Consider the following 54,831-nt stretch of genomic DNA (forward strand, 5'->3'; position numbering starts at 1 on the left):
CATTTAGTTGCTCCAATGGCCATTGGAGGGAATGCCCGCCTGCCAACGTCAAGGCAGACCCCCCTAAGCGGGTCCTAACACTGACCCTTCAGCCTGCTTCCTTGAGCTTCTGGCAAAGATATCTCTAATGAGACAGAAAGGGGTATTTTTTTATATACACCCCTATACTTATTAACCCTTAATAGGGAACACATGGGATGGGCAGCAGCATTGTAACCAGGCTGTGTGATACAGAAATTCCCCAGAAATTGTAGCTTTTCTAGTTATAAAGATGAATTCTCTCTCTCTTCTGCTGAATTTACTTATACAGCGGGACCTCGGTTTACGAATTTAATGCGTTTTCCGGGACTTTCTTATTGCGAAAAATTTGTAAACTGAAGTGCGGTTTCCTATAGGAATGCATTGAAAACCAATTAATCCGTTCTGGAGGTCAGAAAAAAGTAAAAATTAGCTGGCATGGAACCCAACCCACAATGCAGAACACACAATAAAAGGCATGCAAACGACGAAGCTCAGCTCCCTCCCTATATGCACCAAAAGTCCCAAAACACCTGCAAACAATTTCCAGAATGGCTCAAAAACTCGATGCAAAAGCCGCTCCAACACTAGCACACTTGATTCCACGTGCTACCCACAGGCTTCAGCATGCAGGGGGCGGTGCTATAAACCTCCCAGGTGCAATGCATCCTGGAGAAAGTTGCTTTGTATTGCGAAAAAAGTTTGTAAACCGAGGCATTATTGTTAATGGATTTTCATTTGTATACCAAAAATTAGGTTAACCGAGGTCCCACTGTATAGTATTTTCATTATAAGGCAGCAGGTGTTTACATTGTGCATGGTGTATTGAAGGACACATAAGTAACTAGTCATTTGATTAGAAACTGTGAATGCAAAGAAAGGTTAACTATTCATTCTGCTGATTTAGGAGTTTCAAGCATCCTTTATGTAGACATTGTCCCACACATTGGAGCCAATATCATGTTATTCCTCTTTTATATTGAAAGTGACTCTTACCTCAAACTTGTCTTTCTCCAATAGTTTCCTCTTCATTTTTAATATATTTCTATTTAAAAACACAAGATAAAAGGAAGTGAAGGTAGCCTTAAGCTCAACACTTTGTCAAGATTTGTCAGTCGTATGAGAAATATAGAAGGCAAACATAGGCGTCCGCACGGGGTGTGCCTGGCAACACCCTAATCACACCCCCGTGCTGCACTACCTCTAGGCAGACTAACATGTCGGGTCCTCGGTCTATGACCGAGGACCCGACACAGGAGGGGGCCCGGCGGCTTGCCCACAATGCCGCCGGGTGCGAGGCCCCTCCTGTCCGTCTGCCCTGATCCTCAGTCTGCAGCTCCGCCGGGAGTGAGCTGCAGACTGAGGTGTCTCGCGATCTCCAGCCTGTAAGAGCGTTGCCGCGGCAACGCTCTGACTGGAGATCGCGAGACTCACCATGTGGTCTGCGGCTCACTCCCGGCAGAGCTGCAGACTGAAGAGAGAGGGCGCCCACTGGACCACCAGGGCAGGTATTTAAACCCCCCCTCTGCCCCCCCCACCCTGCCTCTGCCCCCATACTTCCTAACCCCTGTCACTACCCCCCTAACCCCTGTCACTACCTCTCTACCCCTGTCACTACCCCCCTACCCCCTGTCACTATTCCCATAACCCCTGTCACTACTCCCATAACCCCTGTCACTACCCCTCTAACCCCCTAACCCCTGTCACTACCCCCCGTCACTACCCCTCTACCCCCCTAACCCCTGTCACTAACCGTCTACCCCCGCTACCTCCTGTCACTGCCCCTTCACCCCCCTACCTCCTGTCCCTCTACCCCCCCAACCCCTGTCGCTGCCCCTCCACCCTCCTAACCCCTGTCGCCCACACAGTGCACCCCTCACAATCATACACATTGTACCCCACACACACTGAATCCCTCACAATTACACAAACTGTACCCCTTACAATTACATACACTGTACCCCTTACACGCTGCACCACTCACAATCACACACACACACTGCACCGCTCACAATCACACACACACTGCACCTACATATATATGTGTGTGTGTGTGTGTGTGTGTGTATGTATGTATGTGTATATAAAAATACATATACACGCGGCGTGTGTTTGTGCTTTAGGGTGCACACCCTAATGCAACAGGCTGCGCACGCCTATGAAGGCAAACATAGTCTCAACTTTGTCTTCTGTTTGGAAAACAAATAGACCAGAAATTTAAATATTCCAAGAGAGGGAGTGGGTAGTAAACAATAGGAGAAATGCAAGTTTGAGGTGACAGAGCCACTTTAATATCCATCTATACTGGGAGAATCAGCGTTTGTTAGGTTTATTACTGGGCAAGAGACTTGTGTCTACTCTATGGTAAAAATGTTTTTATGTAAAATTATTCAGTTCTAGATTAAAAAAAAAATAATAATTTAGATTAAGGACAATCAATAGGAAATTAGATCATCCAAATTTTTTTTTTTAAATCCAATGCCTTGGTCACAATCCCCAAGCTAAAATGGTTTCTCTGTGACTGAAATGAGAGTAGTTAGTCGCTACAAAATTTGCATAGGCTAAAATAACCAAGCTGTGACTATAGTCTAGATGGAGCTTTCCATTCACCCCCGCCCTCTTTTCCGATCAACTATTTTTGCCATTGTGTATTTAATGCACTACATTTCAGATTTTTGCAAATAGTTTTGTACTAAAAGCAATTCCGAAGTGGCTAGTGGGCTTCCTGATATCAATGTTTGTCCCACTGTCCAAAGTTTGTCACTGTCCCACTTTCGGAGAAACCAAGGAACTGTCCAACAAACTTGATGTGTTTGCGCTATGCTCAGGGCATTTGGGCTTTGCAGAGAGCACTGAAAGTGCCCCTGGTCTGCTTAGGCTGACTAGTCAATTCTACAAAGAGTGCAGATATGGATCCACTGCAAGGAGAACTCCTACAAACCCTTCCACCTGCTAGTGCGCATAAAATGGTTTTCACTCACCAGACTTGCCCTAGCACCCATGATTTACACACCCCAGGACTGAGATTGCACTCACAGTAGCTGCCCCAGTATCCAGGACTTGCCCCAGCACAGAGATTGCATTCACAGGACTTGCCCCAGCATGAAGATTGCACTAATATAACTTCCCTAGCACCCACAACTTACCCCCCCATATCTCTCCCCATGCCAAACCCACCCCCCTTTCCATATCTCTCCCCATGCCAAACCCACCCCCTTTCCATATCTCTCCCCATGCCAAACCCACCCCCTTTCCATATCTCTCCCCATGCCAAACCCACCCCCTTTCCATATCTCTCCCCATGCCAAACCCACCCCCTTTCCATATCTCTCCCCATGCCAAACCCACCCCCTTTCCATATCTCTCCCCATGCCAAACCCACCCCCCTTCCATATCTCTCCCCATGCCAAACCCACCCCCCTTTCCATATCTCTCCCCATGCCATAACGCTCACCTCATATGTGCCTCTCTCCTTCCCAAGCAGCAGTCAGCTAGTTTATTTACAGAGACAGCACTAGACACCAGAGACTCTGGCCAGTTAAGTTTACTACCGCTCACATTATCCTCCCCTCCACCCACCCCCACCATGGGTGCAGCTATTGCCCTTATGTTCATGTTTCACCTAGGACCTCACACAGTGGAGAGCCACCACTGGTAGAGAAACACTACACACATAAGAACATTTTTAGTAGATTCCTTTTAATAAGGGGATTCCTAAAATTAGACACATCACCCCAAATAAAGAAGAAGTTTACAGAACAGACAGGTTACTATAATGTCAATTGAGCCTCTGCACATGATTTACTCTACACACCAAGAGCAGTGCCTGGCCCATAAGAGGCAAAATATAACGTTACACATGTCTGCAATTTTTTCCCCCCCAAAATAATGTAAATCATAACTTAGTAAAAGCAGATGTATTAAAATGAAATTGTTATGCTTAAAATGGAATCTTCCACAAAGACGCTCCAGCCATGCAGTGCTTCGTCTACCACACTACATTTCCAGCTCTTCGGTTTTATTGAAGACTTCAAAGATCTCTTGCACCACCTCTTGTTCTTCAGGAGTATGATATTTCAAGAATTCAACCTAAGCGCAAATAGTGTATGGTTAGGCATGAAGTACATTGGAGTTAAAACAGGGGGGCAGGGAGGGAGGAGGTGATGTCATACTTCCTGCCTTTACTTCATTTGTTGCAGCCCAGCCTTGTAACCAGTTTTTTTTTGTCCAAGTAAAAAAATTGGGCACATTGAGGTAAGAAAAAAATAAAAAGTATTAAGAGTGCCCACGTTCGTTTTCTTACAAACATTCAGAGAAAAATGCTACAAAGCCTTCAGCATTATATTGGAGATTGACAGAATCTCGACTAGAGTCAAGACATGGTCACATTGGAAGATACTGTAATATATGCATTTCCAAAGAGACCAGCAGTTACCCATTGCAATAAATTGACATTTGGCCTGGCAGGACCCATGTAGCTTGAAGAAATTAACGAGAAAAGAGAATATGCAGTCTCACTTGAATTTCTAGTAGTTGGGTCAACACATGAAAACAGTCACTGCACAACTTTGACAGATCTAGATTATCTCAAGGATATTCCATTCATACTTCTGACACCGCAGGTCTGCCTTCCAATCTCAAGTGTGGTCTACAAGGGAGTCCACCACATTATCTCACTGTGGAATAAGAAATATAAACTGGAAACACTTACTGGATAAGCCTGAAGAGCAAATTTGAAGTTGTTCAGTCCCCAGAGTTGCCACAGTTGGCATCCATAATCGACTCTGTAGTTTATGAATATCCTTGTATTTTCCCAGCTAGGAATGATTCCTTCCCCTCCATGAGGTACTGTGAAGTCATTGCCATAGGTCCAACGTATTAGACAATCCTTGAAGTCAAGCTAATAAATATACAGTTAATTGGCGTTGGTGAGGCGGTATATGGGAAACATACACTGTTGCATTGGACAGATTTATTGTGCTCACCAGAGAGCTACAAGTATCTGCAGGGTTTCTTTTTGCATCATTATTACCACTAGACAGTTTATGACTTTCCACAGTAAAAATGATAATTGAACTTCAACTGCTTACAGGATAAGATGAGCAGTGCTATAGAATTACTGTTAAAGTTGGTGAGAACCCACTGCAGAAATTGGATAGTTTACAGCAAACCCCACAAATGTTATTAGACTTTTGCATTCAGTGTCACTCAAAATGCAGTTTGTCCAAATTTTGGCTAGTCGCAACCAAATTTGTGAACTCACGATGCATTTGATAGATAGTGGAAGTGCCAATTAGTTTGTTTCAGGATTCAGATTTCTGTATGTACCAAAAATAAAAAGAAAATTGAAGGGGAGGGGTGCAATTTGATGGCTAGGGGGGACAGCCACTAAATGTTGATTTTATTTAGAGATCTAGTGACAACTTACCAATAGAGTGACATGCATTATTCTTACTGCCTAGAAGGCAACTACAATTAAATGCTAGGTCTGGCTTTAGCATATGGACTTGGTGTGTCAGCCATCAGTAGAGTGGATCTAGGCAGAATTGAGTAGTATACTCCAGAAAGTTAAGTAGCATCTGTTTGGCAACACTGCCCGTTTCGGAATATGCAACTTTTCCCCACTTAGAGGTCTTGTAATTAAAGAAGGCCAACATGTGATGTCTATCTTACAGAAACTAACATTTGCCAAATGCGCAGGACATACAGATTAAAAAACAAGGACAGCTACAGAGACAGTCCAACTTTTAAACAATGCACGTTCTCTGCAGACTAAGATAACCTTTTTTACCATAAGGATTTCCATTGCTTGTTCAGTCATCGTAGCCATTGAAGGTTTGTTTTACATACCTTCAGAAGGAAGTTAACACAGGTCCTTGTACGACGATGACACTCATTCAAAAGCCTTTCCATCTCTCTCTGTAGATAGACCCCACTGACCAGCAGAATATAATGCTTCACCACTGTAAAACAGACCGTTTGTGTAAGATGTGCCAATGGATTATTAATTTACATGCAGAGAGGAGAGAAAATAATACCGTAAAAACCAATAAGCCAAATACATAATTTAAAATGGAAACATGGGTTGGCTTTAAACCTTCATATTTATTGAATAACAAAACAGGTAAAAAAGCACTATTACCAAGCAGTACACCACCATGTGTTTCAATTTATTATTTGCCATCTATACTGCACAGATTGACTGGGGGGTTCTTAGATGTTTCATTGTCACCAAGTAGGAGTCATTTTTGGTTCCGATAGCTTATGTTCGACTAAATTAAGATCTGAATTCTAAATTAGCACTTACTAGCTTACATTTAGACTTTAGTAAATACCATTAAATATGTTGACAGCACAGGTAATGGCCTTACAGTTGGTGGGTTTAAAGTATTTTCTTGTTCCGTATTCATCTTCATTGGTCTCACAGGCAAATATGATGAGAATAAGCAGCTTGGTATACAGCTTCTGTTTTACATCCTCATATTCCTCCCGTGAGGTTATATTGATGGTCCTACAGGAGGAGAAAAAAAAAATAATTGTTCATATACAGTGGCAGGATCCAGTTGGTTTGTGTGAACCAGTTTCTAAAAATGTAACAAGTTCGCCTAACCAGTGATTAACTCAGGCCAGCAAAGAATGGCAGACTGATCCGTCGGGTCCTAGGTCCGTGACTTCGGGCTCAACACCAGGAGGGAGCCTGGCGTCTTGTCCTGTATCCTGCCAGGTGCAAGGACGCTCCACTCTGCCCTGGAGGAGAGAGCCCAATACAGTCTCCTGTCTGCAGACTGAAGTAGTGGTCAGTAAGCATCGCCGCAGGTTACCACTGCAACGCTCTGACACCAAGTGTCAAAGTTCCCAAGAGCTTTACCACACAATAGCACCCAGCAGAGCTGCAGACCCCCACAAAGAAGTCAAACTGCTCTAGAAACAGTTTTTCCTCCTTAATCATTAGAAACCTTAGCAGAGTTTCACCCAGAATCAAATGTAATCAGCTGCCACTGCACACACCAGATTCATTGGGAATTTCACAGTGTATGACCCACTACTCAAAAGACCCCATATGTGTATTTTGTTACAGCCTCATATCTATCTTTGCCAGGTGTTTTATAATGGGAAGTAAATGGAGTCATGTCAAAATTGGAACATATATATTTGAACATACAAGTCCCTCAAATTTTCCTCCCTGATGATTTTACCATGGAGTACACAATTAAGCCAAATGATTATATTCTTGTGGTGGGGAGAAGAAATGTATAACTCCGAGTGAGAATGCATGTGATCACCACAAGATGTTAGTGTTTGTTACTAAAATAAGCAATACGTGTTTTCTACTTTACTATCCCTTTAAATTGCAGAGAAAAAAAACAAAAAACAAAACTCAAGCAATTTATATTCCCACCATTAATAGTTAGAGATACTATTTCCCAGTAAAATTTGAGAAACAGAAAATTGCACATTTAGGAAAGTTAGATGCAATCAGAAGCAATATGTAAAATTACATACATAAGCATGTTCCTAAAACCATAACTTTTTTTTTAGCAAACTTTACCCTTGAGCAGTGGTTTCTAACCCTTGGTTTGAACTCTAAAATTGGCTACCCAAACTGTTGAAACAGACTCATCAGGTCTGTCAGGCTCCGACACATAGCTGCTACAAATTGTTTAGCGTAGCAGAATTCTTTAATAAAATGAAAGTTGCATTACAGAATTACACACACTTTATAGAGCGCATCTGTGTTTTTTGAAGTTAAAAGGGACACTACAGACACACAGATCCCACAATGTAAGATATTGCAGTTTTAGAGAAACTACAGTGTTTACATTGCAGGGATCAGACTGCTTCTGTATGAGAGACCGCCACTAGATGTTGGACATTCTCACTGAGTGAAAACATCCAGCATTTTCTAAATCCTTAGTGGAAAGTATCGAGTCAGTGCTTTCCTGTGGAGAAGGTCTAATGCACGCTCGCCACAAGTTAGGGTCCCCACTAATCGGCTTACGGAGGACAAGGAGCGCAACCCAGCACCAAGTAACCTTGGCGCTGATATCTGGTAAGTGACTGGAAGGGATTTTAACCCTTTCATGGACAAGGGCTGTGGGATCACACAGGCAGAGGGACACTTTAGTGTTGGGAATACAGCTCTGTATTCCCAACACTAAAGTGGTACTTTAAATTAACACTCCAAGTACCATGACTACTACAGCACCTTGTAGGATTATGTTTCCAGCAGTGTCCTGGTGCCATCACAGAAAATGTAATCAAACCAATTAAAAATGATTTGATAGCTTACCTGGGTCCATTCGGACACTCCCAGCCACTGAGCCAATTGACAGAAAGTGCTCATCTGACAACCTCAGTTAATGAACACTGTCTTGAATTACATACACGAGGCGCAGGCAGTAAGAGAGGTAAGGTGGATCACCGGAAAAAGCCAGGAAAGAGGTTAAACCATTCTTAAAACAGTTTGGCCATTTACAGTGGGTGGGCACAGAGGCAATCCTAGCACCAGAATTGCTACAGCAGGCTGAATTGGTTAAGATGATTGGAGTGTTGCTTTAGTGACTGAATAATAGGTTTCACACATTTTTGTACACAAGGTGGGAAATTGTCCAAGTTAATTTAACCTACCCATAACCTCATAGTTCTATTTTGTTCCATGTGGAGTTGTAGACAATTTAAAAAAAAAAAAAAAAAAACTTTCAAGTTTGAGGCCAGTCTAGTCAAAATGGAAACCATCTCCATTCAGCAACACTTAGAGTTCAGCTACTTTGGCCTTAAATTTGAAGTTCACTTTGGATTCCTGACAATTCTCGCTTTAGTAAATTACTGATAATATTGGGGAAAGAGACAGTAGTTCTATAGAATGACCCATTAGTACGAGCATACTCACTGTCCCAGAGTGTCATTAAAAATAACCCTTCGGCCAGATGGAAGGATAAAGTTATCAGCAACCGCATAGACGCCGTCCGAGACACATTTCACTATACTGCGTCCAAGGAGATTCTGAATCTCGACCCCAGGAGGAGGAGAAGCTAAAAAGTCATCAAGCTCCATGACACCCATTGAAAACTGAGAAAATACATCCCTGTAACGCATGGTGAGAACCAGAGTAAAATAGTTTCAATTAAAGGAGATAAAAAATAAATAAAACCGCACTTAAAATTTCCTAAAAAAATAAAATAAAAAACAGATTTTAAATCTAATCCTGAAATTTAGCTAACCCCCCCTTACATATAAATATCATTTAGAAAGGTGTTGATTGAATATATGAGGGATTTATCACTAATTACTAATCGCAGCCAGTCTTGCGATACAGCTGCTTTAAGCATATGAACATTTTCTCCTATTTAACCCTCAGTGTCAGGATGTCAATGATCTTCTCTTCTCAGCACTCACGTTTGTTTCCATGTTTTCCTGGACAGATATCACACATCCTTGTGATGGTTGGCAGGGCATGAAAAGTGCTGTCTTACATTATGTACGTAGTATGGAAGTGCTGCAGCAGACAAACCAGTTAACTGATTAACGCAGTTCTTTGGGGCCTCTCCTTGATTAAAGGGACACTGCAGGCAGCCAGATCACTTCAACTCATTGAAGTGGTCTGGAGGCCAACTCCCACCACCCTTAACCTTAGAGTCGTAGATACTGCAGTTTTTATAAACTGCAATAATTACCTGCTAGGGTTAACTCCTCCTCTAGTGGCTGTCTCTTAGATGACTTTTGGTCAGCTAAACGACGCTGGATGTCCTGACACTCTACATGAGGACCTCCAGCATAAACAGAATCCCCATAGGAAAGCATTGGATAATGCTTTCCTATGGGGAAATGCTAATGCGAGCATGGCCATTGCAGCGCGTGCGCATTAGGTCACCCCCGCTGGCGGACGTTGGCGGGGGAGGAGAGTGGGTGGAGCTGAGCCAGTGCCAAGGGACATCGGCGCTGGACCCAGGTAAGTGACTGGAAGGGTAATTAACCCCTTCAGTGCCACGTGAGGGGGTCTTGACAAAGGGGGAAGCTATAGTGCCAGGAAAACAAGTTTGTTTTCCTGACACTATAGTTTCCCTTTAACTGATCTCTGTCATGCGGCATATTAGCTCTACATACACACTGCAGAACAGCAGTTTCCATTTGTGCCTTGGAATCCATAAAGCAGGGGTGCCCAAAAGGTAGATCCCCAGATGTTTTTAAAAAAAAAAACCTACGACTTCCATGATGCTTTGTCATTCTAAAGGCATGCAAAGCATCATGGGAGTTGTAGTTCTACAACATCAGGGGATCTACCTTTTGGGCACCCCTGCCATAAATGGTATTCAGTATGAATTGTTGGAAAAGGTACAGTTCACATTTCAGGCCAAAGTAGTCAAACTATTACTGAGAATTTTTCACATTTCAGCTATTATAGGCTAAATTAGACATGTACTTTTAATTATTTCTTTTGAATTCTTGTCAAATTACACTTTAGTGAATCCATGTATATATAATGTCCATATTATTTAAAGTACATAGTGCGCATAATGAATGTGCTATATTTTCACAAGTGGGTCATCCCAATAAAACGACCAAGCTTTTTTTTTTTTCTTTTTTCAAATAACAGGAATGCTTATTTGATTCTCTGTATTACATTTGGCTTTAACATCTTTATCAAAACTTGTTAGATTAACATTCAACCCATTCATAACTAAGCTCTTTAACCCCTTAAGGACACATGACGTGTAACATGTCATGATTCCCTTTTATTCCAGAAGTTTGGTCCTTAAGGGGTTAAAAAAAAAAAAAACTTTTGCAATGTGTTTATTCCATCATAATTTAATTCTTTCTCTTTAAGTACAACAATACTTATTATGAATTATATTTTTTTAATGGACAGATAGGGCTTTATTTTGGACACTTTACATGTACGTGTGACACAGTATTACAAATGAATAACATATTTCAATAATGGAAAAAAATACATTATATTGTTTTCCATAATTGTGCTTATTATCAGAGTTGGATTTGCAATTACGTACAATAGGCACCTGCCTCGGACTGCACAGCTCCTTCTGCGCTATGTAGTGATTTCAAGAGATGGAAGATGACATTACATTAGCTTAGGCAACATCAATAAGCCCATAAGGGGGCTGTGCAACCAAAGAAGAGATCATAGCAGTCTGCTACCACTAATACTTACTTGAACCTGTCCCTCATTGGCGCTGCCCGGTGGCAGGGGAGATTACAGATCTCCCCTGTCGGCCCATGCAGAGCTGGTGCTATCTGAGCCTTGGCCCTACTGTGTGCCTTCATGGGCTGGTGGGGAGATTCTACATTGCGTTTAGCATCAGCCGCCATGTAGTAGTTAATAAGTCTGCGATTCCGGTGCTGATTTTCCAAACTCATCAGAACCAATGTTCCAGAATCAGTCAGACCGGCCGAATCTTGATCACATTTGGCTATAGTAATTCAATTTGTGCCTTCATGCCTATTGCTTTTATTGAAGTTTAGTACCGTAGTTTGGAATCCCTATCTTCAGTTAGGTATGTAGGTTGTTGGGTATTCAGTAGAGATGTGCCCAGACGAAAAATGAGTTTAGTTGTATTTCAATTTGTTAATTTTCGAATTTCAGTTTGTCTGAAATGTAAAAATTAAAAAACTATTTCAGAACCAAAATGAAATTCAGACACCAATTACTCCCACTATCCTGAAAGATACCATATTAGAGTGGTTTTTTTTAGCAGTTGCTGAGTAGATAAATCCCAGTTTGGTATTCTTAATTATAGCAATCCCACATAAGACTACCAAATTATGGCACTATCTACTAAACAGCTCAAAGTTGAAAAACAACCTTTTCTCAATTTTGCAGTTTCTTGCTTCCTAGTTTAGTACCCTTAATTATGGGAATCCCTCATAAGGATAGCACATTGGAGAAACATCTAAATTGAAAGGGCGAAAAAAAAGAGCATTTTCTTATTGTTGCTGTTTTCAGCTGCATAATAGATATGTTCCTAATTTGCTATGTTTATGAAGACGAATTTGGTAACGCAAAACTAAATTTGGCTTGAATTCATTCCGAATTTGTTTGTTTTGCTTTTGTAAGGAATTAAAAAATGTGGACTCTTCCAAATTGTCGAATTCTTCTAAATTTCTCCAAAATTCAATATGTCTGCAAAGAGCAACCAATATAAACATATATGTAATTGTGTACACTCAGGACGTTGCATGAGTTTGTAGGGTATCAATTATCAAGGTAACTTAATTTAGCCATTTTTCAGGATATCATACTAATGTGTAGGGTTAGCATAAAGCATGACCTTTCTAATTTCAACTTTAACACACCCTGAGGAGTTGTCTTCTCAGAAATGATCAGAACTTTGACATTTAGAATTTGCTGTAGGTGTCTTTTTCATTCATTTACCCTACCCACTGGATGATCCACTCTTATTGTAAGATTGCTGAACTGCTGTTTAGTTTGTCATTGAGCCAAATATATTATGCAAGATAGTAATCCGGCAGTTGTTCCCACATGCTGATACAGGATTATTTACTAAAGTAAGAATTCAAAGTGAATTTCAAATTTAGGTCCAAAGTAGCCAAACTAAAAGCATTGCAATGTTCTCCAATTTAATTTTCACTTTGAATTCACAATTTTATAAATAACCCTGAGATTTTTGTTTTTCAGCTTTAATTAGATATAAAGGCAGGTTTATTCACTAAGGTGAGAATTGTCGGGAATTCAAAGTAAATTTTAAAGTTAAAATAGCTGAATTGAGACGGTTTGCATTACTACGACCGTAGATGTGAATCAGATTTGACAACTTGGCGTCCATCGTGTGCGTAAGCAGACATCGTGTATATGTGAAAGGATCTTACTTGGTAACTTGTACAGGCTTCACAGACTCTTAATCAAGCTCTGATCACACCTTGGTTTGCATATGAGAGACGTCAAATGTATTTTTTCTATTTTTTATTTGTCTGGTGTTAAACATTAATTCTCTAGTCATTGTTTGTTACATCGCCCTGATATACATTTTATCAAAAACGGAGAGCGCAAAAGAAGAGTGAGCTATGGTTAGAGAACGATGTAGATTTATATAAAGAATATATAGTTTGCTTCTAGTACCACATGGTGGTCAGTCTGTAAACTGCACTGTAAATGTGAAATTGCAGCAGTATTTGTTCCATATTACATATGTACAATAGGGGATTTAGATAATTTATCTTTACCTAGATACGTTTAATCTGCTGCAAAAAGTGCTATTACGAGTGAGGAGGACAACGATTTGGCCCTGAATTTGGGTCTCTCTAGGCACAACTGGCACATCCCTGGCACTCACTTTTGCATGTAAGAGTTCAAGTTGTGTTATTTTGCATAGACGTGGGCATTTGTTTTTGCACAAACATGTTATCGTACAAATTTTTGGCAATCTGACCGAAAGACGAATAGGCGAATACAAATTACAACAAATGAAATTAAAACAAATTGCTTGCTGGACAAAATTTCACAATCATAAAAAAAAAATAAAGAGCCCAATCGCAAAAAAAATTCCAGACGAAAAAATAATCCATCTTTACCCAACAAGGCATCCTTGCAAAAATGAGCTTGCGGGCCGGGTAAAGCCTTAGAAAGCTTTCTCACGTCGTAAATATTTGATTCAAAGCGCTCTGATTTGTTTGGCTTTTCAAGTTAGTCTCAAGGTTCACCTGTCAGAGCACTCTGATTGGTTGGCGACCACTATGACTCCAATTGTACAGTGTGGTAAAGCATAATAAGTCATTCCCTTCCCTGCAAATACATTCTGCAGGCATGGTCTGAAGATATTTTATTTTTGCCAGCATATTTTTTTCGGTGTGTTGTTTTGTTTGTTTTTTTGCGATCAGGTCCTTTTTTATATTAATACTTGTGATGAGACTTTATGGATTTTTCTTTGGCCTCCTTTGGAGCTGAAGAAAAGAAGGTGGCAGAAGAAAGAAGACATCTTATGGTGTGCATTACTTTTTATTTTACAGGTATTTAGTTTAATGCTCTCACTAGTATTAGATTGAGGGGAAAGTTACTGTATTTTTTTATTTTTTATGGGTAGCTGACTAGGGACTTGGGGACCCCTAGTCACTGGGAAGGATAATTTTAATGGGGAGACACAAATGCCACCAATAGGTGGGCATTAGAAGGGACAATAGGTCCACACCCCCTTATTATTTAGGGCCCCCACCTGCTTGCAGGATTGGCATAAGGATTAGTGATGTCCCGAACTGTTCGCTGGCGAATAGTTCCTGGCAAACATCGCTTGTTCGCGTTCGCCACGGATGGCGAACATATGCACTGTTTGGTCCGCCCCATTCGTCATCATTGAGTAAACTTTGACCCTGTACCTCACAGTCAGCATACACATTCCAGTCAATCAGCAGCAGACCCTCCCTCCCCCAAAAAGCCCATTTTAGAGCTAGAACATCAGTCTGCCTTTTTTTTTCTTCTGTGTAATGTAATTGCAGTTGTCTGCCTGCCAGCCTGTGTGTCAGGCTCACAGCATATACTGTGCCCACTTGCCCAGTGCCACCACTCACTCACTTGTGTCACAATAGCTTGCATTTAAAAAAACTAAACTTTTTGGACTGTAATACAATAGCAGTCAGTTTCCTTCACGCGTGTGCGTTTCAGGGCCTGCCCAGTGCCACCACTCACTCACTGGTGTCCCAATAGCTTGCATTTAAAAAAACTAAACTTTTTGGACTGTAATATAATAGCAGTCAGTTTCCTTCACGAGTGTGCGTTTCAGGGCCTGCCAAGGCACAGTGTCACACCAGTGCAACTCATATCTGGTGTAACAGTAGTGTACATTTAAAAAAAAAAAAAAATACAATTTTGACTGTAATAGATTGAATAGCAGTTAGTTGTCTGCCAGGGTGTGTGTCAGGCTCACAGCGTATACTGTGCCCACTTGCCCAGTGCCACCACTCACTCATATCTGGTGTCCCAATAGCTTGCATTTAAAAAAACTATAGCAGTTAGTTGTCTGCAAGCGTGTGTGTCTGGCCTACAGCGTCTACTCTGCCAACTTCTGCCACTGCACAGTGCCACTCATATCTGGTCTCACAGTAGCTTGCACGCATAGTACCACTAATCGAAAAAAATGACAGGCAGTGGCAGGCCACCCCGCAGGGCCCGTCGTGGTCGTGGTGCTGTGATTACCTTTGGCCCTAGGATAATGCCCAGTGTTTAGAGGCCACGTACCCTGAACTTCAAAAGTTCTGAGGACATAGTTGACTGGCTAACACAGGACAACCAATCTTCCACAGCTTCCGCACCATCCTCCTCCAGCTTAGCTTCGGGCACCTCTCAAGTTACCACTCGCCCGCCTGCCACCACCACCAACACTAGCACCACAGCCGCTTCACTTGATCTGTCAGAGGAGTTATTTACACATCAGTTGGAATAAATGAGTGATGCACAACCATTATTGCCAGAGGATGTAGATAACAGGGATATGTCTCAGTCAGGCTGCATTACACACATGGACGTACGGTGTGATGATGATGATGATGTTGTACCCGCTGCTGCTTCCTTTGCTGAGTTGTCAGATACAAGTGAAGCGGTTGATGATGATGATGCGTCCGTGGATGTCACGTGGGTGCACGCTAGAAGAGAAGAAGAACAGGGGGAAAGTTCAGATGGGGAGACAGAGAGGAGGAGAAGGAGACGAGTTGGAAGCAGGGGGAGGTCATCGCAAGGAGCTAGTGGCACAGTCAGACAGCATGCATCGGCACCGGGGGTCAGCCAGACAGCACGCCAATCAACGCATGCTGTTGCCACCACCAGAATGCCGTCATTGCAGAGCTCAGCAGCGTGGCATTTTTTTTGTGTGTCTGCCTCTGACAACAGCGATGCCCTTTGCAAATTGCAACCTGTGCCAAAAGAAACGTGGGAAGTCCAACACCCACCTAGGTACAACTGCTTTGCGAAGGCACATGATCGCACATCGCAAACGCCTATGGGATCAACACATGAGTACAAGTGGCACACAAACTGAAACCTACCATCCTCCTCCTGGTCCAGCATCTTCAGCCATGTTAACCACTGCTGTCCTCCTTGCCCCCTTTCAACCATCCGTCCCTCCGTCTCTCGCCTTGAGCAGTTCCCGCTCATCTGCCCACAGTCAGGTGTCTGTCAAGGACATGTTTGAGCGTAAGAAGCCAATGTCACAAAGTCACCCTTTTGCCCGGCATCTGACAGCTGGCTTGACTGAACTCTTAGCCCGCCAGCTTTTACCATACAAGCTGGTGGAGTCTGAGGCATTCAAAAAATTTGTAGCTATTGGGACACCGCAGTGGAAGGTACCCGGCTGAAATTTCTTTGCACAAAAGGCAATCCCCAACCTGTACTCGATTGTGCAAAAGGAAGTCATGGCATGTCTGGCACACAGTGTTGGGGCAAGGGTCCATCTGACCACTGATACCTGGTCTGCAAAGCATGGTCAGGGCAGGTATATCACCTACACTGCGCATTGGGTAAACCTGCAGACTGCTGCCAAGCATGGAATGCGTGGCTCTGCAGAGGAGTTGGTGTCCTCTTCTACTGCTGCGTCTTGTTCTACATCAACGGCACCCCCCCAGCTCCCAGGTACTGTTCCACATCCCGGATACGGCAGTGTCACGCCATCTTGGTTATGACTTGCCTGAAAGCAGAGAGTCACACCAGACCAGCACTCCTGTCCACCCTGAACGCACAGGTGGATCAGTGGCTGACTCCGCACCAACTGGAGATCGGCAAAGTGGTTTGTGACAACGGAAGAAATTTGTTGGCGGCATTGTATTTGGGCAAGTTGACACATGTGCCGTGCATGGCACGTGTGTAATCTGATCGTACAACGCTTTGTGCATAAGTACCCAGGCTTACAGGACGTCCTTAGGCAGGCCAGGAAGGTGTGTGGCCATTTCAGGCATTCCTACATGGCCATGGCGCACTTTTCCGATATCCAGCGGCGAAACAACATGCCAGTGCGGCGCTTGATTTGCGACAGCCCGACACGTTGGAATTCAACACTCCTAATGTTCGACCGCCTGCTCCAGCAAGAAAAAGCCGTTAACGAGTATTTGTATGACCGGGGTGCTAGGACAGCCTCTGCGGAGCTGGGAATTTTTTTGCCACGTTACTGGACGCTCATGCGCAATGCCTGTAGGCTCATGCGTCCTTTTGAGGAGGTGACAGACCTAGTCAGTCACACCGAAGGCACCATCATACCATTTGTTTTCTTCCTGGAGCGTGCCCTGCGAAGAGTGCTGGATCAGGCCGTAGATGAGCGTGAAGAGGAAGAGTTGTGGTCACCATCACCACCAGAAACAGTCTTATCAGCATCGCTTGCTGGACCTGCGGCAACGCTGGAAGAGGATTGTGAGGAAGAGGAGTCAGAGGAGGAATGTGGCTTTGAGGAGGAGGAGGAAGACCAACCACAAGAGGCATCCCAGGGTGCTCGTTTTCACCTATCTGGTACCCGTGGTGTTGTACGTGGCTGGGGGGAAGAACATACCTTCAGAGAGATCACGAGAGAGGACGAGGAACAGGACATGAGTAGCTCGGCATCCAACCTTGTGCAAATGGGGTCTTTCATGCTGTCGTGCCTGTTGAGGGACCCTCGTATAAAAAGGCTGAAGGAGAACGACCTGTACTGGGTGTCCACGCTAATAGACCCCCGGTATAAGCAGAAAGTGCCAGAAATGTTACAGAATTACGGCAAGTCGGAAAGGATGCAGCAGTTCCAAAATCAATTAAAAAGTATGCTTTACACAGCGTATAAGGGTGATGTCACAGCACAATGGGAATCTAACAGGGGAAGAGGTGAAAGTAATCCTCCCACGACCACGCCGGCAAGGACAGGACGCTTTACAGACGTGTTTTTGATGGAGGACATGTGGAGCTTTTTAAGTCCTACACATCGCCACAGCCCTTCGGGGTCCACCCTCAGAGAACGACTCAACCGACAGGTAGCAGACTACCTCGCCTTAACTGCAGATATCGACACTCTGAGGAGCGATGAACCCCTTGACTACTGGGTGTGCAGGCTTGACCTGTGGCTTGAGCTATCCCAATTTGCGATAGAACTTCTGGCCTGCCCCGCTTCAAGTGTCCTGTCAGAAAGGACCTTCAGTGCAGCAGGAGGTATTGTCACTGAGAAGAGAAGTCGCCTAGGTCAAAAAAGTCTAGATTACCTCACCTTTATTAAGATGAATGAGGGATGGATCCCGAAGGGACTGACAGTGGGCGATACATTCGACTAAAAAAGGCCTAATGAGGGGGACGTAACAGGGTGTCGCGGCTGCCGGCCCGCCGCGTGATATTTAAATCCCTAGCTCACCCCAGTACCTTGCCCTGTCGTGGTTTCCTGTTCCTGGTTTCCTGAGAGTGCTTTATCATTGTGAATCTGATTTCCTGGTATCCTGATCTTGGCTTTTCCCTGGTTATTCTGAATTCTGGTTTCCCTGACTTGGCTTGTGTAAACGGTATTGTGTATTGTAACGGATCACCTGGCACCCCGACTGAGTACCTCCGTTAAAGGATGCTCCTAGCGCTTCCTGAGGCCTCCAAGCACTCTAGCCGACACCACAATCACCGAACCGATTCAGCGTATGAATCTTCTCAAGCCTCTGAATGCTGTAGACCATTGAATAGGAACCATACGAATAGGCTTACACTCCTAGCAGTCAACTGGAACAGCATGCAATCAATCCTTCCCCCAATAATGAGACGACACTTCACTTTGAGGGTAAAACAGGAACTCTGGACTGGCTCATCCAGCCTGGCTTTTATTTCCATCTCACACATACAGGCCACACCCAGGGGGAGGCATAAAATAACCAATCCGAGATATGGTACAACCCACACATCCCCTCCCCTTAGCCTGAGAGATAATCCACTTATTATACAGTTTAAAACATAACTTTTACACAATATCTGTAACTTCAAAACCATACATCACATTCACATAAAAACACATATCCACAATCAATCCATTCAGGGGAACAACATATTAAAAAATGGCATGGATCAGACCAGGGGTTCAAATGTTAGTAAAGTATCTTTTAAAACCCCTAGCTTTCCAGCTCAGACCGGTTTTTACAGAGCCTTCTCTGTGCTGGAGAAGTAATCCAATTATCTCCAGCACAGAGACAGACTCCATTGAGCACATGGTAGCACAAAGACAGTAAAACACTTTAAAATACATAAATTTACTTTTTATCCATAACACACAGACATTTCACATATCCCCAGACAGCTGGGATCTGAGCGCACAAAACTACCGAATAGCGCGCAGATCCTATTCACACAGTACAATTGCCATGGAGCTAAAGTCTTTCCCATAGTCTTTCATTATATGAATAGGCTCCATGGTATAGCTATCTGGGGTATCACCGCTCACACAGGGCCATAATCACTGAATAAAAGTCCATACGTTTTCAGGGGCCATAGTCTTAAAGGGTATTGTTACCCAAAGTCTCAATATGTCCCCAGACAGTTCTTAAAGGGCCAGCAGCAGTACAATAAAATACCATTCACTGTGCTTAAAGGACCAGCAGTCGCACAATAAAATACAATATGCCCCAAATAACCCAGGGGCCATAGTCAGCAGGTAGGAGGCAGGCAAACAGGCTTCTCCAGGGCCCAGTGGTGCGGTTGGTTTCGCCACATGTATTTTCTGGCTTCCTTGACCTCGGCTTTCCATTTGACCATTCTCTCTCTCTAGCGTATTAGTCCGGCCATTCTAAGGTCCGGTTTATGCTCTGTCCTTTTATTTTCCTTTTGTTGCCTATGTATATGTTTACATAGTTTCTGCATGCTGGACCACACTAGTAGTTGTGACATTGGGCTTAAACTGATAATAGTACTACTTAACACACCACTCCTAGCTGGTGGCACATTAGATTGCACGCGCAGTGCCCCAAATTTGAAGTAGGAGGACCGACCAAGCATCTTTTTCCATCTCCCGGTTCCTAAAATCGAGGCCTTATATACACTTATATACACGTCCCCTGATAGGGGATGTAACAGGGATTAAACTGATAGGAATAGTACTACTTAACACATCTTATAATAACGCAGAGAGAGGAGTCTGAAGCAGAGGAGGAAGGTGGCTTTGAGGAGGTGGAAGACCAAGCACAGCAGGCGTCCCAGGGGGCTTGTTGTCACCTTTCGGGGACCCTTGGTGTTGTACGTGGCTGGGTGGAGGAAGAGAGACCTTCAATGACATCAGTGAGGACAAGGAACGGGACATGGCTAGCTTGGTATCCAAACTTGTGCAAATGGGGAGTTTGCGGTTGTGCAAATGGACTGTTTGCGGTTGTTTGCGGTGCGTTAAACAGGGAGTTTGGTCTGTCACTGTGAAGCGGTCGTAACCCTTACACTACCTGATCTATACAACATCATACCTGATGTTTTAAAGCACGTTATTCCAAACAATTTAGGAATGTTAGGTGATTTATGCACTTTATGGATTAAAACCAGACTCTGCATCAACTATGTAATTTTCCATGGGAGTTTTGCCATGGATCCCCCTCCGGCATGCCACAGTCCAGGTGTTAGTCCCCTTGAAACAACTTTTCCATCACTATTGTGGCCAGAAAGAGTCCCTGTGGGTTTTAAAATTCGCATGCCTATTGAAGTCCTATGGCGGTTCGCCCGTTCGCGAACATTTGCGCAAGTTCGCCGTTCGCGAACCGAAAATTTTATGTTCGCGACATCACTAATAAGGATACCAAAAAGGGACTATCTACTGAATAGCTTGCTAATGTTGTACTCTTAAATATGGCAATCGCACAAGGGTAGGAATTGGATCAGAATTTAATTCGACCAAATAAAATTAAATTAAACTAAAATAATGGCTGAATTTTGTCTGAAACAGAATGAATAAACAAGTTACATTTGTTTTGGCCAAAACAAAACATCGTTTTGTCCGAATGTCTTTGGACTAAATGAAAAGGTTGGCAGGGCTCAAGTCTAATATTGCACTTCCTTAAGATGACACCACTGATCAGAGGCAGTGACAGAATTTGTAATGACACAGAAGGAGGCTATACCAAATACAGAGCACAAAACAGATAATCTAAATGTGCTTTGACTCACCACCACCAATAGTAGTCAAACTGTTTTCTTACCTGGGCTTCGCCGGGTGCTGCTCCCTACCTCAACAAAGGCCAAAAGCTCTTTGCCTGTGCTAAGCCTGGCAATAAAGAGAGTAAGTTGTACCTGCACTGCAGAACCTATGAAGTGCTTCTTGCTCCCAGAACCAAATTGTAAGGGGAAAGGAGCAGTCCACAGTGAATCCCAGGTAAGGAGTCGAATTGTTGGCAAACAGTTTGACTATTTGCAATAAGGCTGTGCTGGGGCACTCCTGGCATAATAACAACTACAGCGGACCGGAATGAACACTTAATGTGATCTCTACTCAGAGAGACTTCAGATGAGCCAAAGCACAAAAAGGTTTCTCATGGATCCATACAATACCACACAATGCTGGTGACAGACAACCATTAATACCAATGATGGGGAGAGATGTTACTGGAGTAGGATTGGGCATGCTGGTAGAACCTGGCCTCTGTGTTCCTTCCTCCCTTCCTTTCCTTCCTATACAGGATACTCCATCCATTGCTTTATTAACCCCTTAAGGACACATGACGTGTGTGACATGTCATAATTCCCTTTTATTCCAGAAGTTTGGTCCTTAAGGGGTTAAAACACTGTTTTTGGTTGAAGCAACCCTTCAAAATTTAGGTAATTCTACTTTTTTTTTCTTCTCAACGAATGAATATCTTATGATTTAATTTGTATAGTCTTGTAAGTGAATTTAATTGTGCTTTTATTGATAAATACAACACCTGAAATATCTTTTAAAGCAAAAAAAATAATCATCAGTCTTTAAATACTGTGTAAAACATCTTACATGCATATTAAACTAGAACACTAATCCTATAGGGATGCTATTTGACAAAAGTATTTTATTTCTTTTATAATACACAATTTATCATTGCTCCGGGTCGTAGCTTCAGCCTAACAGTTAAGGTATGAGAAGCAGAGGTGAGAGAGTGCTACTGAAGGTTTTAATGTACATTTGCAGGTTGTCTCCAAAGAACGGCGTGATGAAGTAGTTGAGGACGCCAGCAAGGGACATAAAGAACAAGAAGAATATGATGCGTTTTCCAAAGATGTATCCAGGTGTGCTGAAACAGAGGAGGTAGCAAAAGTGGTTATCATTTAGTAGTATTATCAACTTGTTTTACTCCAAGAATGTTATAGTCATAATGTATAATAACTAAAAACAATTTTTCATATTATGTTTTATATAGCATTTGTAGACCATTGGAGATTTTTTGTATTTTTTTTTTTTTTGTAGAAAAACAAAACCTGTTCTGATCTTTTTTTGCATTGTGTATACCTGGATATATCAGTAGCACCCTGTTAAAATATGTATGTATCATCTTTTATACTTGTTTACATTATATTTGTGATGCCCTCTGTTCTATCTTTAGAAGGTTTATTTTAAAACTCCATTGCCAAAACTGTAACAATGGAAAAGAAATGGACTTTTCCAAATACAAATAACATTGTATTAACATGTTTTCTAAATTCTATGTTTTACAGTTTTATGATTGAGATTAGTTAACCCTTATATCACACTTATATCATTTATCCCTTATTAGATATGTGTTTGAAAATAGGCAGAAAAACTGCTATTCATTTTAAAATGATTAACTATTTATATCACTCCACAACTTTTTGTAAAATTATAACTGTATACCTTTAAAATTATCTTATAACTTGTTTACCACAGAAAGTAAGCAGTGTATATCAATCCTAATTACTTAACTAGACATTCCAGGCGGGCTTTCCAAAGTGTTTTACATGTGAAGAGTGTGTCCTCTTTTTTTCATTTTACAAAAAGTGCAGATTTTATTAGAAATGTGTACTTTTATAAGTTAACCTTGTTACACCCTCTGGCTGTTAATCAGACTACCTGTTGTGTTACTTCCTGGTTTGGTTAGCTCAATAAAGCCAAACTCAAGAAGCAGGCAATTGCCCAGAGCACCTGCCTTGCAAAGATTTCTCATTGAGCTGCATTGGAAAGTCTGTGATTGGACAGCCACAACAAGTCTGGGCTGGGCTGCTAGGGAAGGGCTTGCAAAGGCTTCAGGCATCAGATCTGCAGCTTTTGCAAGCTGGTTTTAAATATACCCCCAATGAAAAAAATGCATAATTAAATGCATGCAAGTTTTCATTTTCATCTACTATACAGTGTCCTTTTTTCAAAACAGTTTTTTTTTTTTATTTGATCAGTGTGTCCCTTTAAATATCCCACTCGAATGGTTACTGAAAAAAATGCAAAAAATGGATAAGCCCTTACATCTAGTGAGGTGAAGTATCCTTGATCAAATAATAATTAGCATTCAGATATATATAATATAATATATTTAAAGTCTGTGGAATGTTATCGCTTATTTTTTAATTTCCTAATTTGCATATATTTACCCCATAATACTAGATGGCCAATATCATCCCAAGAAAAAGGTACAACATTTATAAGAATAGATCTGAAATTTTGGGTATGAAGAATCCCATAAAGTAGCGACACTAAGTATCCCAACTCCAAAACGGTTTTCTGTTAATTCTCTAAAACAAATACTTATAGGATTCCTATGTGTTAGTTATACTTGTTGGAAAGTGGGTACTGTCCTCCTTTAAGCAAGGGCTCTTATCAGTACTTGTCTGTACTTTTTGAAAAGATCTGGTGGGGTCTTAGTAATCGTAAAAATTCCCCAAAATAATTTTTAAAAGCAAATTTAAATGTTTTCTAATTATCTGAGTACCCGTATGCAAGTTGTCATTTGAAAAAGGTCATGTTCATCTTTCAACAAGCACAAAGGGATACACTCGGCTAATGTGGGTGCTACGGTATATACTATTATGGAAGCCCATAGTGCTGGTGGAAAGTATACCAAAATGATTTCGTGATGTACAGACTAGATTTGTGAATGGACAGACGATTTGGTTCGTCTTAATCATTTTCCCCGAAAATCAAAAATGATAACAACAAATTCAATTTCATCCATGAGGTGTAGCTCCCTCCTTGTAATTAAAGACAAGTTTAATTAACTATATGAACAAATTTTCATCCGAAAAGTGATTTTTTTTCTTTTCTTTGTTAATTTCATTAAAATTAAAATTTGGCCATTAGCTGTGCTAATTAATTCTTTCATTCCTCTGTAACATAAAACATTTGTCTACTGAACAATTTATGTGTGATAGTGCCCAATGGTTTACTTGCTGTTCTGTGGAAAACACATTTATTGCTTAGTAAAATTGGTCCACACAGAAGGTCCACATAAGGGTCATAGAATGGATTGTGCATTGCTGAATTATCTCCTGATGCCTCCAGTGACGATATTTAGAATTACAAGACAAACAAAATTTTTATGCGATGGACCACTGAACTGGGAAAATACATTTCCCACATATTCCTAAACATTAATATCACTAAACTACAATGAATAAAGTGATTACCAAAACCTCTGTATACCAAAACCTATACGTTTAAAGCATGTATATAAATTTTATCTAAAAATGTTTAAATCAAAACGCAAAAATTGTATTTGCATAATTTCAGTGAAATGCAATATAACATAGGAAATATACCTCTGTGTCTTCTCTCCGAGATATCCAACAAAATATTTCTGGCGAACAAATAAATACATGAGGCCAGCAAAGGCCGCTGGACCTGCAAACGAGATAAGAATGGTTTAGAGGTAATAAATATAAGTAACGTGGAAGGAAGAATTAAGTAATAGCTTTCAATAAGAGTAATGAAAAATACCGGGAACTGAGTGACACGAAAGAGATGTGTTGTGAAATGTGGAAAACAGGAAGGATGTAAAAGGGTCATTGACATGAGAAGGAAGCTATAGAATCACAAGGACACAAGAAACTTGGTGCGAAAAGTATTGAAGCTCCCTATGACTAGCTACTAGTTTGGTATGGACAAGAAAAGAATGAATGTGGCAGCAACTGTCACGGCTATTAGTTGCCCATGCAAATTATCTCCAGTGCAGATCCATATATGGGTCCAGGGCTGCCATCAGAAATTTTGGGGCCCCTGACAAAGCACAAGGTCTGGGCCCCCCCCCCTCCCTCCCGGGCCCGCCCACGCCCTACCTAGTCCGCTGACAATGATGCAGGACTGAATGTGGTGTGTATGGTGGAAGTAAATTAGAATGTGTGTAATGGATGTAGTGTTTGTGTGTATTAGATACTGTTTGTGCAGTGAATGCAGAGTGTGTGTTTGTGTAGCAGATGCAGTGTGTTTGAGTAGTGGATGTAGTGTGTGTTTGTGTAGTGGATGTAGTGTGTGTTTGTGTAGTGGATGTAGTGTTTGTATGTACTATATGAAATGTGTATAGTGGATGGAGTGTCTGTAGTGGATGTAGTGTGTGTATTAGACGCAGTGTCTGTGTATAGTGAATGCAGAGTGTTTCAATTTATGGTGGATGTAGTGTGTGTACTGTGAATACAGGATGTTTGTGTAGTGGATGCTGTGTGTACAGTTAATGCAGAGTGTATGCTAGTGTAGTGAATGCAGAGTGTGTGTCAGTATAGTGAATCCAGAGTGTGTGCATAGTTTAGTGAATGCAGAGTGTGTGTTAGGGTGTAATAAATGCAGAGTGTGTGTTAGGGTGTAATAAATGCAGAGTGTGTGTTAGGGTGTAATAAATGCAGAGTGTGTGTTAGGGTGTAATAAATGCAGAGTGTGTGTTAGGGTGTAGTGAATGCAGAGTGTGTCAGTGTAATGAATGTAGTGTGTGTAAATTTGTAGTGAATGCAGAGTGTGTGTTAATGTGTAGCGGATGCAGAGTGTGTTTTAATGTGTAGCGGATGCAGAGTGTGTGTTAGTGTAGTGAATGCAGAGTGTTAATGTGTAGTGAATGCAGAGAGTGTGTTAGTGTGTAGCGGATGCAGAGTGTGTGTTAGTGTAGTGAATGCAGAGTGTGTGTCAGTATAGTGGATGCAGTGAGTGTGTTAGTGTGTAGTGTATGCAGAGTGCATGTTGTATTAGTGAATGCAGTGTGTATTGTATTAGTGTATGCAGTGTGTGTGTGTTAGTGTATGCAGTGTGTGTGTGTTAGTGTATGCAGTGTGTGTGTGTTAGTGTATGCAGTGTGTGTTGTGTCAGTGTTTGCAGAGTGTGTGTTGTGTCAATGTTTGCAGAGTGTGTGTTGTGTCAGTGTAGGCAGAGTGTGTTGTGTCAGTGTATGCAGAGTGTGTTGTCAGTGTATGCAGAGTGTGTTGTATTAGTGTATGCAGAGTGTGTGTTGTGTCAGTGTATGCAGTATGTGTGTTGTGTCAGTGTATGCAGTGTGTGTGTTGTGTCAGTGTATGCAGTGTGTGTGTGCAGGGCCGTCTTTAATAACGACTGGACCCTGGGTTATCCCTTGCTTGGGCCCCCTGGGCCCTGCCGCCGTCGCCCCTCACTCCCTGGTATGCAATCACGGCATCCATCCCAATGCAGTGGCGGCATTAAATAGAATGCATTTTATTGGGACACCCAATTGCAAGATTGGACTAAAGGTAGAACCCCATCTGTCGTGCAACTCTAACAATGCTTTGACAGGTGGGGCTCTACCAATTTCCCATGCTTGCAGGGTTGTATTTAGCACTGTTTTGTGTGTTTGAATGTAAGCATGTGTTTGTATGAAGTATGTTTGTGTTAATGTGTTTGTATGTGGTACTGGAGTTTGAATGCAAGTGTGCATTTATGTGTAGTGTTTGTTTTTGAATGTAGGAGTGTGCTTGTATGTAGTGTTGAAGTTTGAATGGAGGGGTGTATTTGTATATAAAGCTGCGGCTCAGATGCACAGGTACATACTCTGACACACAAGCAGATACACAGATACATACACTGACTACATACAGATAAGCAGGCACATACACTGACAGACATACTGACACACAGGTACATATATTGACACACACAGACACATACACTGGTAGACGTACTGACAGACACACACAGGCTCATATACAGACATACTGACACACACACTGATCAACATACTGACACACATACACTGACAGAAATACTGACACACAGGCACATACACTGACCGAGATACTGACACACACACACACACACACACACACACTGACAGACACACTGACACCCATATACACTGAGAAATACTGACACACATCCAGGCACATATACTGACACACACAGACACATACAGAGACTGACACATGCATGCACATGCACTGACAGACATACTGACACACACACAAATATTTTGACACACAGACAGACCTACTGACACACACAGATATATTGACACACAGACACACAGACAAACAGACATACTGACACACAGACAAACAGACATACTGACACACAGACAAACAGACATACTGACACACAGACAAACAGACATATACAGACACACAGACAGATATATTGACACACAGACAAACAGACATACTGACACACAGACATACTGACACACAGACATACTGACACACATGTAAAATGTACATTGTTAAACCCACCCTCCAGTTTCCTACCTTTTGCTGGAGGGTGGATTCCCTGGGGTCCAGTGTGGTGCCTGAGGATGATGGGAGTGAGGATCCCCCATCCTCACTCCCTCCCAGCCGGCTGCCGGAAAGCAAGGGGCCCGGTCGTGGGGGGAAAGAGCGCCCGACCGGGCCCCTGCTGATACAAGCCCTCCGGGTGGCCCTAAGTGCATGGGCCACCCGGTGGGACTCAGAGGACGGGGGAAATTTTTTTAAATTTTTTTAAATTTTTTAAATTTTTTATTCAATTAAATGGTTTCTCCCCCCTCCCTGCTTACCTTGTCCAGGGAGGGGGAAGATTCCATGATCCCTGGTGGTCCGGTGGGGGGGCCCCCGGCTCCCCTTTACCGCAGAGGGGGCCCAGGCAGCACACAGCTTCTCTTCTCTCCTCTGTTCCAATAACTCTCGCGAGACCCGCGGAGCGTTGCCATGGCAACCGGGTCTTGCGAGAGTTATTACAAGAGAGAAGAAGCTGTGTGCTGCCTGGGCCCCCTCTGCGGTAACAGGGAGCCGGGGGCCCGCGGCTGCACACATAGATAGCGATATTCGCTATCTATGTGTGCAGGGAGGGAAAGTGGGGCCCAGGAGTGCTAGAGCAGTCCGGGCCCCCCAGGGCCGCCGGGCCCGTGACAACCGCCATGGTTGTCACCCCCGGATGGCGGCCCTGTATGGGTCTTTGTGACTGTAGTTCTCAACTCTTTGGGCCATGGGACCAACTCTTTGGGCCTTGTGACCAATTGAAAACATTATGATTATAGCAACATCTCAGGATTTTGTGGCATTTGTCACGGTCAACAGTTGAAAAATGACACATAATGACAATATAAAAGGCACCCAAGTTTTCTCATACTTTTGCAACCAATTTTGGAATATGTATTTAGTGATTTGTCCATCGTTATGTCTATCATGTCAGCACATGTTAAGTAACACTGGAGTGGCTAACAACGGAGGGTTGGAAGGTATTTCCTTTAGAAAATCAGGTGTAGCTCCTAAGATCATATTTTTCGTGTTTAAGAATAATAGGAAAACAAAATATATGTTGAAAGAGTTGGTTATTCCATTCTACTAAAAGACTCCCTTATAAAAATATATCATTTTATATGTAGAAAACTGCACAGTTTATATATGCTCCCTAGGGGCGGGGCCAAGCCAGCAAGCTGAGAAGTCGCAGAAAAGCTGGGCTCCCGCTGTACTTGCCAATTTCTTGTTAAAAACTCACTAAGTTGAAGCCTAAAGAATCCAGGATAAGCCACCAACCAGTGCTCAACGGATCAGACGCCCAGAATGGAAAGCCGCGGCCTGCGGGGGATGGGAATGGGGAGAGGCGGCCGCTCTCTTCGCCCAGACACTGGAGGTACGGCCCAACAGATGCCCTGCTCCCCCCCCCCCGGGACCGGCGGGGGTTATCCCGGTCCAACGCAAAGAAGCAACCTACCCACGACTGTGCCAGCTGAGACGCATGGCGAACAGCGGAACGACATGAAGCGAGACAACATGGCCGCCACCACGTGCACCTGGCCCGCAAGGAATGCGGAGCTTGAAGCTAAACTGGACGAGCTGTTCGCCAGGTTCTGGATGAAGCTGTCGTCCAGGGAGCAACTGGCAGACACAAACGTACCTGCAAAGCAGCTGACACTCACCCGCACAGAGCCGGCACCACCGCGAGCTCCAGCGAAACACAAGGTGAGCCACAGCCAGCAGACACGTGGAGTCTACGGGCCAAAGCAACAGCAACTGCCAACAGCTGTGGCAAACCACAAAACCCACCCGGCGAACTCTACTCAACGTCCAACGCACCCACAGACGAGGCTGAGGAGACAGCACACCATCACAGACAGGAATGGGAGGCGGCTGAAGCTACCTGCACGGGCCGCGCCAAAACTCATATGCCGACTAGGAGCAGAGGCAAGGGCCTATTCGGGCACACTCCTGTGCAAAACCTGGGCAATCCGCTCGACGCACCTCACCGCACGGGGAGACAACGCCATTACCAGGCCCGTGTACACCTCTTCCGAGCTGGGGGTTCACCTGGAGGTAACCCTCCCACGCCACCCATACACCCGGGGGGACAGCCGAGCTCCGGCGGATCCTTGGGCCCATGACCCTGTTGATGGGGTCAATGGACATGTGGCAAGGGCCCCTGCTAAGGCCTCGGGCCGAAGACACACGACACCTGGACGACGGGCAACCAGGAAGTACGGGGGGAGAGCCGCAAAGCGGGGAGCAAGGCGCCTGGCGGGCCCGGACAGACACAACGATACGGTCACCACGATGGGCCAGGAAACAGTCAACATCCCAAAACACACTAGTGGCATCGGGTGAAGCGCCCCTGCAACCCACATCTAGGCTCCCAGCCTAGACACCACGCAGGACTTGGGACACCCTCACATTCATGTAACTATATATTCGCCTAGTGCTACAAAGGCCACCTCCCACGTAACTTAACTTAACCATATACTTAGTCTTGCTAGCGGCAATACACAGCGGCAGCTCTATAAGCTTGCTTTCCCTTTATGTTAGCAAAAGGTAATGGGCCTCCTGAGCCAAAAAGTTAACCTAACCTGTCAGCGTATACCTATCTTGTATCATGCAGGCGCAGGGTACCCACTAGCTCCATCATATATATGCTGCCTACTACCATAGCATGCATCCTTTAGACACCGTAGCACTGAATATACAAACCATAATCTAACGAGACAGTAAGCTAGTGGTTAGATTGAATACACCACAAAAATCTACTACACGTTTGCCCTACAAACATTAATAGTGCTAAACATAATCCTGCTGAGCTTGGTTGATTTGTTTAACTTGATGCTGTTTGGTAATCACATGTTAATATCAGCTGGCACCGCTCAACCTATATGCTCGAAGGGATTTAGCTACCAAATGTGTAACTTATTTGATGTTGTTGCTACCCAGCCATAGAGCACACCAGGTTAGGTTTGAGACTTAATTATTTAGCCTGTTTAACCATAGCCATAACTGCTTAGCAATTTTGGAGCCTAGGGTCGTTTGCCTATAGTTCCTGTTTACACTGAGAGGCCATATGATTAAAGTATGTGATACTCAAGTGTGTCTCCAGCCAACTCTTACAATTGTGACCTAGGGCGGTTTACCTAGCTTGATGAGACCACCTGTAGAAAATGGTGATAATCAAATATATGCACCTCATGGAGCAAAGTGTTTCTTTAACTTGTGAGCAGCTTACTGTCTACCCATGTGTTACCAAATGTCTGACTATAATAATTTAGCATGTTGCCAACCGGATCTTACGATCCCTAGCTTGTATTTTCAAACTAAAGTTTAACAACAAAAATTTCAAAATGAGGCATCGCAATTCTGGAAATGTAACGTAATCTTGCCGATTGATGTATCAACCCTATACTGTAAATCACTCGTACATTTCCCCCAATTTCTCTTCCGTACCCCATTTTATATGCCTTTAATAAAAGAAAGATTGACAAAAAAAAAATATATGCTCCCTAAGTGCTGGGATTTTTTTTTTTTAAAAAAAAGGTTGTCAACCCCCTGATCTTGTATTTTTCCCCTTGCCGATGCCCACTCCATTTATTTGGCATTGCTTGCATCATCCTGAGAACTACAATGAAGGTTTTGATGACAAATATTAGTTCACAGTCCACGGTTTGAGAACCAGTGTTAAACAAACTCTTCTCTGCCAATAATGTGTATACCCAGGCATCAGAGATATACACCCATACCCCACACCATTTTATACATGTTTCTCACCATTTAAATACCTTGCAAATGAAATGAATTAACCTTGTATGAAAGTGTCTTACTCCAATATTCTCTAACTCATTTGAGTATGTTCACTGTCTAGACACAGTTGTGTTGTCATTTAATATGCCATGTATGGATACTACCAGGTTATAGTGGGTAATTTTTGATGAAGGTATTAAGACTGTTGTCATAATAGCCGATGGAGGTGATGAGAATTGCTAGATAAAATATAAACGTGTTGAAGTAGATAACAGAAGAAGAATATAAAATGTATACAAAGACAGACGTGATGGAGGGAGGTGTACTTAACTTAACACAGATCACAGCTTAACAATGACTACTTGAATATAGTGCCGAAAAAGAGAATATTAAGAAGGTTGTGTAACTACAGTTCTGTTCAATGGTAACATCTTACAGGTAAGATATATATGCATTACCTTGGCTGCAAAATATCCCGGCACACCACAGCACCGCAAGAAACGTAGGGTATGCATCTATGCAGTTTTGGCTGGGGAAAACAAAGGCGTCGTTAGTTATAATTCTACTAAGAGAAAAAAAACAAAGCAAAAAAAAATCATAATTTTAATAGTCATTGTGGATATCTTTCATTAAAATGAAGCCAAATGCAGTTATTGCTTCTCAAAGAGAAACGCGCCGTGGGTCTACAATACTTTTCTATAAGAATCATCAGACTGGAGAGATATTATCATGATTGGAGGAAAGACGAGACAGTGGGAATATGATAGAAACATTTAAGTACATAAAGGGAATCAACACAACACAAGTAAATGAGGGGACTATATTTAAAAGAAGAAAAACTACCACAATAAGAGGACATAGTCTTAAATTAGAGGCGCAAAGATTTAATAATATCAGGAAGTATTACTTTACTGAGAGGGTAGTGGATGCATGGAATAGCCTTCCAGCTGAAGTGGTAGAGGTTAACACAGTAAAGGAGTTTAAGCATGCATGGGATAGGCATAAGGCTATCCTAACTATAAGATAAGGCCAGGGACTAGTGATGTCCCGAACTGTTCGCCAGGAACCGTTCGCTGGCGAACATAGCTTGTTCGTGGCGAACGCGGTGGGCGAACATATGCGATGGTCGGTCCGCCCCCTATTCGTCATCATTGAGTAAACTTTGACCCTGTACCTCACAGTCAGCAGACACATTCCAGCCAATCAGCAGCAGACCCTCGCTCCCAGGCCCTCCCACCTCCATGAAGAATAGGAGGCGGACCGACCATCGCATATGTTCGCCCGCCGCGTTCGCCACGAACAAGCTATGTTCGCTGGCGAACGGTTCCTGGCGAACAGTTCGGGACATCACTACCAGGGACTAATGAAAGTATTTAGAAAATTGGGCAGACTAGATGGGCCGAATGGTTCTTATCTGCCGTCCCATTCTATGTTTCTATTAATAATCTCAGATGGGCTTAGAAGCTGCACAGAGGAGACTGGCTTGGTGCTTGATTAAAGGTAAGTTTCTGGAGCGGGCAAAGCGGACGGTCGCATGGTAGCGGGGCTCCCGATAATTTAGCCGACAAACCCCCTATACAAACGAGCAAACGGATCAAATCACCTCTCCAGACAGCCATCGAGACCCACACATCCTCAATGGGTCGGAAAACGAAAAAGGCGAAAGCCGAAAAATCCCGACAGAGCATGGATATCGGGGCTCTGTGGCGGCAGGCACAGGCCGCAACCGGAGCGCACATGGCGGCTATGCATGGCGGATGCTCCGATTTTTCGGATGGGACCTCTGAAGGAGAGGATGGGGACCCCTCACAGCCCGAGACCATACAGGTACAAACGCTGGTACAGGCACAGCCACCCATGAAAGCACCCACCCCAGTTACTATGGAGGCTTTGGGGGAACTCATGGCAGACCACCATAGAAAGATAGCTGCAGATGTGGCCCTACTCAGGGAAGATTTTAAACTTGTCACAGTCAGGCTGGGAGCTGTGGAAGGCACCGCCAATAATCACACAACACAGATTGCAGAATTACAAGCGGCAGTACATGGCCTAAAGCAGCAGACCCTGCTCCACGAGCAGCTACTTGCCTCCCATGAGGATAAACTTCACCGGAACAACATAAAACTTAGGGGAGTCCTGGACTCCGTCCCAGAGGCGGAACTACCACATCTGGCCAGAAGGCTTCTCACCACGCTAGTGACCCCGAGAACAGCCAAGGCGATCACCCTCGATGGCATATTCCGCCTACCAAAGTCTGCAAGAGCCCCACAAACCGCCACAGGGGACCTCATAGTTCGGTTTCAATCCATCAGTGACAAGCAAGCAATCATGGCAGCAGTTAGAGGCCAACCGACACTTACCTTTGAGGGGATGGCACTTTCCTTTTTCTCTGATCTCTCAGGGGGGACATTGGCGTGGAGGAGATCCCTGGGCCCATTCACATCCCTCCTACGACAACACCAAATCCGGTACCGCTGGGGACCAGGGCGCACCCTCCTGGTTGACCGAGGAGGCAGCTCTCACATGGTCCATAACATGCAAAAGGCCACGGAGGCACTAGGACTATTGAACCTCCCCACGACTGCGCTCACTACAGCGACAGACACAGCTGGACCCACGCGCACACTAGGGAGGAACGCAGCCGCCGCACCGGAATTTCTCCCTCGACGACCACCTGCAAACCCATATGCGGCAGCCACTACATGAACTGGAGCCCGGTACTGTGGGACTCACTTTAGGGCATGCCCCCCACCGTCGACCATTTGCATAAGACTCTACACATGTTACAGTTGAGAACATTTTAAGTGTTAATCTTGCAACCACGGAAATAGTTTATTTTTATATTTCTTCTTCTTCACTAACTTCACTAGAATGTGCCTAATAACTTCTTGCTCACGCATATGTTGACATACGTTGTGCACACAATCTCTTACAGCTTAATGGCTTCTTATGCAATACCACATATACACTAGACCCGCTACTCACTGTACTCCTAAACAAGTTTAAACGTATTGAATCTTGGTCATATTTCAGGAGCACCCACACTATTACAGGCATCCAAAGGCACTTTCACGCCATTTATCTATGGCCCCACCTGAGCTTCCCCTCGGGGTTACAGGCGCTACCTGACCGGCTCAAGGGGACACTAAACTACTCGCTATAGACAGAAACAGGGTAGACAGAACGCAAGGGCCACCAGCTCATCTTAGGGTTATACAGCAGGGCCCACACTACGCAGTACAGCTCCCTTCAGCATAGAACAAATATCATGCACGCCCATGCATGGCGCATCATTATGTTCCAGGACCGAGCTTTAGGTCACCTACGATATGCGGACAACTACTGCCCCCCACAGCCACATCAGCTTCACCCATCATATGCCGCAGCTAAGCGCCCTGCGAATATTATTCTCACATTGTTTCAATGTCATATGTCCAACGATGGACAACTTAATTAATGCCAATGTTATGTTTAGCTTATTCATCGTTTTAATGTTTTCAGTTTTGCGAGAGATAACCTAGAGAAAACACTCTCACTTGATAGTTAGCTGGTTTCTGCTTATTTTCAGTAGACATACTCGATGACCATGTATTCACTTACATCCACAAAAATGTGCAAGAAATCTGTATACCACGGCACTGTTACCTCATGTATGCTTAAATTGGGCTTGTACCGCTGTCGTGGCGCAACAAGCCTGCTATGTTCATGATTTGCACAATAAAATAAAGATTGACAAAAAAAAAAAGGTAAGTTTCTGACTTTTTTAAACTACACTAGAAAAGGAACAATAAAGATATATTCATTTTTAACGTTACAGTGCTCCCAAATATAACAACATGTATTATCCCTCAAACTTACTTTGCTGTGTAAACTTTCTCAAAAGCCGGACAACCTGTCCTCTGGAATATCTTGGACTGTTGGTTCTTGCTTTCATTTTCCACTTTGAATGCAAAGGAAACTGTAATACAAAATCAAATTGTGTAAGAAACCTTGTTTGAAATAATTAACTCATCTTACAAACTATGTTAAGAGTCCATCGGAATTGGAACGCACGTTGTATTCCGAGCGTGCAATAGCCGGAACCCGGAAGTGAAAGCAATGAGGAACTTAAGACGCCGAGCCGCAGGGGAGCACTGTAAACCGACTGAGGAAGTCCCTGGTACGGGGCAAAACGCGTTATTATTTTGGACTTCTTTGCCAATTGGCAGGACTCTTTCTAGGACTTATAGAGCCATAAAGTTATATGCTATTACTGGCATCTTTTTATAGTTTTTTGTTCATTTGATGATTTTTATATAGTTTTTAACTCCAAATTGTGGAGCAATAAAGTTTTATCTTTGAAGAGATATAATCTTACCTGTAGAGCTTTTACTTCTGCTCATCCAGAACAACCATAAGGTAATCTGGAAATAGGAAGGAGACATCCTTAAGAAAAGTCCCACAGCGCTATCCATGAGAGCCATATGTTGTGATTTGGCTCTGGGTTTGTGAGTACCTGACTTCAAGTCCCGTTTATACATTATTTGTACTGACAATATTACACTATATTGCTTTGTGTATTTTACAGATGCATCCAGAAGTGTGATCCACCTATTGTATTGTTCTGTATGTATTATATGTTGAGTATCAGGACCAATGGCATGTTGGGACTATTAACATAGCTCAGGTTTTCCGTAACCCTGGTCCTGAAGGGGTATAAGAAATTCTACATGGAGAAATCAAAATGCTGCTTTACATTAGATGCCTGACATCTTGATTGTTACATTGGCAATAAAAGCATATTTTCACTATTTACTGTAGCTAGAAGCTCCTGATATATCATTATGCAACTTGCACCTGGGGGGGAAATCAGATAAAGATGAAGCAGTTTTGATGTAAAGGTAATGCCTGTGCAGTCTCACTGCCCAATTCTCTACCATTTAGAAGTTAAATCACTTTTGTTTCTGATTATGCAGCCCTAGCCACACCTCGCCTGGCTGTGACTGACACCACTTGCGTGAAAGAAAAAAAGGTTTAATTTTTAACTAGATGTTAATTTGCTTTAGAAGTTATTATCTCCTGCTCTGTAAATTGAACTTTAATCACACACACAATGCTCCTGCTGGGTCTACAACGCTACTTACAGAGCAGAAGATAAGAAATTCAAAATTAAACAGACTGTGCAATAAAGGAATGCGCGCGCATTCAGCCGGTCACATAGGAAAGCATTCATAATGCTTTCCTATGGACGCTTGCGTGCTCTCACTGTGATTTTCACAGTGAGAATCACGCAAGCGCCTCTAGCGGCTGTCAGTGAGACAGCCACTAGAGGAAAAAGGGGAAGGCTTAACCCATTCACAAACATAGCAGTTTCTCTCATGTTTCCCACGCATTTGACTTTGTTGTCTAAGGTACCAAACCAATTAAAGACAGAGTTACTTAAATTAATTCTGCTTTTTGTGAGTTAAAAATCAGGACTGTTTTTTCTGGTGTTCAAACTACTAAGTGTAATGGCTTCTGTTTTCGCTTGATATGTGTATGATAGATTGCATCAGTGCAAATGTTTAGTTACATTTTGTTTGGATTAATTGTGTCTAACCCGGTTAAATAAATAATTACATTGAGATAAATATTGATTTGTAACTGATGATGTAAGAAAACTTCTGCTTGACGCATAGACTATCGTTTGGACTTGGGGCTATACCTAGTGCACATGTACCACATTGCACTCTGTGAAGCACTTGGGTTACTTCTACACCAAGGGGAATCTCTTGATTCTCAGTCTACTTGGGACCTGTTCAGGAGAAAGTGGAAAGAGATGTTGGAGTGCTCATTCTCAGACATGATCCAAGATCCTTTTATCAAAGCTAAGCATATAAAAGATTCCAGGAGAAAAATTATAACATTTTATTACATTGGTACAAGACTCCTAACACTCTCCACAGATTCTTCCCATCCATTCCACCGCTGTGTTGGTGGTGTGGCAATGGTGTAATTCTACATATCTGTTGGTCCTGTTTGGACATTGCTTCTTTTTGGATGCAAAACAGCCATCACATACATTTTAGGCAGTCCACAAAACTTTCGGCCCAAGAATGTCCACTTACATGGAACCTATAACCCACTCTATAAATACAAAAAGTCCATACTGAGGTTTTTACTTGATTCAAGTCAAGTCCTTTATCCCTTTGTTCTGGAAATCCAAAGAGACACCATACATTCTAGCGTTGCTCAATAGGATAGAAGAAATAATAATTTGATAGAAAAACACACTCCACTGTAATATCTCTGGTTTTAGTATATATCCAATGTCCAAGAGTTGACACCACTTATAGGTCAGCATCAATTGCACAAGCATAATTTAAGCTGCGGGACAACCAGGTTAATACTTTAACTGTGGCTGGACTTGTCCAGCTAAGACGTGTTTCTTGGTACATCAGGCAGCTTTGCTCTGCTATCCGATACAGGATTATAAATGAGAGGTCGCATATATTTTCCTTTTCCTTTGTAAATAACCTACATCAATGTAATTTGACTGAGCCTGTTGGTTGGGATGGAGCTATTACAGGTTTTATCATTCCCTATTCCTGTGATGTTATGTGAAAAATAAAATACTGTCGAAAAAGAATAGGAGTTTTCAGCCCTTCACTGCAGTCAGGTGCAAAAATTCATTACGTGTACGTTTTAAGCTGTGGACTCTGGAGGAGAATTTTTTTTTTGTATCTCACAGTCTTATGACATTTGTGGAAGACATACTGGTCAGTTAAAACCACAAATCTATTGATTTCAACATAAGATCAGGAAGCTTCTCGCTAGCTTAGCAAATACAATCATAAAAGGCTGAAGATGTATTTTAGATTATGTACATATATTTGACTAAATTAATGAAATGAGTTACAAGTAAAGTTAGGTAGTCATTGTTATTTCAGCTGCTGTCACACACAACTAACCATGCTAGGCAGCTAGTCAACAATAGAAAATAATATTTATATGTTCTAGAGTGGACCCCGGTTGGACACAGTGTATTACTGAGAAGTATTGAATCTGTGATTAATTGACACCTCAAGAAAAGGTAAAAATGTCTAACTAATGGGAATTTGCAAAGTAAACATCAGTACTGTATGTTTCATCCCATGCAAGACAAATGTGCATTTAAGCTGTACTCAAGATACATATACGTTTTAAGGTATTAAAGGGACACTATAGTCACCTGAACAACTTCAGCTTAATGAGGTTGTTTAGGTGAGTGCTACAGCTACCCGGAGCCTTTTTCTTGTAAGCACTGTATTTTCTGAGAAAATGCAGTGTTTACATTGGAAGCTTGGAACACCTCTTGTTGCAGTCAATCAGACGGCCACCAGAGGGACTTCCGAGTTCAGAGGCCCTAAAAAGGCCTCTCGTCCGATGCATTCTGGGTGAATGCATCAGACGGGCTATCAGCACACAAAGCACTGTGAACGCGCTTTGTGTGCTGATAGCCTGTCAGCACTGCTGTGGGCGTGGCTTCAGCTGACAGCTGAAGCCCGAACCCACAGGGACGCTTACCGTCCACAATAGTGGTTGAAGGGGGGGGGGGGGAGACCTACTCTCCTTCCCCCCCCGGCCCCCACCCCTGTGCGGCGGGTGGGGGCCCTAAAATTATCAATAAGGGGGGGACCTACTGTCCCCCCCCGGCCCCCACCCCTGTGCGGCGGGTGGGGGCCCTAAAATTATCAATAAGGGGGGGACCTACTGTCCCCCCCCCGGCCCCCACCCCTGTGCGGCGGGTGGGGGCCCTAAAATTATCAATAAGGGGGGGACCTATTGTCCCCCCCCGGCCCCCACCCCTGAGCGGTGGGTGGGGGCCCTAAAATTATCGATAAGGGGGGGGACCTACTGTCCCCCCCCGGCCCCCACCCCTGTGCGGCGGGTGGGGGCCCTAAAATGATCAATAAGGGGGGGACCTATTGTCACCCCCGGCCCCCACCCCTGAGCGGTGGGTGGGGGCCCTAAAATGATCAATAAGGGGGGGGGACCTACTGTCCCCCCCGGCCCCCACCCCTGAGCGGTGGGTGGGGGCCCTAAAATGATCAATAAGGGGGGGGGGACCTACTGTCCCCCCCGGCCCCCACCCCTGTGCGGCGGGTGGGGGCCCTAAAATTATCAATAAGGGGGGACCTACTGTCCCCCCCGGCCCCCACCCCTGAGCGGTGGGTGGGGGCCCTAAATACAAAGGGGTGGTGGGGGACCCTAGTTAACCCTCCCCCCCAAAAAAAAAAATTATCTCCCTACCTACCCCCCTCACCCTAAAAATAATGAGGGGGGGGGGACATTAACTAAAAATCTGTAAAAAAAATAAAATAAAAAGAGATAAAAAAACTTACCATTCGATGTTTTCTTTCTTCTAAAATCTTCTTTCTTCAGCCCCAAAAAAGGCCAAATAAAAATCCATAATAACCGACGCAATTAAAAAAAAAAAAAAAAAAAAACGAGCGCAAAAAAAAATAATCCATCTTCACCCATGGAGGGCTCCGCGCAGACTGAGCTCCGCAGGGTGGGGAAGGCTTATAAAGCCTTGCCCCGCCCTGCAATTAGGCTAAGAACACTCTGATTGGTGGGTTTAAACCAATCAGAGTGCTCTTTGTCATTTTACAAGCGTGGGAAAGTTCTTTGGAATTTTCCCACGCTTGTAAAATGACACAGAGCACTGTGATTGGATGGATTTCAAGCCATCCAATCACAGTGCTCTGTGTCATTTTACAAGCGTGGGAAAGTTCTTTGGAATTTTCCCACGCTTGTAAAATGACACAGAGCACTGTGATTGGATGGCTTGAAACCCATCCAATCACAGTGCTCTGTGTCATTTTACAAGCGTGGGAAAATTCCAAAGAACTTTCCCACGCTTGTAAAATGACAAAGAGCACTGTGATTGGATGGCTTGAAATCCATCCAATCACAGTGCTCTGTGTCATTTTACAAGCGTGGGAAAATTCCAAAGAACTTTCCCACGCTTGTAAAATGACAAAGAGCACTGTGATTGGATGGCTTGAAATCCATCCAATCACAGTGCTCTGTGTCATTTTACAAGCGTGGGAAAATTCCAAAGAACTTTCCCACGCTTGTAAAATGACAAAGAGCACTGTGATTGGATGGCTTGAAATCCATCCAATCACAGTGCTCTGTGTCATTTTACAAGCGTGGGAAAATTCCAAAGAACTTTCCCACGCTTGTAAAATGACAAAGAGCACTCTGATTGGCTCAAACCCACCAATCAGAGTGTTCTTAGCCTAATTGCAGGGCGGGGCAAGGCTTTATAAGCCTTCCCCCGCCCTGCGGAGCTCAGTCTGCGCGGAGCCCTCCATGGGTGAAGATGGATTATTTTTTTTTTTTTTTTTTTTTTTTTTTTTTTAATTGCGTCGGTTATTATGGATTTTTATTTGGCCTTTTTTGGGGCTGAAGAAAGAAGATTTTAGAAGAAAGAAAACATCGAATGGTAAGTTGATTTTATCTCATTTTTTCTTTTTTACAGGTTTTTAGTTAATGGTTCCCCCTCATTATTTTTAGGGTGAGGGGGGTAGGTAGGGAGATATTTTTTGGGGGGGAGGGGGGGAAGAGTTAACTAGGGTCCCCCCCCTTTGTATTTAGGGCCCCCACCCACCGCTCAGGGGTGGGGGCCGGGGGGGACAATAGGTCCCCCCCTTATTGATAATTTTAGGGCCCCCACCCGCCGCACAGGGGTGGGGGCCGGGGGGGGACAATAGGTCCCCCCCCTTATTGATAATTGTAGGGCCCCCACCCGCCGCTCAGGGGTGGGGGCCGGGGGGGACAGTAGGTCCCCCCCTCATTGATTATTTTAGGGCCCCCACCCGCCGCACAGGGGTGGGGGCCGGGGGGGGGACAGTAGGTCACCCCCCTTATTGATAATTTTAGGGCCCCCACCCGCCGCTCAGGGGTGGGGGCCGGGGGGGGCAGTAGGTCCCCCCCCTCATTGATAATTTTAGGGCCCCCACCCGCCGCTCAGGGGTGGGGGCCGGGGGGGGACAGTAGGTCCCCCCCCTTATTGATAATTTTAGAAAGCGAGCTGAGCTGTCAGTCAGACAGCTCAGCTCGCGAACGCGCATTCCGCGCACATGCGCGGTAAAGCGCTCAGGTTCTTCATAGGGCGGCATTCAATGCCGCTCTATGAAGAGCGCGATTGGTGCAGCGCGAAGCCGTCCCATTGGGCCCCGCGATTTCGTCATTTTGACGAAAAAGGGGGCGCGGCCTAGCGGGGAGCTCGGCGCTGGAACGGAGGTAAGTTTTTAATATAAAAACACCGAAATTTTTTTTTTAATTAATGAAAGTTCATATAAAAGCAAGAAGGAAGGCTGGGGGACCTGTCTTTCTTGCTTTTATATGGAGACTATAGAGTCCCTTTAACTCTGGTCATAGAATGCAGCTCCTAGTGAAAAAGCCGTAAAAAAATGGCACATTAAAGAAAATGGGATTATAGATCAAGTCTAAAAAGATACATTCTTCCATTAAAAAAAAAATAATTAAAAAAATTGGAGGTACTCCTAGAATGTGCATTTCTTAACAGCAGTGCTTCTGTAAAGGCCAAAATATATGCAAAAAATACACCCCACTCTCATATACACCAATCCGTCACAAAATTAAAACCACCTGCCTACTATTGTGTAGGTCCCCCTCGTGCTGCCCTCTGAACGTGTCCTGTGGTATTTGTCACTAAGACATTAGTAGCAGATCCTTTAAGTCCTGCAAGTTTCGAAGTGGGGTCTCCATTTATCCGATTTGTTGTTCCAGCACATCCCACAGATGTTCAATTAGATTAAGATCATGGGCATTTGGAGGCCACGGTAACACCTCAAACACTTTTTAATGTTCCTCAAACCATTCCTGAACAATGTTTGCAGAATGCATTATGCTGCTGAAAGAGGCCACCGCCATCAGGGAACACCATTGCCATGAAGAGGTGTACGTGGTCTGCAACAATCTCTAGGTAGATAATATGTGTCAAAGTAACATCCACATGAATGCCAGGACCCAAGGTTTCCCAGCAGAACATGTCCAAAATGGCTACCCAAGGTTGCCCCTAAATTCTGTAATTAAAATCTAGATTTATCACAATTGATTGTTTAGTGAATACAGCTCTGTTTTACATTTGCTGGTGCTCACTGATAGCAAATCACACAATATGTGAGCAATGATCATCAATGATCAACAACATGCAATCCAATGTATGCATATATATATGCATATGTAAAAAACAGATACAATTTGTATCTTGTAATACCTTTTTATTGAACTGAATTTTTTAATGACAAGCTTTTTAGGGAGTACTTCCCTTTCTCAAATCTAAAGCATTTCGGAGCCAGACGACACATAAAATTTAGGAGTTGTGAGACAATGGTTAAAGCGACATGAGTGCAGATAAGACACAGTTTGATAGAAAATAGACATCATTCTCGCGGCTACAATCTCTTCTTGAACACTATATATACAGTCAGGTCCATAAATATTGGGACATCGACACAATTCTAATCTTTTTGGCTCTATACACCACCACAATGGATTTGAAATGAAATGAACAAGATGTGCTTTAACTGCAGACTTTCAGCTTTAATTTGAGGGTATTTACATCCAAATCAGGTGAACGGTGTAGGAATTACAACAGTTTGTATATGTGCCTCCCACTTTTCAAGGGACCAAAATTAATGGGACAATTGGCTGCTCAGCTGTTCCATGGCTAGGTGTGTGTTATTCCCTCATTATCCCATTTACAAGGAGCAGATAAAAGGTCCAGGGTTCATTTCAAGTGTGCTATTTGCATTTTGAATCTGTTGCTGTCAACTCTCAAAATGAGATCCAAAGAGCTGTCACTATCAGTGAAGCAAGCCATCATTAGGCTGAAAAAAACAAAACAAACCCATCAGGGAGATAGCAAAAACATTAGGTGTGGCCAAATCAACTGTTTGGAACATCCTTAAAAAGAAAGAACGCATCGGTGAGCTCAGCAACACCAAAAGACCCGGAAGACCATGGAAAACAACTGTGGTGGATGACCGAAGAATTATTTCCCTGGTGAAGAAAACACCCTTCACAACAGTTGGCCAGATCAAGAACACTCTCCAGGAGGTAGGTGTATGTGTGTCAAAGTCAACAATCAAGAGAAGACTTCACCAGAGTGAATACAGAGGGTTCTCCACAAGATGTAAACCATTGGTGAGCCTCAAAAACAGGAAGGCCAGATTAGAGTTTGCCAAACAACATCTAAAAAAGCCTTCACAGTTCTGGAACAACATCCTATGGACAGATGAAACCAAGATCAACTTGTACCAGAGTGATGGAAATAACTGTTTTGGGCAATATTATCTGCTCATATTCAGCCAAATGCTTCAGAACTCATTGGACGGCGCTTCACAGTGCAGATGGACAATGACCCGAAGCATACTGCAAAAGCAACCAAAGAGTTTTTTAAGGGAAAGAAGTGGAATGTTATGCAATGGCCAAGTCAATCACCTGACCTGAATCCGATTGAGCATGCATTTCACTTGATGAAGACAAAACTGAAGGGAAAATGCCCCAAGAACAAGCAGGAACTGAAGACAGTTGCAGTAGAGGCCTGGCAGAGCATCACCAGGGATGAAACCCAGCATCTGGTGATGTCTATGCATTCCAGACTTCAGGCTGTAATTGACTGCAAAGGATTTGCAACCAAGTATTACAAAGTGAAAGTTTGATTTATGACTGTTAATCTGTCCCATTAATTTTGGTCCCTTAAAAAGTGGGAGGCACATATACAAACTGTTGTAATTCCTACACCGTTCGCCTGATTTGGATGTAAATACCCTCAAATTAAAGCTGAAAGTCTGCAGTTAAAGCACATCGTGTTTGTTTCATTTCAAACCAATTGTGTTGGTGTATAGAGCCAAAAAGATTAGAATTGTGTTGATGTCCCAATATTTACGGACCTGACTGTATATTTATATATATTTAAAACCAAGAGGCTGTACTCACCTGAACATGCATACTTATAAGGGTGCTGTCAGGGCCAATTCACACAACATGCAAGATCCAGCACACTCACTCATTTACTAAACAGAAATGCCATGCAAAGGTCACAGAATGCAAGTAAGTGGGTTAATCTCATAAGAGCAGGCATTAGGCTGCTAGAGTAAGACCTGCCAAAGATGGGGTACATCGTGGCAGGCTTATGCAATGTATGATCATATAATGTAACTAAACCACCATTATTTTTGCCTAGGTGAGGTGTATAAAAAAACAAAAAACTCTATTACATTCTGTGAGCTTTGAATGAAATTGCTGTTTAGTGAATGAGTGTGTGCACTGGAGCGTATATGCTGTATAAACACACATAAAAATGTATGTACCATTTTATAGCATTTTTATATGTAAATTGTTTATTGTCTCCATTAATTCAGGTCAAGTTGGTAATCTCTAAAATCATTGTTGTTACTGCTAAGCAATTATTGGCTTTTTTCATGATCCAAAACAGTAATTAGAGGATTCTAGGAGTGTTTTACAGTCTCCCACAGAGATTAATAGGGGATGCTAAACATTAAGTACCACCTGGTTTCCATGATAGACGATAAAAATTACCACTTGTCACTATCTGACTATAAATTACATCAGGGCGAAATGTGGAAAAGACAAGTAAAGGACTGCAAACTCTCAGTACAACTCATGGAAAATAGTTATATTCTATAGTTCAGTATATTTAATTTAAGCACTAAAGTCTCTCTAGACTATAAGCATATTGTATTAATTAAATGTCTGTGAAAATTGATATCTGGTTCATTGAAACACCAAGGGCAGCTTGCTAAGGTGATTACAAGTTAAGTCAGCATGCACTGAGCAAACTTTTTATGGTGTCAAATTTGGGTCTTAAATTAGAAATTCACTTTGAATTCTCGACAATTCTTACTTAAGTAAAAAATTCTGTATATAAAACCATATACAGTGGAACCTCAGAACTTGAACAGTCACTTACCCGAACAATACGATAGTCGAACCAAAAATTTGAGAAAAAAATGTCTTGGTACACGAACAATCCTCGGTACCCGAACAAATCATGCCACGAATATGTTCAATTATAAAGCTATGTCTCACTTTAGACACATTTTAAATGCCAGGAGAACAGTTTCCTATCCCCATGCAAACAATAATATCTCTTATCCTTTCCACTTACACCATCATCATTAGAGGTAAAGTGAAGTGACATTTTATTTTTATTTACTGTACACTGTGTTTATTATTTTTATATGATTTTATGCATGTATGGTATTAGTAAACTGTAAAATTTGTGTTAAAATGCTGTAAGTTTGGGGGTCTTGAACGGATTAATCAAATTTACATTAATTCTAATGGGAAATGTTGATTCGGCTCTCTAACAAATCGGAACTCGAACGGATTAAGTTCGAGTTCCAAGGTTCCACTGTTTGTGGATATTGAATGGTGATCCTGATTTAGCCTGAAATGACCCAAATCTATACATAATGCAAATAGAGATTAGTGCACACACAGAAAATTACAGTTTTGGGTATTAATAAGCAGTGGTAGGTTTAAATACAGTGTTACTAAATGCCCGTGTTTCATACTTGTCAGGTGAATTTAAATAGCCTTATAAATGGTTTTAGGATTGTTTGTGTATGTGCTGATCCCTATTTGTGTGTTATCCAAAGTGTATGTCCGCATGTGAAATATATATATTTTTTAAATAGATCGATGTCTCTAGGAAGCAGTTATTAATTTTGCATCAAATAAGAAAATGAATTACCATTCTGGATGACGCTAATCAAGGTCACTATTGTCAGCAGGGCAATATCTCCAAGATATTCTTGATCCATCTCTGTAACAGTTAGAGTGCTTGTGCAGCCTGCAAATATTCTACGACTTATACGCACTTATCGAAATGAGGAAGTTTGTTGGTTTGTTTTTTTCCTCTTTTGTTTATCTGTCATCAAAGAAAATCTTTGCACTTTAGGGCTAGCACATGTTTCGAAACAAATGAGGAAATAATTCATATACTAATTTGAAGCATGAAACCATCATCTAAATTCAGTTGCACACAACGTGGAGTGTGATGTTAGAGCAAACAAAATTGCAATAAATCCAATAAATACAAATATTACTGTAAAGCCATTTCTTTTATGTAGTATTTAGATATGATGCTTTTGATATTATTGTCTAAATATATACAATTAATGTAATAAGGTCTCAGCTGCTATATTGCTCATGTGATTTATCCCAAGTAGCACGAAAAAGATATAAATGTAAAAAAAAATTAGAAATGTAAAAAAAAAAAGTCAAAAGTTAGTGCTTGTAGTGACTAGATCATTTTAAACACTACCTAATTACCTAATTAGGTGCCTAATTAGTGTCTAAAAACACAAATTGACCTATTCACTCAAATGAACCAATATGCAAGGGGAAAAGCTGTTACAGAGTATTAAATGTTAAAAATCTGGTATTGTTAAGGGAATTATAAAATGCAATCTTTCTCATTTTCTAACTACTGCTTTAATAGTGCCCTACTTCCTATACACTGATTAGCTACAATATTAAACCACTGAAAAGTGAGGTGAATAACATTGATTATATTGTTACAATGACACCTGTCAATGGGTGGGATATATTAAGCATCAAGTGAACAGACAGTTCTTGAATTTCATGTGTTGGGAGCAGGAAAAATGGGCAAGAGAAAACAGCTGAATGGCTTTGTCAAGGGCCAATAGTGATGGCTAGATGACTCAGTCAGAGCATCTCCAAAGCGGCGAGTCTTGTGGGGTGATCTTGTTATTGCGTGATTGTTCCCTGATGGCAGGATAATGCACCCTGCCACACTGAAAAAAATTGGTCAGGAATGGTTTAAGGAACGTGATAAAGAGTTCAAGGTGTTGCCTTAGCCTCCAAATTCCACAAATTTTCAATTATGTCTAAACACAACAAAGATTTAAAAAAAACCTTTTTTTTTTTAATTTCAATGATAGTCTTCTTTAGATCAGCAAGTTATAGTATATACCGTACATCTTTTTTTTTTCTAAATTCAATTTTTTTAAGATCTCTACGGAATCTGATAAAATAACCTCTTTAAGCAGATAATTCCACACCTTTACCTTTCTTACTGCAAAGAACCGTTGCCTCTGCTCTTCGTGAGTCTTGTTGCCTCTTATTCCACAAGAATTTTGCAATTTACATTTTTTTTTTTTTTTAACACATCATATGCATCCACACCTTGCCTGGTTTATAGTTATTTCTATTGGAATGGGTGAAAAAGAATAAGTTGAGTATATATGGCACTTTCTATTACTGAGCACAAATGATTTCTGAATTCACAAAGATATAATTGACTGTAAATGCGCTGCTCACATACTGCATGCACAATTAGTAAAAACGTAAAATATTATGACAAGGTTTGGATACAGGGGGTCACCGGGTTAGGAACTATTTGCACTCAACTTTGGCCCGCGGGTCACATGTTGGACGCACCATGAATAGGGGGTACCCCTCTGAAGGCTTTTGAATGCAGTGTCATCAGAGTATCATTCTAACAAATGTTACCATTTTTAAAGTTAATTGTAAGTGTCAACCACAGACATATTTCATCTAAAGCAAAAAAAAAGACAAACATTTTTGCAAAAATGGTTACAATTGACAAAATTGCTCATCTGAAATAGTATTGCTTTTGACTAATTATTTGCTTTCAGAGTAGAGAGAGATAGAATGCAAATTATTACTTATTTGCACATGATGTCTTTGCAAATGCAAATATATATTTCTCTTTGTATGTGGGGTGGAGAATGGGTGCCTGTATCCAAATGAAGGAAATGAGATAATATTGTTCCCATATCTTGGCAACCAATAAAATACTAGAGTACGTAATATGTTCCTTTATTGGTTTGTATGGTCTAGACAAAAAAAGAAATGTTTTGTCATTTTGTTTCTCCTCATTTTTCTAGAAAGTAGTTAAAAGAACACATCACACACACTCTGGGCACCAACTTGCCTTAATTACATGTGATTCGTATTCATGCTGTATTTTCATAGTTTTTGGTCCCTTTTGCTCATAAAGGAAAAAAAAAAAGTTTTTTACTTTCTGCATTGTATCTCCGCCCCACTAGTCACACGCCTTTTCAAAAAGAAACTTCCTTATTCAGCGTACTTTAAGTATCTACTAAGCTCAGCCAATGAGAGATCAGTGTGAGCCAAGATGCTCACACGTCCCCTCACCAATCACTGTCCTCTTGTTATCTGCCTATTTTCCTTCTACCACGTCATTGATATACATACAGACAGCAAAAGGACAGTGGGGGCAGGATCAAGCTAGTTGCTCAGCTCACACTGATCTTTCATTGGCTGAGCTGCCCTGTTTACCTTCCAATCAGAAAAGTGTTTGTAAAATGGGCAATGTACCTAAGGGAGTGGAGTTATGCTGCAGAAAATGAAAACCCTGTTTCTTTTTATTAAGCATAAATAAATAGATTTAAATAGGGAAAAAACACAGCATGGATATGGCCTGGTTCCCAGCAAGCACAGAGCATGAGAGCACCATTAAACGCTCTTGTGTCGTCCTGAGAGTGCTAGGACCATGCAGAGAGTGCTTCATTCACTCTGTGCATGGTCTACCCTGAGCCAGCAGGGGATGCTGTCATTCGGCCTGGCCTGCATTCACTGCAGGCTGCCATGCTGCTTTTTTTGAAGATCCACCCACTTTCAGGGCAGTTCCGGCCATTTTGTCATCACCAGTGGTGTCACTGGTAGGTCCAGTTAGGACCAGCCAACCAGTGTCCAATTTGATTCATCCGAGTGTTAGAGGTGCATGAAAGCCATGGCATAGCTAGCCATTGTTGATGGCGTTGGACATCCCTTCATGGCTCCTCAATCACAGTGACTTCATTTCACTCCAATGACCTGCAGGGCCCCCATTTCCCTTTTTTTTTTTAATCTCTAGCATAAAATTTGCGGTTCTCATCGTGATTTTCTGGCTTAAAAAGTCAACAGAAATTGACTGATGCTAATGAGTCACCATAAACAAAGATCCCTATGAACGTTTTACCCCATCATGTTAAATCCACGCTGGCAGGAATTCAGTGACAATATAAGGTCCAAGCTGATCATAGATGAAGCTCTTGGTTTGAAAAATGTGCTGTTTTGCGTATCCATGCCTTTCGTGTTAATATTTTTGATTACTAGGCTTAGAACAATAACTTGACTTGTGCATAGTGAGAAAATTTGGCTTGGCTAAACCATTTTGGTTGAAAATAGAACATTTGTTGGTTGGTTTGGTTCTGCAAAATTTCAATACAAAATAACAAACCAAAAAGGAGCAAAAATGGGCAAACTGTGTACTGCAAAATGTATATGTAATATAAAATTATGAGTATACGTCTTTTCAGTGCCCTGATAGGAGCATTTTCGAGGCATTTACGTCACAGATCAAGTGAGAAAAATAACTAATATAAGGAAAAAGAGGAGAAGCAGTAAATAAAAGTCTAACATTTTTATGAAACATAATACATAATATTATAATAGATTTTTTTTATTGCATTTAATTTTTCCCTCTACTAGTCACTTGTCACTTGATATATAAATTAAAATCCGTCTTTAATGGAGGTACCCTAGCAATTGATCATCTTTTTTTTTTTTTTTTTTTTTTTAAAGAAATGCTCTCTTTTTTTGCACATAGTCGGAATCCAGAATCACAAACCAAAAAGAACATGCTCGGTCATTGCATGCTTCACTTGTTTTGTTATTCAGCTACATTTCAACTCGGAGTTTGGGAATTTGACTGATCTCCTGATTGACATAAAGTCAGACAAACTACAGTTAATCTCCAAGTCTACCAATAACTCTACCAATATTATAGATAAATGTATACATAGACATAGGAACATTAATGGATTGATAGCCTACTCACTCTTTGTATCAGTGTAGGAAGTTATGCTGGAAGGGGTGTAGACCCTATTATTATTATTATTTATAAGGCGCCAACAAATTCCGTAGGTCTGTACAATGGGTGGACTAACAGACACGTATTTGTAACCAGACGAATTGGACGCACAGAAACAGAGGTATTGATGGCCCTGCTCAATGAGTTTACATGCTAGAGGGAGTGGGGTATAGTGACACAAATGGGTAAGGGTAGAGTAGAAAAGTAGGTTGTTAGGATATTATTCATTGAGGGCTTAGTGTTTTGTTTTGATGACAGTTTCAGGGGAGGAATCAGGGTGCGGGGAGGGAAAGCTGTTCAGAGTTTAATTTATATGCTCTCATGAAGAAGTACGTTTTCAAAGATTTTTTGAATGAGTGGAGGTGAAAGTCTGAAAGAGAGGGAAAGGGTATTCCATAGGAATGGTGCAGCCCTAGAGAAGTCTTTAAGGCGAGCATCAGAGGTAGGAGTACGAACAAAGGTTAGACGTAGGTCTCCGGCAGAGCGTAGGGGCCTAGATGGTACATATTTGAGTATTAGTGAGGAAAGGTAGGTTGGAGCAGCATTGTGTAATGATTTGTAAGCAAGTGTCAGGATCTTAAATTGAGCCCCATATCTTACGGGAAGCCAATGTAGGGACTGATAAAGAGGGGAGGTGCAGGCGAACAGGAAGATGAGCCTTGACGCCGCATTCATTACAGACTGTAGCGGGGCATGTTACGAGCACGTAAGATCACTGAGAAGCAGATAACAGAAGTCAAGGCGAGAGACAATTAGGGGTGGATGCGCGCAATGGTTTTAGATGAAAGCGGCAGGATTTGGTGATTGATTGAACATGAGGGCTGACAAAGAGGTCGGACTCAAAGAGAACACCCGGACAGCGAGCCTGAGAGGTAGAGCTGATGGTAGCGCCATTGACTTAAAGGAAAACATACAAGGGAGTAGAAACACTTGAGGGAAGACCAGAAGTTTTGTTTTGAACAGATTGATTTTAAGGAAATGAGCAGCCATCCAATTAGAAATAGCAGAGAGGCAGTCAGAGACACGAGTCAAGAGGGGTGGTGAGAAATCAGAGGGGGACAGATAAATGTGTGTGTCATCTGCATAGAAATGGTATTGGAAGCCAAAGGAGCTGATGAGTTTACCAAGGGAGGCAGTATAGATTGAGAACAATAGGGGACCAAGGACAAACCATTGGAGAACACCAACAGAGAGGGGTTCGGAAGAAGAGACAGAGATAGAAGGATCCCCTGTGCTAGTCTATTCATTTGTAATGACTAGTGGATCCGAGCACAGCAGTATCTCCCTGTGATTTCACTGGTTGGGTGATATCATAGGGCCACTGCCTGATGGCTAAAGAGAGTTGGTGCCTTCTGTCACGTCTATTTTTAAGCTGCTAAATTCATCCATATATCTGTACAGGAAGCTACTCGTGCACAAAATGCTGCTGAAGGTTTTGAAACTTCCTTTTTTGTGCAGTTATTAGGAAATGCTCTCCTTCACCACATACATCCTTTAAATGCAATAATGTTGCAAACATGTTGAAAGCAAATTGTACCAAAATATTTTTTGGTTTTGCTTCATGACATTATTGGATACTAACATTAAAGGGACACACCCAGGCTTGACTCTGTTTAACGATTAATATACAGATAATTCATTATGAACAGATGCAAAAATATACTGCACATTAAATATATATACATATACACGTTTTAAAAAGAAAAGCACCTTCTTGAATATGCAGTAAAACACCAGGAGTTACAACTTGTGCTGTGAGCTCTCATAGAATCAGGTTCACAGGACATGTAGTTGAGCACTTGGCAACAGTTCCCTTAATGCTTGATCTTGTGATGTGTGTCAATGTGGGTGTGTGCGTCAAGGGCAGCGAACCTGTGGCCTGTGTGCCACAGCTGACATGCAGAGGACATACTCCGTTGGCGTGCAAGCCTTAAATTTACCACATGGCCTCCCTTAAAGAAATCTGCTTCCCTCACACGGCGCCTCCTAACTATGTGTGCATGGCTGGACCATGTTGGATCATTGTGGGAGTCCAGTTTGTTCTGTTAGGCTTCCCTGCAGGACATTGCGGTGTACAGTCGCAGTCAATCAACAATGATTAATGTCATAGGCCCTACCCCAGACATCTCAACATGCCAAAACTCATTTCAGGGAGGTGGTCACCTAATTTCAGGGAGGCAGCTTCACAAGCTACTCGGTAGGAGGACTTTACACACGTAGTGAGAGAGTAACAGAGTGTGCGTCCTGATTGGTCTCTCTTTGAAAAATCAGGAAGCACACTGTGCCATTTTCTCACTACGTCTGTCACTCGGTTTCTCCAGAGCCCAGTGTCTACCTGCAGTGCCTGATGTGGCAGGGATGAATCCAGAGCCTAATCTTGGGAGGTTTGCTATGACTGGTCTCGCGACTCTACAGCAGTGTTCCCCAACCCCCGGGCCGCGGACCGGTACCGGTCCGTGGATCAAACGGTACCGGGCCGCCCAGGGCCGGCCTTTGGGGTGTGCGAGCCTGTCGGCTAATGCAGGGCTGGCATTGCCCAAGTGCCAGCCCTGCAATGTGCCTGCGGACCGGAGGGCCTCCCTCCCCGGTCCGCATGCACTGTGCTGACAGCCGGCAGGGGAGGGAGTGAGAGAGGACCCGGGAGCTCTTACCTGCAGCTCCTCCGGGTCCTCCTCTCGCGAGATTTGGAGCGTTGCCGCGGTAACCACAGCAACGCTCCAAATCTCACGAGAGTGAACTCTAGCCCTGTAACTGGGCTAGAGTTCATCTCACCACCACTGGGACCACCAGGGATTGCCCCACAAACACTGCCCCCATGCACACACTACACACACTGCCCCATACACACACTACACACACTGCCCCACAAACACTGCCCCCATGCACACACTACACACATTGCCCCACAAACACTGCCCCATACACACACTACACACATTGCCCCACAAACACTGCCCCATACACACACTACACACATTGCCCCACAAACACTGCCCCATACACAAACTACACACACTGCCCCACAAACACTGCCCCCATGCACACACTGCCCCCATACACACTGCCCCCATACACACACTACACACATTGCCCCACAAACACTGCCCCCATACACACACTACACACACTGCCCCACAAACACTGCCCCCATACACACACTGCCCCACAAACACTGCCCCCATACACACACTGCACACACCGCCCCACAAACACTGCCCCCATACATACACTACACACACTGCCCACAAACACTGCCCCATACACACACTGCACACACTGCCCCACAAACACTGCCCCCATACACACACTACACACACTGCCCCACAAACACTGCCCCCATGCACACACTGCCCCCATACACACTGCCCCCATACACACACTACACACATTGCCCCACAAACACTGCCCCATACACACACTACACACACTGCCCCACAAACACTGCCCCACAAACACTGCCCCCATACACACACTGCACACACCGCCCCACAAACACTGCCCCCATACATACACTACACACACTGCCCACAAACACTGCCCCATACACACACTGCACACACTGCCCCACAAACACTGCCCCCATACACACACTACACACACTGCCCCACAAACACTGCCCCCATACACACACCGCCCCAAACACACACAGACACTGCCACCCTCACATACACACTGCACCGCTCACACACACACTCTGCCCCACACATACACTGCCCCCTAACACACACACACACACTGCAACCCTGACATACACTGCCGCCCTCACGCACTCGCACTTCACCACTCACACACACACTGCACCTTTCACACACACTTCACCCCTAACACATACCACTGCTCCTATGCCCAATATCCCAGCAGACCCCAGGTAAGTTGTCAACGGTTTGACTACCTACTTTTTTGTGCAGGATGGGATCCTGGCACTACTGGCGCCATAACTACTACACTGAGCTGTAGTGGTTATTGTGCCTGGATTATTTATTTAAATAATCTACAAGTGGATCTACAATCCACCACTGGTGCGAGCTGTGCGGTCGCACAGGGCGCCATAACACAAGGGGCGCCCTGGCAGCCGACACGGCTCGCAAGCTAAATCCCTGATGGTCCAGTGGTGCACCTAGCTGGAGCTGCAGCCAGATCATCATAACTTCTCCCTCGCGGTTCTGGCGCTCACTTAGTGAGTCAGAGGCAGCCTCAGAGATTTCCAGCCTGCGCTCTGACTCTACACAGCGCCAGAACCTCGAGGGAGAAGTTATGATCAGCACTCCCTGCTATTCACCTACAGCCCACCAGAGGCCGGCACTGGAGACCAGGGACAGAGGAGACTTGTGATCGGGCACCAGAAAGAAGGGGCACTGCATGGAAGCAGAGGCAGCTTGGGACAAGGTAGGTAGGAGACTGAAATACAGCCTTGAGTTCCCAGCCACAGAAACTCCCCCAGTCTGTGACTGGGAAAGAAGCTGCTGAGTATAGGTGGTGTTACATCAGCATTAGTCTGCTGGTGTAACACTACCTACCTATCCTGTCTGTCACATACCCTCATCTGTACCCCATTTTATTAACTCTCACATGAACATGCTATATACATTCAGTC

At 43.1% G+C, this 54,831-nt stretch overlaps 2 protein-coding genes across 2 annotated transcripts; both read right to left on the minus strand.

Moving 5' to 3' along the window:
• Nucleotides 1–3,730: 3,730 nt before the first annotated feature.
• Nucleotides 3,731–9,187, minus strand: LOC134598086 (uncharacterized). The gene is made up of 5 exons (XM_063444873.1): nt 8,909–9,187; nt 6,390–6,529; nt 5,869–5,981; nt 4,730–4,918; nt 3,731–4,107 (listed from the first exon to the last, which is right to left on the minus strand). The coding sequence occupies exons 1-5, from the start codon at nt 9,112–9,114 to the stop codon at nt 4,015–4,017; spliced, it is 741 nt and encodes a 246-aa protein (XP_063300943.1). The 5' UTR covers nt 9,115–9,187; the 3' UTR covers nt 3,731–4,014.
• A 12,709-nt stretch (nt 9,188–21,896) lies between these two features.
• On the minus strand, nt 21,897–46,193 carry ALOX5AP (arachidonate 5-lipoxygenase activating protein). The gene is made up of 5 exons (XM_063444874.1): nt 46,065–46,193; nt 35,168–35,267; nt 31,768–31,838; nt 24,668–24,749; nt 21,897–22,197 (listed from the first exon to the last, which is right to left on the minus strand). Exons 1-5 carry the CDS (start codon nt 46,132–46,134, stop codon nt 22,035–22,037), a joined length of 486 nt encoding a protein of 161 aa, XP_063300944.1. The 5' UTR covers nt 46,135–46,193; the 3' UTR covers nt 21,897–22,034.
• Nucleotides 46,194–54,831: the final 8,638 nt, after the last annotated feature.

This window comes from Pelobates fuscus, chromosome 1 (assembly GCF_036172605.1).
Source record: "Pelobates fuscus isolate aPelFus1 chromosome 1, aPelFus1.pri, whole genome shotgun sequence".
Classification (NCBI taxonomy): domain Eukaryota; kingdom Metazoa; phylum Chordata; class Amphibia; order Anura; family Pelobatidae; genus Pelobates; species Pelobates fuscus.

Bases quoted from the DNA above. Each gene is read 5' to 3' on its own strand.
- LOC134598086 (XM_063444873.1), bottom strand. From the start codon at position 9,114: ATGCGTTACAGGGATGTATTTTCTCAGTTTTCAATGGGTGTCATGGAG. The intron at 5,982-6,389 runs GTAAGGCCATTA...TCTGTTTTACAG, and splicing joins ATACTTTAAACCCACCAACT to TGGTGAAGCATTATATTCTG. The intron at 4,919-5,868 runs GTATGTAAAACA...TATATTTATTAG, and splicing joins GTGTTAACTTCCTTCTGAAG to CTTGACTTCAAGGATTGTCT.
- ALOX5AP (XM_063444874.1), bottom strand. From the start codon at position 46,134: ATGGATCAAGAATATCTTGGAGATATTGCCCTGCTGACAATAGTGACC. The intron at 31,839-35,167 runs GTAAGTTTGAGG...TGTTTTCCCCAG, and splicing joins GAGAAAGTTTACACAGCAAA to CCAAAACTGCATAGATGCAT. The intron at 24,750-31,767 runs GTAATGCATATA...TCTCGTTTGCAG, and splicing joins CGGGATATTTTGCAGCCAAG to GTCCAGCGGCCTTTGCTGGC.